This window comes from Syngnathus scovelli, chromosome 2 (genome assembly GCF_024217435.2).
Source record: "Syngnathus scovelli strain Florida chromosome 2, RoL_Ssco_1.2, whole genome shotgun sequence".
NCBI classification, from domain to species: domain Eukaryota; kingdom Metazoa; phylum Chordata; class Actinopteri; order Syngnathiformes; family Syngnathidae; genus Syngnathus; species Syngnathus scovelli.
Genome location: NC_090848.1, coordinates 4,746,094 through 4,812,578, shown reverse-complemented (window position 1 = coordinate 4,812,578; position 66,485 = coordinate 4,746,094). Strand labels below are relative to the sequence as shown.

General features: G+C 43.2%; 2 protein-coding genes and 1 long non-coding RNA gene across 11 annotated transcripts in view; all 3 read left to right on the top strand.

Moving 5' to 3' along the window:
- Positions 1-6,014: 6,014 nt before the first annotated feature.
- Positions 6,015-46,773, top strand: LOC125988538 (neuropilin-2). 3 transcript variants are annotated; one of them, XM_049753846.2, is made up of 18 exons: positions 6,017-7,073; positions 11,656-11,833; positions 17,524-17,705; positions 23,756-23,986; positions 24,970-25,125; positions 25,386-25,555; positions 26,162-26,317; positions 30,607-30,751; positions 31,962-32,137; positions 32,572-32,751; positions 32,825-32,969; positions 36,125-36,199; positions 36,279-36,383; positions 38,334-38,599; positions 38,914-39,010; positions 40,166-40,198; positions 44,294-44,356; positions 44,425-46,773. In XM_049753846.2, the coding sequence occupies exons 1-18, from the start codon at positions 6,998-7,000 to the stop codon at positions 44,727-44,729; spliced, it is 2,739 nt and encodes a 912-aa protein (XP_049609803.1). In that variant the 5' UTR covers positions 6,017-6,997; the 3' UTR covers positions 44,730-46,773. The 3 variants fall into 3 exon arrangements, with proteins under 3 accessions (XP_049609804.1, XP_049609805.1, XP_049609803.1); XM_049753847.2 differs by lacking the exon at positions 40,166-40,198 and having other exon boundaries at positions 6,015-7,073; XM_049753848.2 differs by lacking the exons at positions 44,294-44,356; positions 44,425-46,773 and adding an exon at positions 41,637-43,611 and having other exon boundaries at positions 6,015-7,073.
- A 3,659-nt stretch (positions 46,774-50,432) lies between these two features.
- Positions 50,433-51,584, top strand: LOC137840098 (uncharacterized). The gene is made up of 3 exons (XR_011086538.1): positions 50,433-50,710; positions 51,092-51,190; positions 51,262-51,584. It is a non-coding gene; the product is annotated as an uncharacterized lncRNA (long non-coding RNA).
- A 7,295-nt stretch (positions 51,585-58,879) lies between these two features.
- Positions 58,880-66,485, top strand: part of spega (striated muscle enriched protein kinase a) — a 39,725-nt gene continuing 32,119 nt past the window's right edge. For 3 of the 7 annotated variants that reach the window (XM_049752232.2, XM_049752230.2, XM_049752234.2), the window contains exons 1-2: positions 64,071-64,351; positions 66,001-66,043. In XM_049752232.2, coding sequence (XP_049608189.1) covers positions 64,319-64,351; positions 66,001-66,043 — 76 coding nt within the window. In that variant the 5' untranslated portion in view covers positions 64,071-64,318. Of the gene's footprint in view, positions 59,335-61,182; positions 61,515-64,070; positions 64,352-65,994; positions 66,044-66,462 lie in introns of those variants that run through there. The other 4 variants (XM_068648854.1, XM_049752233.2, XM_049752227.2 and 1 more) reach the window with 4 other exon arrangements.

Sequence of the window (66,485 nt, the reverse complement as noted above, 5' to 3'; positions counted from 1 at the left end):
AACAATTAAAATGTACCAGGTTAATTCAGAAACTAAATTTAGGAGCCAAACCCACAAGTAGTTTTAGTGAGGAATCAAATTTCTCATCACTGTCGGATTATTAGGTCAGCCAACCAATGTCTGGGGAAGAGCAATAATTTGCTAATTAATTGATAATTCATCCCCCCAAAAAATGTATACAATTATTTGTCTAGACTTTTGCCCGAAGGGGAGAATCCCATTGTGTCAAGTTAGCGGCAAGGGGGGTTAATTTTGGTGTAATCAGATTTATCCTTAACCTCATTTAGTGTAACTCTGCTGGTGGCAGAACGATGCTGGAAATGTGTGCAACCAGTGAGGGAGAATATTCTCTATTTAAATCATTCAAAATTGGGGAAAAAAAATCATGAATTGTTTCTGGTGGTGATTTAACGGAATTCAGAGGAAAAATTAGTTTTGGACATATTCAGGTATTGTGCTCATCTGGAAATTTATAGCCTCAATACTTCACAAAAATATTTTTTAATCGTTTAAAGGTCATTTTTGTTGCTTTGATAGTTGTAATTTCACAATGTTCATATTATCTTGAATTGTACAAAATGCATGGATGGAAAATGAAAACACCCCAAGCCACGGAAGCCAAGGAATAAAGTAAATGATAAATAAATAATAAAGACAATAAAGTAGCATGTCTTGAGCCCCATTAGAGAAGTATGTGCACTCACACACACACCTGCGCTCAGACACACACATGTGCAAACACGTGCACACAAACACATTTCCGCTCCGATGGGCAATAGCTCATTAGGTCGGGTAGTGCAGGTGTGTTCGAGGTGATATTAATTAAGCAGTTAATTAGCTTCACTTTAGCTCAGCTACTTTATTTACAAGATTTGAACCTGCATGCAAGCGCTAATGTGAATGAATGCATTTAACAATGTCTTTCCTCGCTGGCGTACTTTTTGCTAATGAATGCAGTTTGAAACGTGGCGAGGAAGATCGGCTGAGGCTGCAGTGTCCAATCGTAGATTGTGTCAATAATGGTAAGACTAAAACAGGTGTGAATACTTGCACAATCTAGTCCCATGAAAGTGTGAGATGACCTCAACTGCTCCTCTCAGATAAACTTGTTTTTTGTGTTTACCCTGTCACCCATTGATCTTCATCCATCTTCACTTTGGTTACACTCGGCTTCACCTGAGGTCACTGCAGGTTCGATAACATATCTCCTCATTCCGTCAACTTCATCTGCATACCTAAGACACCATGTCATTCTTCTCTTATCCGTTGCGTAGACTCGTGACAATTTACCCAGACGATCGCTTATTGACCATTTTCCTGACTATAAGGCGCATCAAAAAACCTAAAATTTTCTCAAAAGCCGACAGTGAGCCTTATAGTCCAGTGCGCCTTATAGTCCAGGAAATACGGTATTTTCTTTTCTGCCACCAATGATTTAACCATGAGGAAACTCGGGAGACGTTATTGGATTACAGTTCGGCAAGATGGAGTGTCATTCTCCATCAGATTCCATGTGTCTTACATCTCTCTCCCTCCCGTCAGAATATATTAGGCGCCTTGACGCCATTTGATATTCTATATCCATGGCTAAATAATGATGGATCTGCGGCCCGTCTCGTTCACCTGTCTCCTTTTAGTCACGCGTCTTACAACCCAGTCTGGTGTCTAAGATGCTCCACCATCTTTGTCTCCCCCATCTTGCCCCAAGGAGACCAAGATGCGCTCCATTTTCCATCCAGTGGTGCATATCAAGGTCAATCAGTGCCAAAGGAGTCACACAAAGAGTGCATGCGGATGCGCGTGCACTGGCGAGTCACTTAGTTGGCCGACACAGATGTTACCTTTGTGGTCAAAAGGCTGCGAGTGGATTTGGTTCCACTAATGGAGCTGAGCGCTTAGCCGTCTCATATTGATAAGATTACCATGGTAATGTGAACACAGCTGGGTTGAAACCTCCTTCCTCCAAGATTCTTCCGTTTTTCTAATTGTCGTACTAAGTGGCGTCCTCTGGTGCTGCTTGCTTCTTTGCCATCTCTTTTAATAGGACTTTTCTTCTTGCATGCCCTTCGCCTTGCCCTCATCTTCCTCCACAGCAAATCTCTGCCTTTTTTTATCTTTACATCATCCTTATCTCCCTTCTTTTAATTGGCTGACTTTAGTGGAATAATTCCATTGTCGCAAATTCTGCACTTTCCATTTGACTTTGTCATTAGTTTCTCTTCATGATGTTTCTTTTCTGATTTAATTTAATGCTCAAGTATTTTGTGATATTTTATTGCATGTTTTATATATTTATATTTTTTTGTCTTGTATGTAAAATACTGAGTTTGTGTCATGTTTTGATTGCATTGACAAGTTCAATGACACAATTTTTTATTTGAGAGTAAGAAAATGGCTTTTGCAGGGGAACAATGATGTTTTGATATTTTGCAAATTGTTTTGCAAATTTCAATTCTGATCTGAGAAATGCACCAATGTGACTTCGAAGCACTTTAAATTGCTGCTTGAGCGGGACTAAAATTTGATCATATTACCCCTTCAGTGACCACCTAGGACGAGCTCCAGCTAAGATGCGATTTTGCTACTTGCTCAAAAGATATGACATAGCTTGCTATCTTGCTAACTAATGTTCCATCATCCCTCACAAAAAAAAGAAATCAGAAGGGAGAAACCATAGCAGCTAGTCATATGGTGAAAGTTTGACACCCCCTAGCTTCAACCCTTCCCTCCCCCTCCCCCTCCCCCTCGATGAAACAATAAAATCTCACTTTCTCATTAGCATACACTTGTTCTTGAGTGCTCCTCTCTGTGCTTAAGCTTGCTCGAAGCACGATAAAAGCCGCTCGCAGTAAACAAGGCGTGGAGAATGGCATCTTTTCTCTTTGTTATGCACAGCTCACTCCAATGACATCAGTTGAGCAGGCCTGAGGGACACTTCAAAATGTTGCTAACACGAGGATATCCTTTTCAACTAGTGCAGGAAACATCTTTTTTTTTTTGGGTGGCGGTTTAATTTGAAAACCACTCCTGTCAGGTATTGGATCGCCATCTGGAATGTGTGTGTTGCATGCTAAAGTAAAGTAAAGGCTGCGGTGAGGAGGGGGGGTGCCTTTTTGGAGGGAAACTGAGTGTTGAAGGTCACTTTGATGTGCCAATAAAGGCACGCAGCGGGCCAGTGGAAGGAGATGAAAAGAGGTCGAACAGACGTAAAATGGGTCCTGGTGGAGAAAGTGAGGAAGATGTGTCCTCTCATCTCTCCTATAGCACACGGTGGATAATGATGCTACATCATAAAGCAGAGGTGCTTAGGGAATAAATCTTGCAATCAAAGCAAGCAAACAACATTCTCTGACAGTAGAGCAAACCCACAGATGACCTGAGCCCATACGAGAGACAAAATAACCTGAATTTCTGCAGATTTAAGCAAAACAAAAAGGGATAATGTCTTACATTCCTGATTATATGATGGAAATTCTTATCTTTTTTATGATACTGAATTAATTAAGTGTATATTCATTCAAACTTACAGAGCAGTAACAGCCTGACCGCATCTTCTGCATCCTCGTGCAGTTGCCTGCCCCCATTAGGCCGACTTGTGCATTGCAAATGGAGATTGACAGACAGACAGACAGAGACAGACAGGCAGATCCAACTATTTGCTTTTTTCCAACTTCAAGCAGCATTTTCAGAAAAATGGAGGATAACATCCAGATGTTTCCATCCAGGCTGTCCAGCAGATGCTGAACCATTGTGCGTTATGTTAGAAAATGTTACAAAGTGCGGTGACAGCGTCACCGTGAAACTGGAGATGTGGATTCACATGCGCATGGGCTGATGAGATCAGGGTGAGCTGAAATTTTTATGATCCTACATGGAATCTGGGCCACCACAGACAAAGGCAAAACGACACTAAATATAACGGCTCTGGGATTTCTTCCCCCTCCTTGAATGCTACATAAAATGGCTGAAAAAATAATCTATAAATATATTTTAGAATATCTAATCAAATTCTGGGGGGGATTATTTGGGGCTAGACAGAATTTGGGGGGCTGAGAAAATAATTTATAAGTATATTTTAGAGTAATCAAATTCTGGGGGGGGGTCTTATTTGGGGCTAGACATATTTCTGACCCCGCTACAGCCACCCCCACCCCTGGTGTAGCGCCATCCCAGGAGACATTTTAGTCTGCATTTAATGGAGCAGTAATAAAAAGGAATGGAAAGTTCTGCACCATTGTCCACTGTAGGAAATCACCACCCTTGCTGTACTTCCAGACACAGTCCCCTTACCCCTATCATCTCTCTCTTAAAATGCTGATAGGGCCAAACCACCACTATTTGATCTAATTTTGAATCTCTCTTGAGTCTGCAATGAACCACTCAAAACCACTTGAACCTTAGCACGCTGACTGGCAAAACCCGGTCTTATGATTGTTGTGGCTTGGTGGGCGTCTTGAAGCTGAGCGAGTGAAATGTAAAGGTGGCGGTGTTATCGGTCATGCTGTCAGTCTTCGGGCCAACTTTGTGATAAGAGGCAGCATAGCGGCTTGGGTTCTCCTCAGGCTCCCATGAGCGAGTGCAGCTGTGATGAGGTGGGCGACGGGGACAGGCGTCTGAATTTGGCAATTTTTCTGCAGTTTCAATTTCTGCCTCTCTTTTGGACTTCAAAAATTTAGATGATTAATAACTTTTTTATTTTCCTCAAGTCCTTCAGTGGACTGTTGCCCTCCATTAGCCTGACCTAATGTTAGAGGAGACCGCATGTGGGGGGGCGAAGATGTTGACAAATGGGCGCGAGGGGTATCACATGACCCCTGAGGAATGAGAGTGGGGGTAGCTGTGGTAGAGCATGGAGGTTTTACACTGTCTTACTCTTTATCTCTTTATCAGTGAGAGGGGGGTCAACGCTGAGGTTAAATAAAGGGCTCCCTACCACTGCCGAGCATATTTCATAATGCTTAAGTGACAAAATCAGGACAAATGATTGGATATTTTATGCCCCGCATAGACCACCGGAAGGCCCCAATCAGAGTGACAGCTCCCTCGAGCCACAGGTGGTCTTAAAAAAATCAGTGACATGCTGCAAGAAGGCTATAAGTTGATGGCATCTAGTCAACTATAGGTTGGAGTGGGGGAGGGGGCGTAAATATGCCCACACGTGCAGACACACTTGTCATGCAGCCTTCAGTCAAGGGCACTGGATTCTTTTTATTCTTGCAGGCAAGTTTGTAAGTTTTGCCAATTGACATGTTGGATATCCTCTCTTCCAATAAAGTAGAGAGGAGTTCGTATTGTAGTTTATTCGTTCAATTCAATAATTGCCATGTAATGAATTTGTTTAGGATTGCCACAAACATCCATCAATCAATTCCCTGAACAGATTATGAACAGATTTATTTCATTTTTTAATTCTATTTTTATTTGATATTCTGGAAATAAATTAGTAAATAAAATGATTGATTTCCCTGAACTGATTATGAACAGATTTATTTCATTTATTTTTATTTGATATTCTGGAAATAAATTAGCAAATAAAATTATTGATTTCAAGCTCCCCTTTAGTAGCCGGCTGGACTTGATGGTTGTGCTTCTCGGTTATGTGTGCAGCAAAAAAAAAAAGAAAAAAAAAAGCCAACAAAAAAGCCAACAAAAAAGCACCGCACACATCAAGTTTATATTTCAATGAGGTCTTTAGAGTAACTGTTGTGTGACATCATGCATGACAGCAGCTCTCGGAATAAAGTTTTGAGGGAAGAGACATATTTTCCAGAACTTTTGGGTCTGTGATGAATCATCAAACCTCAGTGGCGTTGGTATGCAATCTTTCAGTGCCTCCCAAAGCTTCTTCCTCTTCCTTTTAAGAATGCACCTAGCCAACTGAAATAAAGATGCCAACGATGCCTCATTATGTCGAGCCCTTCCATTACATAGTAACTCAAACCATGGGCAGGGCACATTTCCACATTTCTCAGCAGATTATTTTGGGCTCGCTAGTTTGTCATTAGACCGCCGCTGCTCTGAATTTAGCCCCACTGATTGCAGGGCAAAGCCTGGGTTGAGCTGAGGTGGGTTCCGCTGCGCCAATGAGTCAAGGTCTGTGACAATGGCAAAGTTCTTTCATATGCTCTATGGTTAAAAGCAACCATGTGCCATTTGTTGTGCACCCCTCCCTCCCCATTGCCCAGATAGGACCCCACCTTCACACTTTTCCTGGTCTCCTCCTCCGGCTCTTTGCAAACAGCCTTGGGAGGTGTTTGCTTTATTGCATGGCGTGTCTTATCTGTGTGGAGAGCGTCCTATCGATGCTCTGATCGTCTCACGTCTGTTTGTGTGTGGGGAGTGGGGGACGCGTGCAACCTATCGCCCGCCGATTATCCGGAGCCCGCCCCCTCTCTCGCTCCCCTAAATTCAGCCTGCAGGGGGTGGGGCCAAGGCGCAACGTCTGTAATGCTGCTCGGGTAAAGAACTCTCTCTCTTGCTCTCTCTCTCTCTCGCTCTCCCACATTCACACACGCGCAGGACTGTTACGCACACAAGACGCACGCTGGGGACGAAGCAGATCTGAGCTGCTCGTAGAGACGCTCACACATTCTGCTCCGTGCGCCTCACTCTAGTGTGAGACTGCCGCAGACCAGTCCACTTCAGGAAAGGCGACCTCCGCGTGCGTAAATCACGCTTGGACTAAAAGGCGCACCCCGAAGCCAGACTGCACACTCCGCGGATCCTCCCGAGTCCCCCACGCCCGGAGTCAACCCAATTTTGTTTTTGTTTTTGGGGCATTATTTGAACATTTCCTTGAATGTGCTGTCAGAGCATGTTATGAGGCAAATTATAGACGCTTTTATTTGTTTTGTGACATGTAGTTGTCATGTTGATTGAACACGCGCCGTGGGATTATTGAAATCATACCCGTTTAAGCACGAAGGGATGTGGAGCACAATTTAGCGACTACGAGTGGAAAGATTGAAACATTGACACCAGCTTTGCGTCTTCCAAGATGGATTTTCTGTGCTCGCTGTTTGGATGGATATTGGCACTGTGTCATGTGGTGCTGCAGGTCAGGGGAGAAGACGGTGAGTTTTACTTACACTCCTTGTAACACCATGTACCTTGATGTCTTGTCATTTATGGATTCAAAAGTTCATTTATGACAAGTTCTCAGTAACTTGTTTTCTATCACATTTAATACAAATAATCCAACTAAACTACAGATTAGAAAACGCGCATCGGTGTCCAGAAAACGCGCATGGGCTATAGTTGATCATCGACACCACTGAAATCTTCATCGGGAGGTAAATAAAAGTATTTATCCTTCATTATCGGCTGGCTCGGATGTCTGCCGACCCCCGCAAGCAAGAACGCACCGGAGCGCAGGACGAAAAAAAAACAACTAACTGCTATCAAATAACATTAAAGTTACCATTAAAAAAAAAAAAAAAAAATCTAAATGCGCCAAACACATAGTTTTAAACCCTTTAGGGTGTGGAACAACAGCAAATGATACTTTCGGATTTCGTTTGAGTCAGCCCAAAACAGATTAAAATTCGAATGTAATTAATCTTAGTTGAAATGTGTGAAGCTGTTAAGATTGCAGATTGTCCATGACAAATTATTTAATCATTCTAAAAATGTGTACAGCGTGAAAAGTTTCTCTTTGTTAAATGACGATTACGAATCATTATCGGAATATATGCAAATGCAGGCCTAAACTATGTATTAAGATAAAATGAAAAAAGTACTTTTACTATTTCTGTAAAGTGTTTTTCTAGGTGTGTCTGTTGATCTAAATTTTCGTTTTGTTTATTGCTCTTAGTCATGGGAAGGAGTGGGCCGGATATGACTTCACTGATGATTCTGTTGCCTTTATTGCTTCCTCTTTTTGGCTACCTGTTTCATCGGAGCTCCTCCGGCTGTGTGTGCGTACGTGTGCGTGTGCATGTGTGCTGCGTCTGTTTACTGGCTGTCTATGCACCGCTGATGCTAGACAGATGTGGAGCTCTTGGCAGGAACGGCCCAAGAAGCTCCATCCCCTCCTTTTGTGTCTCCCTGCCAAGAGGCTGCCTCAAGAGCCACATTAGAGTCAGCGGCAGAGGCAGGAAGGGAGCAGCCTGAAGGCCGAGCAGGCAGCCTCGGGGAGCCAGTGGAGAGGATGAGGAGTGCAGCACACAGAGACAGAGTTGGGTGTGGAGATGAGCAGTATCCGCCAAAGCATAACGTGAAGGAGGGAGACTTGACCCCGGGGGGTGGACTGTTCGTGCCAGAGGGCAACATCAAAGCATGCTGGGTCATTGAGTTAAAATGGACAGAGGCTGAGCAGATCAGGATTCAAGAAGTGAGAGTGAAGTCACAGACAGTGGTTCCCTTGTGATTTGATGCTCCCATGCGTATTAGGGCCCCTTTAAAGAGTCATTTTAGCAAGTGGTCTCACATAATATGAGGAAAGCAAGCAGGAAGAAACTGAGCGGCAACTGAGTGACTTTCACGACCATGCAGAAATGTGCTTGGATGTGCACATGTCCATTTTCAAGCCTGCTCACCACTTGGGATGCAGAGAAACTTTGATTCCACACTTGTGCTGTAATCACAATAGCTTGACTCGCTGACATGTACATTAATTACCAGAACCACCAGGATTAATATTGCCTCCATTAAGCAGCTCATTTGCATGTTTATTGAGTGGGCGGTTGTGCAGCGCCTCCACCTATGATATCGGTTTCTCCCAGAGTTGGCTCTGCTCATTTAATCATTTGTTTTTTTTTTTTCAAACATTCGCTTCAGGCTGCTTCTCATTTCCCTTCCTTGTGTTTTTTGCTTTGTTTGTTGTTTGTCTCACGTGTTCCCCAGAGCTGCCCTTCAAATCTTTAAATCTCAGAGGTATCAGTTGTGAAAACAAGGTCACGTCTTAGCGTTACTTGGCCAAGCGGCTTGTTCGATATGAGTCAGGTATGCATGCAAGCAAACAGCCTGCCTGCCTCCAAAAATAGACCAGAGCTGACTCTTTCACATGGCTTTATTTTAATGGGTGGGGGTAGGGGGGGCAGGCTTAGTAGTTGAGAGCACCAAGTTTGCCAGAGCATATAGAATTAATTGTTATTCAAAAGTGGGCTTGAAGCATTAGCGTTGTGAGCCTGGGAGAAAATGAAGCATTCAAAACAGGGGTGGCAACAAATCACCTGAGATTCATGCAGGAAAATATTAATTCTTCACGCGAAGAGCGTCCGTGTTGTTGTTTGGACACCCTCACGAGAGGAAAGAGAGCGCCAGGGAGGCGAGGAGACATGATACTGCAGTCAGGTAGTTTAGGATTAGGTCCCCGCAATGACCCCCCCCCCCCCTGCAGGCACTGCAGCAACCATCTGTTTACCCGATTGATCCATTGAACCATCGATCACAATGGGTAGCACTGTGCATTTAGCTGATTAGCATGGGGCACTTATCCTGTTAGGAAGGGAAGTGTAGAAAGGAAGAAGTAAAAAACAGGCGGGGGGTTGACATTATCTCTCTTTAATGAGGCTTTTGTTAGTTCCTTAAGGGCGCGAAATCCCGTTTAAAAGTGACAAACAAAAAATACGATTCTATCGTCATTTCCGTGAGATGATCATCAGCAGCAAGTGTTGAAAATGTGCAAAGTCGTGTAATGCGCTCCATCCATCCATCCATCCATCCTCCGCAACCTTTTACGGAGTCCAGTTTGCTGGAGGATGGTTGAGATTAAAGCTCAGCTGAGCTCTGGACTGAATGGATGAGCGCCGCTCGTTCCCTCACTCGCTGGGTGATAGCACTTTTTAATTAAGGTGGGGTGGGAAGAGACGAGGGCGAGAGGGGGTGCTTACACTGGGAATGATGGAGGGATTTATCAGCCTCCCCTCACATTCGCTGCTCATCCCAGAGCGTTACAGCACCCTTCCCAGATAAGGAAGCTAATAGAAATGAGCTCTATATGCAGACATGTGCACATTTTCACAGATAATGAAGATAAGGCGGTGGCTCCTTTTGTGCAGAGATGTCTGGATCTGACTGGATGTGGGCGCGCGCACACACAGACCAGTTCACAAACGAAACGTTGCAATTAAGTCCGTCCATGCGTGCAGAAAGTTTTGTGAGGATTAATTTATGCAGAGACACAGTTGCCCTTGTGCACTGTAAACAGGGAAGGCCAGTTAATTGTGGACAGACTGCTCAGTTTGCAAATGATGCAACTCTCGGAAATGATTGTGAGTCTTTGTTGTGTCCACAAGTGACATGACTAAACGTGGATGTCATTTTTGGAACTACCCAAGCTGAATCACATAAACACATGGGTCAGTGTCTGCTAATCATCATGAGACTGAGAGTCGCTTGGTGGGCAGCTTTCTTAAAAGGCTTCTGCGCCAGGAAGACGTGCACAATACGACACGTGGGCGTCTCTCCTCAAAGGAAGTCATTCCAGCGCTTTCAAATGTCAAATAATCTTAAGTGTGCCTTTTAAGCACAATAGGAGGTGGAAATGTCAACGCTTGAAGGGTCTATTACACTTCAAGCCTGTGGAGTACCTTTTTTCCACTCCCTTTATTGTTGTTTTTGCTTTTTTTTTGAGACATGCAAGAATCTCAACCCATTTATGTCAAGAATAGAACTCACTATTTGTCACCATATACTTTTAGACTTTTCTTGTTTAGGCAATCATCTTGTGATACCCTCTGCATCTCTTGAACGCAGTTCAGCGGTTGGCTAGACCAATAGTTGGGACACCTGGGGGTTGCATATGGGGCGCAAGCCGCTAATTGAATACCTCGACTTTACAGTCACGGCCATATCATTTGCGTATCAAATTTATAGGAGCCGCTTACAGGTTTAAACCAAACCTTTAGCCACCACTTGATGATGCCTCTTGGTCTGGCTCCAATAAAAACTAATGTCTGTAAATCTAAGGCAAGGAAAACCTAATAAAAGATCCACAAAGCATGTGGAAGGACTTTATGCTTGTTTGTTTTGAATGTTTGTTGACGTGTTTTTCAGCAGATAAGATCTGCATGTGGCTGAGAAAAGAAACCCCACTTTATTGTTACTGTCATTATTACAGAGTTGGGGTGACCACCCAGCTCCACCCCCCTGAGCCCCCCGAGACAGACCGTCTGCGTGTCACTTCCTGTCTAAGCCTACAGAGCCATGCCATTGGCAGGCTATTGTTCCTGGGAGAGCGTGATAGGATCGGAGAATGTGTTCTAATGTTTGCAGATTGGCTTGCTGGCGCAACAATTATAGTCGGAGAATGCTCCCCAAGGGGGAATGGGGCGATAAGAGCCTGGGTGTGGAAGGGGCTGAGTGCGAGCGAACGTGCATGTGTGTGTGTGAGGAGAGCATGAGGGAACAGCAAATGTGTCGGTGATGATGCTGTATTGTTTTATTAGCCACTTGGAGAAAGAATCCACAATGGAGAGGTTTTTACAATTTCCTCCAAACTGACAGGCTAAATTGCTTTCTTTGTTTTACTGTTCATCTGTTTCAGCACATCTTTACAGAGAAAAAACAAGATAATGACTATAGCGTTTATAATCCAATTTATGCAAAGCACACAAAGAAATCGCTCCCATAAAGCGTCATAATATCTCGCTAATCAACAGTTACAATTGTTTGCTGATTTTTAATGTTGCCTTTGTGTTTCTTTTTTGCCAGCGAGCGAGTGTAAGGGCATTTTTGATGCCAGCGAGGCCGGATACATCACCTCCCCCGGATACCCTCTGGAATACCCGCCTCACCAGAACTGCCAGTGGGTCATCACGGCGCCGGAGCCCTCGCAACGCATCGTCCTCAACTTCAACCCTCACTTTGAGATCGAGAGGCTGGATTGCAAGTAAGACAGGGAGTGTGTTGACATGTTTTGCCCGTTAACGGTTCTGGATGCTTTGATCCCAACATTCTGGTCGGTCGTGAAGGAAACTTCAATTGTACTTACTTACAAGCTCTGTGTAAGATGAAGGCCATTAAGTGGACTGTGGTTTTGTTATTGAGAGAACGGAGTACAAACAGCATCGCGCGCATTTAATGGGGTGGATGCGGCCCAAGCTCAACCACAAACATCTTGGCCTCTCCAGCGCTTCTCCGGGGGCAATTATTGGGTAGAGTTCTTTGCTCGGGGGCACGTCAGCTGCTCATAACCAGCTTCGTTTGGCGGTTAAAACAAATGAGGAATGTGGGTCACAATAGTAAAGGCTGAATGGAAGGAATTATTTAAAATGATTAAAGTTTGCTGGGGAGGGAGGCGGTGTCAGAGAGAAGGCAAGAAGGGGAGGGAAGGACAAGAAGAAGAGAATAAGGTCCAGCTGTTTGGATGTGACTGTTGGTTAGTTTTCCCAGATATGTGAGTAATCCAAATCATCTGTTTTTTTTTCCCTCAATGAGAGCAAAAACACTTCTCTGTAATCTGGTTTCAAAACTTGTATGGTAATATTGTGTCAATGTTGGAGAAGGTTCAAATTGAAATCAAAAGAACGCAAGATGGAGAGAGTTGGCAGCGATTGGATTTTTTAAGGGCAGAAGCAAATGCAAAAAGTAATTCTTTGCTGATTTGAAAAATATGTTGCACATTAAATGTAAATTGATAGCTGAGTGAGCTACAACAAAGTCCAACTTAGTGTCAACCCGAGCGAAATCTTCCCTGAAAATTCTTTCAAGATGAAAAGAATTTGATTAGGGAAAAAAACTATATTTTGACCAAATAAAGTAATGGAACATGTTTTAAAAAAACTAAAAAACTCTCCCTTTTAACTTTTGTGTCTTTTCACCACCAACAACAGATTGGTAGCAGTTGCAGTTTTCTCTTATGCAATTAAATACGCAAAAAAAATGTTAAGCCAGTTGTGTATGGACATATCGCTCACCCCGAGCCTCAACATTCTAAACAGACACAAGTATTATCTTTCCCCTTACTTCTGCCTCATTTCTCTGTAAACTATGAACAGATGATGTTACAAACCACCAAAAGCAGCTAAGCCAGATCGTGTTATGCTGTCAGATTTTGTTTTTTTCTAATATGAACCCAGCACGGATTTCCCAATCACAGCACAGCAAAACTTCTGTGTCAAGATGCTTCTCACTGGCTAAAAGTTGGGACAACCAGCACGATGAGAAACTTAAAATATTCGTATTTACTTATCACCGAGAGTTTTATGAGAGATTCTATCCTGTACGCTCGCCTGAAGGGACGCAGGCCTCGACCTCTGACACACGCCCACTAAGTCTCTGAATGTGTTTGCATGTGAGCGTGGGTGGCAAACGATGCGAGCGTGTGAGTAAGTCTGCAAGCATGTGAATTTTAGTCAGAGTTCCTGCTCCCTCCATTCGTCTCCTTAGCATGTATTTTTATGAAAAATAATTGAAACCCGCGCTCTACCTCGAGGTGCATGTACGCCCACGCGAGCGTCGTCACGGCTAGCTTCCTCGCTTTGCCAGGTCGATTAGCCACAGCGCTGCCAGTGAGCAGAGGAGTTGATTCGTGCATGTTTGCACGTTCCTCTGTGAGGTTAAGGCGCCGGCGGGGTGCAGAAGCTCAAGGCTTCCCCGTCTCAGTGGGGCCTGAAAAATCTGCATGACAGCTGGGTAACTGGAAGTTACCTAAAACACGCGCGGCTATGCTAGCTACACTTGAACATGCTGGTGGCGAATGTACACCGCGAGAAGTGCTTGGTCAGCCTTGACAAAAAATCTCTGCGGCTAACATCCCTGCTGGCTAGTTTCCCTCAGCGGGTTCAAACTGTCAGCCTACCGAGAACACCCAAACCACCACGCTGTTGCGGCAATCAAATCTGCAGTCGTATAAAGTAGAGGCATTCCACGTCTGAGGTGGCACTTTAATTCAGGATTTCATTTTACGGGGAGTTTGGCCACATGCCAAAAAGCCGATTGATGTGAACTAAATGTAATAAAGGTTAGATGAAATATCAGGCCCCATATCTTTAATGCAATCGGCAATCGGCTCGCCCCGGGATGCACCAGGAGCTTCTTCCGAGCTCCCTCCTCCTTCTCTTGCTCCTCTACGTCAAAGGAGGGGAGGCTGTGTTATTTTTACCCACCTGAATTAAACATGAAATCTTCCGGAATGACAATACACACACATACACACAGATGTGTGTGTTTTATTTAGTCCCTTTCTTCCACCCTTTGTGGAATTAAATTAGCCAATTTGCTGCTGCATTTAGCCTGAGGTGTAAACAGTTGTCAATGTATGTTAACTGGTAGTGTGTGCGTGTATGCATGATTACACCTTCCCTGTGGAGGGAGATCTCGGATTCAATAAGTGTATTCTGCTTGAAATGGACAGTCAATAGATAATCACTCACAGATGGATGAAGCAACGCCTGTCTAACAAAGAAGGTGAGGAAGAAGAGTCACCAAAGGGACTTGTGGAAATTCAATATCAGACCAGCATTGCAATACCTGTCGTCCTACGATGTTGACGTTTCCTGTCTGAGACGGTTAAAGATGTAATCGATTATTCGGCTCCCAACAACAAAGATTTGCTGACGAACCCACATCACAGTATTATTTTGCCATTATAAAGGCATAGTCGAAACCGCTTCTGCGAACGGCCTGACCCAGGTCATCCTGCCCTGTGATGAGTGATGAGATGGGGAGCCGAGACGTGAGGACATAGGGAGGAAAAGAGCTGTTTGGTTTGGGCTGGATTGAAGATGGCAGGCCCCCGGGTTCTTTTGGGATTTCGCTCCCAGCATCTTGTTAATATTTCAGAGGCACTTATGGTTTATTAGAGGGGCGGGAGAAGTGTGTGTACGTGTGTTTCTACTTTACACACTCCCCCTCCCCTTATTTAATTCCTGCTTGTGAAAGGCAGAAGCGAAAAAATAAATAAAAATAAAAAAAGATGACAGCGCCCTGATTGTTAGCAGACTGTGTTCTCATTTGTTCTGTTGTGGGAGAACAAGGGGAAGTATACAATAGAGCAGAGGCAATTCAAAAATCCACAAAGTTATATTTATTGACACTCATGAGCAGCTCGAGCAAGCTGAACTTGAAGCAACAGTAAGTTATGTCTTCAGGAAGTTCAAAAACAACTTGGTCAGCCATTTTTAATCGCTTCCTTGGAGAGAAAAAAAATGACACTATATTGCTCACGTGTCAAACTCAAGGCCCGGGGGCCAGATACGGCCCGCCACATCATTTTATGGGCATCAAATTCGTGTGTCATTACTAGAATTGCAAATTGTCGTCATTTTTTATATCTTTTTTACATTTTTTTATGTTTGACCAGTTTTTACTCGTCTGATTTGAAACCGAGTTATTTGTCAGTTTGTTTTGTGGCTTTTACTGTATATAATATGAGGTGCTCATATATTTATTTGGGTTGACAGTCATAATGGCCCTCCGAAAGAAGCTATGACTACAATGTGGCCCGCAAAAAAAATGAGTTTGACACCCCTGCTATACTGTGTTAAGTCACCGCTCATGATTCCTAAAGATGGACATGCTCACAATAGTGAGGAGCATTGTCTATACTGGAGAAAAGCTCCCTGGACACCAACAAACAGCTAAAGGCAATTAGTTGTTATGAGCCGAGTGTACATCTGCTGGTCTTTTAGCTGCCCTCCACCCCGTCCAGCCATTAAAAAGACTAGCGGAACTTTTGGAGCTGTTAGAAGAACAAGTCCTGGAATGCGGTCAGGTGTGTGCCGGAGACGTGTCAGACGCTCATGCATGTATTCATCAGAGGCTGAGCGCACCGGTCAATAATCACATCTGAGAAACACTCACTCACTGACGCTAATCCATGACAGAAGAGCGTGAGACAGAAGGAGGGGAAGTGGGAAACTAACATAGAGACCCACTCCAAAATCAATTAAAACCTAATTAGGCTCTCAGATTCTTCACAGGCCTTTTATCCTCACAAAATGGTGCTGCGAACATGAGCGCTCTCCTGTCTTTGTCTGTATGTGCTTACGTGTTCTCCCCAAGAGTGTTTTGGCCTTACATAGCGGAGCCATGGTTATTCATTCTTGGTGCTTTCAGGTTCAGGCTCACTTTTTGTTGAAGTGTGACTTGAATCACAGAATTGAAACCTTAACCTTGTGTGACTTTAGTCAAAAAGTAGGCCAAAGTCTTTTTTTATCAAAAGGGCGAAATTTTCACCAGTGATCATTGAAAGAACAACAGTCCAGTTGTTTTTGGTGGCGTCATGACATGAGCCCATTGAGAGACGAGGTATTATGTCCAAAAGTTATTTCTCACAGTTTGCAACCATTGCAACATTCCCTTTTGTCGGCTTCGTATTTTGATCTGGAAAGGTTTACATGAAGCAACACTCAAAAGAGGTGAAATAGAAAATGATTCCTCTGACTGGCCTGTGAAATATTTGCATAATTTAAACATGAACTCATGACTGCATCTGAGTGTCCAAATAGGGTGATATCGTCCTGCTTGTGTGTGTTTGTGTATGTGTGTGTCTGTGTGTGTCTGTGTGTAATTGTCTTTATGCAATCACTGGCAGAGGCCAAAAAGAGCTAACTAATTCGAGACGGTCCAGGTGGACTCTGTCTTGACCCCACAGAATTTGCTTTTTTTGTTCAGGGTCAACCGGCAGGTCAAAGATCACAGTGAACTGTGAGCCCAAACATGTGAAGAGTCTTTAGCTTTATTCATCCTAATTTTCCCTTTGCTTAATCCCCTTTGCTGATAATGCCCCTACCCATTTTCTTTCCTAAGCATCAACCACCACCCATTTTAACGAATTACCCAACATGCATCAGTTCACTCAAACTCTGTCCACAAGTAAAATGGCTTTTACAAAAATTGTCTGTTTTTCCTCACTCCAGGAAAAATAAATAAATAAATAAATAAATGAAAAATATAAATAAAATAAGAATAAAATATATAATATAAATAATATAAAATAACTATATAAAATAAAAAATAAATAATGTAATCACAAAAACAAGCCAAAGCAACAGGTGACCCTAAGGGCATTTTTGATGAGCACGAGCATTAATAAAGTCATTTAAGTTAAATGTACCAAAAACGAAAGCTTTACTCGTGTTGCCTAATTCCGTAAGTTACTCCCCTCACTTCTAATCAAAGTCAGCAAAAGTGCAATCCTGTGTTATCTAAAACAGTGGAGCAGAGGGGTTAAGAAAATGATGATTCCAGCTACTTGTTTTTCCACCATGGGGTTTTCCAGGGTTGTTTGGTATGACTTGAAGAATAAAATAACTCCAGCGCGTCTGAAGCAGCTGATGCCGACTTGTTGACCAAGAGCCGAGGCCGTGGCTAATATAATTACTTCTATCTTGCCCTGCTTGTCTTGCTCTTGAATGCTTTTTCTCAATTCTGCCTGAAGGCTGAAGCCCAGACTGTAAATTTTTCCACACCTGTCTATGTTTTATCACCACTGTTCATTCCATAACTCAATAATTTCTTTGTATCTCCTTCACAGTGCTCTCTCATCTTCTTCCTGTCATGATAATGCTGTGTCCCAGGTCAAGAAAACAATTAACCTCTCCTCTTTTCACCCCAACCCCTCTTTTTTCAACTCAGGTACGACTTCATCGAAATCCGAGACGGGACTTCGGAAAATGCCGACGTCTTGGGTCGGCACTGCAGCAACATCGCACCGGCGCCAATCATATCCTCGGGTCCCTCCCTCCAAATACGATTTGTGTCGGACTACGCTCACCAAGGAGCTGGCTTCTCTCTGCGCTATGAAATCTTTAAAACAGGTGAGAGGTCCGCTGTCACCAACGTGTCGGGGGATGCCTTTAAAAATCTAAAGACGACTTGATGGTCTGGAAACAAATCAAAAGAAGTGGCCAAGCACATAGAACATAAGAATAAAACTATGTAAGGAATGCTTGCTTAATTGAAGTGAAATCCATTTCCTGAGGCGGACCTCCTCAGGTCAAAGGTTTATGGGCAAAGGCTGAGGCAAGGAAATTGATGGGGACGAGCAGGCGCTCAAATGGAATTTGGTGGAGGCAGCTCAAGTGCACAAGGTGAAGTGCAGTTTGAGTGTGTGCTTTTGTGGTTGGTGTTTGTGTGTGCGAGGAGGTGAAATGGTCAGGTGGCCTTGAGGCAGCTGAAGGATTTATGTTCAAGTGAGTTGATTTGACTTGACGTTTTAGGTGGTGCCATTTGAACCAAATATTTCCTCCCTGAAAGCGCTCATGAATTCTAAAAGCCTGTCAGGATTAAAGTAGCCAGCACAAACTTCAAAATGCAGAATTTAGTTGTCACCCTCGTACATGTTTTAAGCTTTTGAGACGTGTCACTGAGCCAGATGCCTGAAATGGTACTTTGCTCACAAGCAGGCTTGTAATGTAGCTTAGTGCAAAGATTTGACTAATACAACACAGAAGTAAATCAAATGAATAAAAATTTAATTTAAATGAAAAAAATGTATAAAAATATAAGTCATTTTTGGAATATTTTGAAGAAATAAAAAATATATATATTTAGGTACAGCAAATTTCACATAGCTACTTTGAAACTTCTACTCAAGTTATATTCTCCAGGGTGACTTTAAAGTATTTTTTCTGTCACTATACATGTACTTATGCTCAAGTATTACTTTTTGGTACTTTAACAACATGATTCAAATGTCATTGTTTAAATGTTATTGCTTTCAAATGTCACAATTGGCACAATTTTAATCGGATAGGAATTAGATCTTTTCCAATTGTGAAGAAAAATCCATTGTGTATTTGCGTGCAAACCCACAAATCAAATGTACACCATCATTGCTATGAAAGAAATACACAAAGTTAGGAAAAAAAATCTAAATCTAAACAAAATCAAAGACGATTAAAATTACGGTAAATGAGAGCTGTGTTGGAAATGTAGTAAACAAAATAATTGCCTATGGCGGTCTGCGGAATAATGTTCAGGTTAGCCTTAATTAATTATTCCAAAAGTCAGGCCAGGCCAACTAAACAGTATCTTAAGTGTTTGTATTATTAATGGATTATTGTTTTCTTCTGTGTTGTCAGTGCTTGGGGATAAATACGTAATTATCTATTCGTGCAAGGGCGTCTGCACATTCACATTCTTTCATGTGGTTTGTCAGCCATATGAGATAATGTGTGAGTTAAAATATGCATGAAAGTGGAAATACGTCCTTGAACGTGTCAATGCAGTCTTAAACACCGACATAGTATTTCCATCCTTGTAACAAGATTGTAGCATACATCTGTAGCATTCAGCAGATGTGCGAAATACGAGTTGCACGCGTGGGTGTTTCCAGCATGATACGAGCCTCATGTGTAGGTGGAGTGACAGATAAATGCGTAACAATAGAAATTGCGAGGAGTGAAATTGACAGACTGTTGGATGAATAGTCATGAAGGATATTATGATGACTGACTGATGATGATTATAATGATGAGGAGGAGGATTTAGGATGTGTTTAATTGCAGCACTTTCATCATCATAGGTGTTTGTCTTCCAGCAGCAGGATGAGGCAGCAAACATACGCACACACAAACACACACACACACAAATACACACACCCCATTTCCCAACTGACTTGTTTATTCATCAGGGTGAAAGTAATCATATATCAATGTTCCCCTTATGTGATTACAGTTGTCTTGTGCAACATTACCTTTTCAGAACCTGCAATTGCGAGTGAGGCATATTTGGAAAAGAAAATATGGAAAATTTTGAATTACTCTGTAATCGTTTTTTAGGCTCTTTGATGTGCTTGTGTTGTTAAAGGGCGTGTCTTTGTACAGATCAAGATTTGAGTAGACAATTAAATGTGTTTCAGAATGTGCGTCTGTGTGTGTGTGTTGACATCCAGACAGTGCCGCTCAGGGCTCAGGCTGACCTCGCCGCATTGCTTCCAAGGACCAGACACTCACATGTGTGAGTGTTTGAGCACACATGTGTGTGTGCTTGTGTGTTGAGCTAGATGGGACAACTGACTTGTTTTTGTTTGGCTCATTCAACCTTGTTACATAAGCGATGAGTGTAACTACTCCAGGGAGTGTTGGATTGTTTGTGTCAACATGTGCATGCATGTGTGTGGGGATGTTTGTGCTTTCCATGTAGGAGGTGTGGGAGTGCCCACCTCCACCGTGACACCCACAAATCCGACCACTTCCACAAATATGCCACCCAAAAACATCCCCACTGTCTTCACCTAAATGGTATACAGTGAAAGCGTACGTTCCCGCCCCCTCACCCCCAAGCCCCCCGTGCCCATATTGTTGTGGCCTACTTTACTCTCACTGGTGCGTGCTTAACCCTTTATTCATCTGCGACTACCCCCTCCCCCAACACCCCATCATCATTCGTCCATCCTCACTCAGTCACGTGCCGTTGATGCTGTTACCGTGGCTACTGGAGGCAGACTTACTAGTAAAGCCCGATTTTCCCGCTTCCCCGAAGCCCAACTACTAGAGTAGTATGGGGCCGTACATGTCATAGCCAATCCTGAGTTGAAGGCAAACCGGGGGGCACTTGAGGGCACGATGTCCCTTCTGTGACCATTGGCGACCGCTGCCGAGACATGTGTGGGGTCTCGGTGGGAGTGCTGCCAGAGGCTGGAAACCCCCCATTCGCCCTAACACATCATGTGAATGTATTTTTGATATCTTCACATTGATTGGAGGTCATCCCCGCCAATAATGCTGTGCTCCAACAATATATGGCTGACCGACTCTTGACTTTTTCCTCATTCCCCGAAACACAATAAGGCACATTTTTAAAGACAAACAAATAAACAGCTCAGAAGAAGAACTAAAATGTTCATTTTAGTTGGAAAAGCTTTTGAGTATAAATTACTGACATTTCGCAGAACAAAGCAAAGAGACATCAATTCTTTAAGTCAATCTGAAGTCAATCTTCACAACAGCAAAATATAAAACATTTACCGTATTTTCCGGACTATAAGGCGCACCTAAAAACCTAAAATTTTCTCAAAAGCCGACAGTACGCCAGTCCGGTTCGCCTTATATATGGACCAAATTCCTAAATTTAAACTGGCTCGAAGCATTATGTCATGAAATCAATCATAAGTGGCCCGCTGAAGACTATGAATCATGAATCAAAAAGACTATGGATCATTCTTTTGTGATTATAAAGTAATTTGTTGCATCTGAAGTTGAAATAAGAAATATTAAAATGGAGAATGATTTGATTTGGATTAAAAATCTGACATGATGCATTAATGGTGCGCCTTATAGTCCGGTGCACCTTATATACGGACGAAGTTTTAAAATGGGCCATTCATTGAAGATGCGCTTTATAGTCCGGTGTGCCTTATAGTCCGGAAAATACGGTAGTTGAATTGCCCAATTTAAAAGGTGACGGAAGTTCACCTAACACGTTTTTACAGTGAATGAGCTCTTGTAGGTTAGGCAGGGTTACACGAGAAATAGACTTTCTGAGTGATTGACATGTGTCAGACAAGCAGGCAGATGCAGTTGTGATACACACAAGACACCGAGGCGAGCATGGAGGTGAATCCTCGGCAGGATCTGTGCGCTGAGGCGGCGAGACGCCAGACAGAAGCCAAGACGGCGAGTGCAGACAGGGTGAATCAAGGGGCAAAACTTGTATGGATTTTACCCAGCAACTCAGGCTCTCACCCCTATTTCAGGCTCACACAGACATGCAGCGTGACCCCCCTCCTTTTTTAACCAATGACAGCTCAAGCCAAGGAGGAGCTTATATTGGTTAAACATGTGCACACGAGGTGATGGAGGGAGGTTCCAAGACTTGTTTTTGGCGTGCTTACACACCGTGACTAATGAGCACTAACGAAAAGGAGAAGTCACTCGTGCATACGTGACCTCCTCACAAGCATGCAAAAGAAAAAAAAAAGACAACCAAGTGTGGCCAGTTGGTGCACATCGGCTGGAAAACGCAAACGCGGTGGTGCGCCGTGGCTCGGAGACACGGAGTCAAGCTGTGCTCACATTGAAGTTTTCGCGAGTCCAGACTGCTGATTTGTGACCTAGTAAGAAACAAGGCTACTGTGTTACTAGGTCTCACACATGCTGAGAAGCTGTCACGCACTTACCTCACATGCCACACATGCAAGGAGACAAAAAAAAGCCCGTGGCAAAAAAAAGAAAACGCAAGCATGTTAATAAAATGGAAAAACAAGCTCATATAAAATGTGACTCACACATAAAAATCTTGCAATCACGCATTATGACTTCCCACTTGGTGACAATTACCTAAATTGTGTTCGTTTGTCTCTTTGTCAATTGACGTGCCACTGCAGCATGGCATGGACATCAGGGAATGTTCTTACCAAAGGAACATCACGCTCCTAAGTCTCCCTGATGAAATCTATTGAGGTGGTTTCACAGATGAAGAAGCATCCGATTCAAAAGGAACAGTGTGGTTTTTCTCCCGTCTGTGCATTGGTCTGTCGTGGGTATTGGCCAAAAAAAAAAAAAAAAAGATCACAGATAGAAATGGCCAAAACGGGTTTCCTTTTTGTTTGGGCTTTCCCTTTGAGCTCAGACATGCAGTAGGGGCTCAAAAACTAAAGGAAGAGGGAAGTCCAAGCACGTCTACTTAAGCTGCTCCCCCAAGGAACTGACCCCAGATAAGTGGGAGATAGATGGATAGCTTTTAATATGCTCAGTGGTGTGTGTTTATGCGTGGTGTGTGGGCCTTGAATGTCGACGACCTTCAGAATTTCCAGACACCACATCCATGTCGTTTGAAACGACTTGGGAAAAGTATAGGAGTATTAAATATGACTTTATTTAATGACTCTTTACGTCTGTAGATCAGTCATCGTTACATTTTGCATCAAGTCGGTAACAGTGGAAAACAGAAAATATCGTTTTGGTCTTATCCCTGGGCTAAATAAGTTGGGTCCTCTGCCATTATCAAGTGCAGACGGGAGCAGGCAGCCAGCTTGCTTTTATTGGTCTGCCTGATAATAAAGACTCTTGCCTTGTTGGAATGCTGCCGTAGGAATGTGCTTTTAACATGTCTGAGCTCCTGATGCTGGTTTTGTACATTTAGATGTGGCTGTTAACTCACCGGTTTGGTAAGAACCTCTCGTCTGTTTTGTGATCCCCGACTTGATGAAAAATCTTCAATTACACTCATCAACTTTGATTTAGTTACATTTAATGCAACTAAATAATCAGTGTTGGAAAAATATATCAATATAGGCGTACTTCTACAAACACTGGAAGGGCCCGATGGGCTGCAGACGCTCAAGGTGAGCCACACTGCATAAATCTGAATAGCTAATGAGGAGCTGCCGCAAAGGGCTCACTTAGAGCCATTACACGAGGTCTGTGGTATGTTTGACTTCACGAGGAAAGGGAGAGCCCCAGAGAGAGAGAGTACAGGGAGAGCATTTGAGAACATTTATTTGGAACGTATGCAAAAGCTCCAAAGTCAGTGGCACTGCTAAGGTCCTCTAAAGCCAAGTTTAAAACGATGCGTGTCAAATTACCTCCTTTAAAAAACACATTTGCCTGGAAGCTTTCAAGGTTCGGAATGAGGAACAGATCTTTGTTCACATCTTGAAGCAATATGATTGTTTTTTAGGATCCGAAAGCTGCTGAAAACAACACGGTGCCGTGTCAAAGCTCTTATGATTGGCAGGTTTGGAGGTGGGAGGGGGCGGGACGGTTGTTTTCATGTCGTACGTAACGTCGGACACACTCTTAAGATGTCAGTGATGAAGTTCATCTGCAAGTCAGATGTTTCTGCCGTTTGATCCATTGCTCTTGTCTGATCTGGATGTTCTTTTTATGACAGATGGCTTCTTCTCATCTTTGTCTCATCTCAGGGTCAGAATTCTGCTTCCGCAACTTCACCAGCAGCTCCGGTATGATCGAGTCACCGGGCTTCCCTGACAAATACCCCCACAATCTGGAGTGCTCCTACATGATCATCGCTCCGGCCGATATGGAAATCAGCCTCACGTTCCTTACCTTTGACCTGGAGAACGACCCGCTGTTAGCGGGAGAAGGCGACTGCAAATACGACTGGTTGGACGTTTGGGACGGCTTGCCGCAAGGTAACTGTGCGCACAGATGCTTGTAAAGTGAAAATTCAGATTTCCACGCTGCGAGCGCATGGAATTCGTGCATTCCCACGTGGACATTCTGTCAGGAAGAGCTCGCTTTGATGTGTAGTGGAGCCTCGCCTCTCGTTCCTTTGGGTTACATATAGGAAGCATAACTGTAGTTCACCCCAAAGGAGCAGCCCTTTCTCATGCCCCTCAATGTCCTTACTCCTTATCACCTTATATTTCCTTCCTCCCTGAGTGTTGGGATTTGGCTCCAGTGAAGAATGTCAGGAAATAGTAACCCCAAAAGAGTTGTCATAAAGCGCTTCCATAGAGTAATTGCTGCCGTATCAGTGATGAAAACCACATTGGCATGACTAAATGGTGCTTTTGCACCTCACACTCCATTTGTCTTCTCTTCCCATTTTTTTTCAAAAAGATATACGAGGAGCGCTTTGCTCGTTCAATTTTTGCGTTCTAAAAAATGGATATAATTTTTCAATTACGACTTGAATTTGGAAGCTCAAGTCGTCGCAGACATTCAGAGGAGAATTAGGAGTAAATTAAAACCGTAGCCCAGTTGGAGCGAGGCTTGTTCTAAGGCAAGAAAGGGTCTTGGCAGACGAAGAGGGAAGGGTGAAGAATTTGGCGTCCGGCGAGGGAATCACGTTTAGAGACTACTGTAATCCTCACCGCTTTGGTGTGCGCGCGCATGTGGTTGATCTCAGAGCAGCTTGCATTAAGGCGGGGATTCGTGTCCCCCCTGCTGGGCTCTGGCTAAGACACACAGATGGACTGAGGCAAGAAGAGAGAATCCGTCGGTGGTGGGTGTGGGGAAGTCATTAGCTATCGCTTAGCGGAATAAAAGTTGATTTTATCTGTAGTATGTCTCCAAAGCACCAACAAACAAGAAAATACAAGTTGGAGTGTTTTTTTATTTAAATCAATGAAAGGTCTGTACTTGCTGACTAATTGGATTTGTTTATCTGCAGTGTCGCCGCTAATCGGGCGGTACTGTGGCACAAAGATTCCTCCAGAGATTCAGTCATCCTCTGGCCTGCTGTCCCTTTCCTTCCACACTGACATGGCGGTGGCCAAAGATGGCTTCTCTGCTCGTTACAACATGACTCGTAAAGAAGTCCGAGACTGTGAGTGACTTTTTGTGCCTGTGTGTTTGGCATGCTCAGTCAGTTTATTTACCTGCTATTATTAAGTCTTCATCTTCCAAGACTCATTTTTCGTCCTGCAACTCTCCCATTTTTTTTTTCTTCAGATTCAAATTACCACCTCAGTTGACTTCTTCTGACTCTGTTTGCATATTGTCTCTCTTTGGCTTTACAGATTTATAATCTGCTATTCCATTCAATCTTCCATGACAGCTAAATCCCCATTTTGTTTGCTTTGCTAGCGTTTCACTGTAGCTTGCCGCTCGGTATGGAGTCGGGGAAGATCAGTGATGACCAGATCAGCTCCTCCACAAGCTTCTACGACAACCGCTGGTTACCGCGTCAAGCTCGACTCAACAACCACGACAACGCCTGGACTCCCTCAGAGGACAGCAACAAAGAGTACATCCAGGTCTGGCAATGCACCTTTCCATTTGCAGAATTTTATTGGCAAAATGCAGTGCTTTGACGCATAGGCTACTCTCGTTCGTTTTAGTAACAAATCGTACATCTTCATGTGCAATCACCTAGAACTGCTTGTTCAGAGCCCTCCAAAAAGGCAATGAAAACACAAGCTAGAAATACAGTGTGTCTTATTGATAAAAATGCACGAAGCAGGACTGAAGCTCAAGAAACTGCAAAGCAATGATAAAGAAGCGCTCCTATCGCTCGTCTCACGCGATCATATTATATACAGCATATTTATATTCATGCACTCGTGCAGGCAAGAGCGGTGTGATGGATGAAGAGAGTTCAGAGCATCCCCATTTTGATATTACACTATTGATCTTAACTTCTAATGTTCTTCTTCATTCACACACGGCATTGCTCAGATACGAGTGCCACCCCAGTTTCCTGCACAGCAACAATCCGAAGCTGTCCGCATGATAAATAGAAACAGAGGCCGGTTCTCTTGGTTAACTACGTCAATCCCGTGCATTAGATTTTCCTCTCCCGTCTCTTATTCTCTGTTAAAAAAACATAATGTATTTTATGTTCAATGTTCTCTTAATTCAAGGTTGATCTTCACTTCCTGAAAGTGTTGACGGGGATTGCAACCCAGGGAGCCATTTCGAAAGAGACAAAAAAATCTTACTACGTCACCACTTTCAAGCTGGAGGTCAGCACCAACGGGGAGGACTGGATGACCTATCGGCACGGCAAGAACCATAAGGTACATCAACATACACAAATGACCCTTTTGTGGCCATTTTACAATCTGGAAATGGATAAACTTGGATATTTAGGTCTTTTTTTTTTTTTTAAAATCTGTCACTGTTTTTATCAAAAGTATTCGTGGTATCTGTTCATGTAAAGGTATTGGTGGTGGTATCGGTATGAGGATAAAGTGGTATTGATGCAGTCAGTAATCAAAGGACAAAAATGAATGACTGCTCATCTACAGTAAATTGTATGTGTTTAGGTTTTTTTTCTCCTAGTTGTTTATTACAAAGTTTTGTTTCAGTGGAATGTTAGGATTTATTGAATATTATAGAAGATGGATGGATGGATGGATGGATGGATGGATGGATGGATGGATGGATGGATGGATGGATGGATGGATGGATGGATGGATGGATGGATGGATGGATGGATGGATGGATGGATGGATGGATGGATGGATGGATGGATGGATGGATGGATGGATGGATGGATGGATGGATGGATGGGCAATAATTATTTTCTGCTGTCAATTTCGGATTTCTGCTGTATGTTCTGTACGGCCCATGAGCAGCCCATCATTGGTAATAGTACAAATCAAAACGTTTGACAATTGAAAGATTGAAAACAACTATGTACCGTGCCAAACTGAAACATACTTCTTGGTGGAAACAGAGCCTGTCTTCAAGAGTGAAACAATCAATGACACTCCTCGAGCTTGTATGCCCGGATTATGACATTGGTCATGTGGCAAAAAAAAAAAAAAAAAAAGACTTGATGGGAAAGAGGAAAATATAGAGAGACCAAGAGATAAGACAAGTACAATGGAGTCCTTTGTGTGCCCTTCTTCTGGGCGTGTTATCGGTAATCATTTTCACATTTCCACACTCGCGTATGCTCCAAGTTTATGTACTAATGTATTTACAGTGCCGGATGTTGTTGTCATGGCACATTGGTCTCCGTTCCTCGTATCTGGGTTGAGGTCACCGTGGATTTTAAGTAGGAAAATGGTATGGAGGGGGATGGTGGCTCTGTGGAAGGGTTAATCCACCGACACACATTTGACAACGTAGACCCCTTCTGCGCTGGCCACTGATTAGTTTGGGTGGGATTGGTGGGGGGTATCGGATGTGGAGATTACGGAGTGAAACGTAGATTTGACTTTAAAATAAGCAACATCTGTGCAGTTTGTTAGAACTCCCTCAATGTACTCCGCTTTTAAATAAGCTCTGTTTTATCATTGTTTCTAGAGACTCTCTTTCTGAGCCTCTATAAATGATCTGATTATATTTTTCTTAGGTTTAACTTTCAGATGAATAAAATGAAATGGTGGCAAACAATTATTTGACTGAAGCAGCACTTTTGACTGTGCTCACAGGCCAGGTTCTTCACGCCGTCCTTGTGGGCCACAGTCAAATCTACTGTGACTACTAATCCATCATCCACGTAGTGCAAACTCCCGGTTAGCCGTCCTAAGTCCCCCCAAAGAGCCCTTAAGTGGTTGAAGCTCATTTTCTGTCAGGGGGTCCTGTAATGACGAGGATTTTACTTCTCTAATTGTCATTTAACATGGCGCTCAAGAGCAGATTGTGGTTTTGGAGGCTTGCACAAGTGTACAGTGTTTTTGTGTACGTGCAATACATTGTCCAGCTGACACCCCCGTGTGACGTGGTGATTCAAAATGACCTCATTCACACATTCATCTCAATCCTTGAGATGTTAACCTACGTATTGCTCTCGAGCACATACATTGACATACATGCACTCAGTCCATCTCAAGGCCCAGAGCAGCAAGCAGCCAGCTGGAACCAGTTCCTGCTGTCAACATCTTCATAGCAAGATGGAGGAAGGGATAGGAGTTAGAGGTCATGGCCGCACAGGCTTGAGAAAAAGAAAACAAATGGGGGCAGAAGGAAGCTGGGAGTGGACTTGTGAGCACTGTATTGACAAAGAAGGATGGGGTGGGGAACAAATGAATGAAATATCGGTTCGATAATGTGTTGTGCAGAGCTAGCCGCGGGCTCCCTGTGGTGTACTCAGCTTCGAGGAGAGCACTGCTGAGGCCAGGCAGGCTCACAAGTGAGAGGAATGGTAAATTAATTTAGATGCAAACACAGCATTTTCCAGAACGCTAAAACATTTTGTGAAATGATGTCATTTTGAAGTGCTCAAGATTGTTTGGCCCATAATAGTTGCTCTTCAAAGGCTGCGCAAGACACACAAACACACCTCCCGTCGTGACCTTGTTTTCGATAAAGGTCATCAATAGTTAAATACCCGTGGCCCACACCCAGTCTGGCCGCTGAGTATGTGTATATACGCTCAGCTTCGGCGCTTCGTTATATTTTCATGACTCTCCATTCCAGGAGACACAACATGGCCGCTTTAATTATTCAACTCATCTCGCCTGCATGTGACACAAGCAGGAACCGCACCCTAGTCGTCAGGCAGATTAGAGCGAAGCATTTTAAACGTAATTTGTTCGTCTCTGAAGAAGATTCTTTTAAAAATGACAGCACCATCAACAAGTTAGCCGATGAGCAACCATCTGCTTCCCAGAGGCAATCACCTTTAACCTTTGAAGCAATGGGGTCGGGTGCTGCGACAATAGACAGGAGGAAGTGGAGGAAACTGAACCGCCATTGTCTTGCGTCCCCCCCCTGTCTCCTCTTTTCTGAGGTTGTCTTGTCTTGAGAGCTAATTTGTCTCACTGGGTCAATTAGATGGTAATATTTTGATGCCTAGCCCATATGGAAGGGCAAAAAAAAAAAATCCCAGATATGATCAGTTGATATGGTAAGCATTTTTGGATCCCTTTTTGGTCTCACGTCTGCTGCCCCATTTCCATTTCCACATTATGAAACATTCTCATGATTCGTATTTGTGGCTTTAATTCCAGCTAATTTGCCATTTAATACTGTGATAGTTTGTTTCCGGTCCCAGTGATAAAGCTGCTCATTGTGCAGCCCAAGTTTTTATCTCAGCGGTCAGCACTCTCAAAACTGATGACGTGATGATGGCGCAAGCACCCACATGCAGGAAAACGCCCTTGGTTAAATGTTTATTCTCCGAATCTACCCAGTTGTTCTCTATTCATGGCCGACAAAAACATCCTCCTATGTGGCCAACTCCGCTCCTCGAGAGATTCTATCCTGCATGTCCAGCACGCTTGAATCACATGATCAGCTTTCAAGTATTCATCTAAAGACTCATCCCTGTCATCATATTTAGTTTTTCTTGTCTTTCCAAATTTCTGGGAGCGGCAAAGACGTTGCCATTGTGTAAAGGTGTGTGGGTGTTTGCATAACCCCCATAAGAGCTCACATCCACTGTTTGGCCTCTTAAGCAAACACGACGGTTGCTTTGTATAACCGCTGCTCCGCTTGATTAAATCAAGCCATGCCCGAAATCAAATAAAACCCTTGAGTAACATATTAAACTCCTTTCATATGTCCTGTGACTCTGATAAGCATATGCCAGACAACGAATATTGCTTCCCACCAACATGGTGATGTTTTTATAGGCACTTTCAATCTTTTTTGGTTTCTTATCACCCTTGTGATGCTCGGCCACAACGACATAAATGACACTTTTCAGCTAAACTTCCTCGTGTATGGTTTCCTTTAGTCGTGAAAAATGCGTAATTGTAAAAAGAGGACGTCTCATAGGAAAGAGGAAGTGGTTTTCCAAAGGGAAAAATCCGTCAATGAAAGTCAACATGAAATGCCCCCTTGAGCATCCCGGGACTCTTTTTTATCCCCAAAACAGGAAGTAACCCGAGCATGTGGGTTAGTTTTGCCCTCTCGTCCCTGCAGGCGCGCTCTGCCACAAAAGACCCAATAGAGGGAGGGCGGGAGGGAGGGAATGTTCCTCGAGGAGAGGGGAATGTTGATGTTCTGGGATGGCTTGGATACCTCATCACATCCTGCCCACCTGGGCACACTTCCTGTACTTAATAGCCAATCATGTTTGGTCATGTCAGGTCATGTCTCTCGCACAGCTAGAGGTGTGTGGGAGCTTGTGTGAGTGGGTCCCTATAAGATCATCAACCCTCATCTATCCTCTGGCTTTCCCAGCCTCTGAGAGGAACCTTTGACCCCAAAACACAATGACAGCTGGGCCGGTGACATCGGATCCATGTTTGGGTTGTCTCCGCTGTGTTGGCCTGCCTGTGTGTGTGTGTTTGTGTGTGTGTGTGAAGCCAAGCGAAGCCATTCGTTGTGCGATGGAGTGTGAGGAAACGACAGATAAGGCAAACCCGCATAAGGCATTCAACAACCGCAATCTGGTCTTTCTTCACAGGTATTCCACGCCAATACGGACCCTGCCGAAGTGGTGCTCAATCGTGTACCGCAACCCGTCTTGGCCCGATTTGTGCGTATCAGACCGCAAACGTGGCGTAACGGCATCGCCCTGCGCTTTGAGCTTTATGGATGCCAGATTACAGGTGTGTAAAAGACAATATAAAGTTCTATTTGCGTTGCTGGTTCAATGCGATGGCAAATAGTTTCATGGAAAACATGACACCGTCATTTTTTTTCACTTTTATTGATGACATTTGACCTGTGCAAAGCTCTACAGAGTGACACATCAAAATGGTGTCTTGCCTTCAGAAAGAAAGTGCAACTAAATATACAATAAAGTCAAATTAAACGAAAAAAAAGGATTCCCTCAACCGTAGAAAGCCGGAAGACTTGCACAAATTTAGGCTGTCTCACACTCCCCATGCTATATTTTAAACATAGCTCGCCTCAGGCTAATAAAAGGAAAATCTTCTTCTCTTTTCCCTTCCATTCTTCACTTGTGTCATTTAGCTCTGAGTTCACGCTCCCCCTCCGTTTTCCTTCTCATGGTTTTAGACTGTTTTTTGATGCGTCCTCTTTGATCCCTGAGTGTACCCGATCAGGGAATAAGTCGCGATCAATTTTTCATGAATGCCTCAGCGTCCACACTGTGATCCAATTCATCTGCTCACCACTGCAAGCGAAGTAACTATTAGCGTCACAGAAAAAGTGCATCCAAACGCTCATCGTTTCTAAATGTCGCGACACACCTTTTGATATGTACACACACACGCGCGTATTCAATCCCCGAGCCGTTACTAAATAATTTCTTCAGCCTTTGCATGACATAAGAGCATGAAACTTTGATCTGTGCTCTCTTAAACTGTCAGCACAGCCGACGTCTCCCGTCCTTCCTCCGGCGGCCCTTTCTCACTTCCCGTATCTCCTCCTCTTCTTCCTCCCTCTTGGATGGTGGCCTCAGTCTTGCCTTCCCTCTCCTGCCGCTTTTGTCATTCCAGCATACTCAAGCTGTCATCCCCGCCTCCCTTTATCCTCATTTCTTTCTCGCTTGCAGCATCTTTCAGTAGGCAACATCTGAAGTTGTTTCATTCCTCCGGGTGTATTGTATTCACATGCACTCATCCCATTGGTATATACTAATTGTATAGAGTAGGAGCATCTCTATTTCTCGCTAACTCTCTTGGCCTTTGCTCCAGTCTTAACCCCATAGTGCTTAGTGGTCAGTCATGCTATGATGTGGTGGAGCTTAACAACTCCCAGTGGGAAATACGTGCATCAAGTCAAAGATGTGTCTGTTCATTCATGAGATGAATTAAAAAAAATGTATTGGTCTGTTTTGCTCAATGGCCACAGATGCTCCATGCTCCAGGCTGCAGGGCCTGCTATCCGGCCTGCTGCCAGACAACCAGATCTCGGCTTCCTCCAGCAGGGACATGATGTGGAACCCCAGCACAGCCCGGTTGGTGGCCAGTCGCTCTGGCTGGTTCCCCTCACCTTCACAGCCCCTTGCTGGGGAGGAGTGGCTTCAGGTACGAGTACTGAATTCCCCTTTTATCTACTGATGGGAAAATGAAGCTTCATGAACCAGTTGTGGTATTATTTGGCTTCTCTAGATGGCAATGTTGGTTTAAAGTGAGGGTTTTAAGAAATGGCAAGTCGGTGGGCTTTCAGCTCTTCGGTGTACAGACAGTGCCATCTAGAGGTCTAAGAGAGAGAATAAACACAACAACTGGTTCATGAATCATCTTGAAGCTTCATTTGCCCAGCATTACTTTTATCTGACTCAAAAATGTGACGGGTTTCTTTCTCCCAAATGTGTTTTTTGGGTATGGGTTAAGTCATTTTTGCTTTTTCCTGTTCACTACCAAACAAACACTACATAATCTTCTTGGTACGGATAATTCTACAAGCTGCTTTGAACCATAAAATCATGTTTTTCTATTTCATTGTTGATGGGTTCCAGGTGGACCTGGGTGTGCCCAAAACAGTGCGTGGAATCATTACCCAGGGAGCAAGGGGGGGAGATGCAGCAAGTGGAGGAACCACGGAGAACCGGGCTTTTGTGCGGAAGTACAAAGTTGCATATAGCCTGAATGGAAAGGAATGGAATTTCATCATAGACAAAAAGACCAGCCTCCCCAAGGTGAGCTGGGTTGATGTTGTGTGTTTTTTGGAAGTTCCACTTTGTGTAACACGCTTGCATTTATCTCTTGCAGCTTTTCGAGGGTAACACACACTACGACGCCCCAGAGCTGCGTCACTTTGAGGAGACGGTGGCCCAGTACGTCAGACTGTACCCTGAGCGGTGGTCTCCAGCAGGAATTGGGATGAGAGTGGAAATACTAGGCTGTGACCTTCCAGGTAGGACATTCTGCATCTCTGAAACCTAAATGTGAACTATGAGACAAGGTTGTAGTTTATTATTTACGCTAAATAAGGTTTAGTGACCGAGGTTCAGACCATCTAAGTGGACCTTAGGGAAGGTGCTTCTGACAATTGTCTGTCCGAGAAAGAAAGACCTAACCATTGAAGATTTAAAGAGCCAGCACAAAAGTGTTTCAGCCTGATATGTTTTGAAATTATTTCACCTGGAAAATATGACTATTCTGCAAGCTTCCAGAAACATGTGCTGTTACCAGGAGGGAGTGGACGGGGTTTGTGTTACAGGAATGCATCCCCAGAGAGAATTTTGAACATAGTCTGTTTTCCAGATGTGTGGCACACACACACACACACACACATTGATACATACTCGTACATCTTTTTGCACACATATGGACTTTCAGTGTTCGCCACACCCTCTGAGCCCGAACAGGACGACACAGCTAAGCATGTCATATACGTACAACATCCTCATCAAGCAAACCACAGCGAGACAAACACAGATATGACCGATATGACATCATGCCCCATTCAACTTGCATGTGTGACTGTTGTGTTTTTTTTTTTTTGCATATCGTGCTTGATGTGTGCGGCACAGATAGATCATCTCACAAATTTACGAGTAAATGGAATGTACCTCCTGTCTAATATTGAGGGTCACATCTTGTTCCAAACACTGAAGACAGTCTGTAAATCATCCATTTTTTTTACTATTCACTTCTACCCTCGGTTATGCGTGACTAGGTTTTGGTCTCCATTTCATATTTTTAACCTGATACCTGACTCCTGATGCTGTTTGTAGTAAAAGCTGTGATACTAAAAGTCAAATAAGATCCATCTCAGCATCCCAACATATGGTTGCACTCCCTCCCCCGAGGCCATGTGCGTGGGTTCATAATGTTTTTACGTCTTTTCTCTCATCCTCCACATATCTTCACACACCCACGTATATTATATAACACCCATCACTGCTTTTGCAAATGTACTCTGCCCCAAAATCCAAAATGCATGAGGGTGATTTCAGTCTGAGAGAAGGATTGCATTGCTTACAGGTGCAAATTAAATGTCTGGTGCCGCAGCATCACAACATAATTAGAGATGGTGACGGGGAAAAAAGTAAATGTTTATTTTAATCGTCTCATGGCAATTTAGTAGCAAATGCTGGGTTATATTTGAATGGAAATATTTTCCAGTGTCACAAAACAGTCCAAACATGGCACAGTACTGTGCTTAAAAGTTTTATTTTATGCCTGCAAAACTGCATCGTATTGTTCCAAGCTTGGAAAAAACCTTTTGTCCATTCTCTGCTTATTATATTTTTCTGACAAAATCAGATTCCGACTGATTTAGTCTTGCTGGTGTTAACTCATGGGCAGGTGCACCAATTTACAATCCTCTTTAAATCCAGCTCATTTCATGCATGACGATGGTTTGCACCATCAGCTGCACCTGCAGAAGGTGTAAGAAGGTCACTTTCTAAAGCACTTACTGTACTTGTACGGTATGGGAAGTATTCCTTGTTCTCATCAGGAACTCGGCAGGTCAGGCACGTTCTTTGCACATAAGCATCCACAGGCACACAATCGCGCAAGTCGGTCTTATTCCCATTGCCCATGACACTCCTGTCACCCGGGAAAGGTCAACACATTTACACTGTGACCTTTGAAAGCGCTGTGCTCTCGGGAGATGGAAAGAATTTTAATGGGCTACGAGACTGTCTTCGATGTGTTTGGACACGCGTGTGTGTATTTATTCACCAGCAATAATCAGACATTTAGTTCATTCCAAGGTCTCACACCTAAACCTGAGGGAGCAAATAGTTACACTTGATTAAAAACAGCAAACCACAGCAGGAAGAGCAAAAAGAAACTCTTGAAGCATCCTGCCGTAACGTCTCAGCACGCTGACGGATAAGTGTCTCATTAGGTGGTTAATGACTGGCATAAAGGACGGGGACATAAATGCAGAAGCCTTTGCCAGCTGCGACGGCGCTTTCATGTCAGCCATCTCGCCAGTTGGGGATTGGTCACGGTCCCTTTCACGGGAAGTAGACCAATTGTGTGTCATGCTGCGTTTCTTCCCCTCAGTGCCTTTCATGGTTGTTCAAGGATGTCGCAAGTCATTCAGAAAGAGAAGTCGTCGTCAATAAGAGGCTTGTAATTGGTGTTAAGCGAGACAACATGAGCTATAACTGCAGGGAACTTTACTGTTAATTGAATACCTCAGAGATGAATGAGAATTTGTATTTTTTTGGGGCAAATTTGCATTTGTATACAATTGTACTGGCTGTATGCCTAATTTTGTGGCTACAAATTCAAATATTCTTATGAACGTCCTGACTAGTCACCATAAAAAAACGAGACTAGAAACTTAAGCCGCATGATTTGCTCATTGGCATTACCCCAACAACGATATACACTTGTCAACTTGACCCATCTGCTACCATGATTTTTTTTCCCCCCACTTTACATTCTGCCCACAGCCTGCTCAGCACGTGTGCAGCACACATGGTGTGTTCTAATGAGTAAGCATATTTATTTATAGGGTGTTTGCTTTTCTTTATAGTTTGTTTCTTTCAATGGATGTGAAATAATTTCAGGCATACCAATAATGTATTTTAGTCATTGAGCCAGAGTAAGGGTGACACCTGTCGATGTGTGTGTTCTACACAATGACATATAGGATGAGACTTCTCAAACTTCAAATCATGGATTTGCCAAAGGAGCTGATCATCAAGGAATAGCAAATATAAATCTTTTTCCATTTGTGCCACACCATTGCTTTGGCAGAATCAGTTGCCAGGCAACCAAAGCTGAGAAGTGTCAGCCAAGAAATAATCTGCCACAGAGCCAGCCTACTATAATGCTCTCAGTTGTCATTTTCTCACTTTTAAATGTATGTGTTGAAATAAGCACCAAGGGGTGTATTAGTCCACACTTGTAAACTCGAACTGGTTGGTGGCAACAAAGTGTTATCTTTCATGTATTAGTCGTCAAGAATGTAAAACACCTTCATTCTCCAAAATGTGACGTGAAAATTCCATTCATCCATTTGCTGTTCGTCCATTAAGCCCTGATTCATTCTAAAATGCTCGCTAAATAAAGTTGAGTTTCATGACCTTCTCGTTCCTGCAGAAATCACCACGCCAGCAGACACGGCGACGCCCACACTTCCTGCTCAGACCACCACTGTCATTGCATCCACTACAGGTAACACCAAACTGTGCTAAAAAAAAAAAAAGCTCACTGATTGTTAACCCTCATGGTTTTCCTCTTCTCTCCTCCACAGCGGCTAGCCCTTCACCAACTGATGGTGTGTGTGACTTTGAGCACGGTCTGTGCGGGTGGATGCATGACCCCAGCGCCCCCCTCCTCTGGTCCCTACACAGCCATGGTGAGTGTCCTCATCCACCTCTGCCTGCTCAGCTGTCAAGAAAGCTGATGTTGTCTCCATGTAGTGAGCTTTTGATGGACAAAAGGTCGACAGGGGAATCGACAGCAGACATGATGTAGCTTAGTAGAGTAACTGTTAGCGCTCCCAATGTTTCTATTTACCCCAGAGTGTTTTATGTGTCAAAATTCCATTTGGTCACAGAAAATCACACTCGCTCAAATGTATTGAATTTATCACTGAGTCGAGACAAGATAGGCTTTCTTATAATTAAATAGTATTTTTTTTCTCCTCCTCATGCAACTTCACTGAGTTCTTATTTCAGTGTGACCAAGATAATTATTTAAATTGAAAATAAACTTAGACGTGTGTGTGTGCCAGACGTGCTGCTTCGTGTAAGAAACACACACCCAAACACTTACGTATGTGAGGCGGCAGCAGTAAAAAAAAAAAAAACTCAGTTGAGGAGATTCCAGAGATGCTCTCTAGTATTCAATGACAGCCGTCTACTACCTCAGAAAGTGTATTGTGATATTTCCAAGAACTTTTTTCGCTCTTTTCTATATATCAGTGGATTAAAAGTGCAAACTGCCATATTACAGGCTGTAGATTACTGAGATTTTTTTTCTTTAAAGCATTGCCTTTTGTATAAAGTGGAATACATGTTTTTTTATATTTTTTATTTATTTTTTAAATTTATCTTTATTTCGAACATATTTAAAACATGAAAATAGGGAAAAAAATTAATAAAACAAATAACACTTTAAAGTTGAAGGTCAAATGGTCCGGCCAAATTAACCCTATTCAAAAAAGATTTAGTTTTTTCCATCTGGAGGGAATTAAAATGTTTCTTTTTTTTTTTTGGTCAAACACCGGATAGTACCGGGATCCATCTGATCTCAAGGGAGGACATTTTGCTCCAGTGTGACCTATTGAGCGCCACGCTGTCTCTGACGCGGGGCTTCAAAGTGACGTCTTTCAATGCAGCATTCAAGAGTTCTCCTCGGATTAGTCCAAGTTGAAGCTTAGGTGCACAAGAAATCATTTCCAGCCGTCCACAGGCACCACATAACCTTTGAATTTCTCGCTGATGTCAAAGGTCTGAAATCCCAGTCAAGACAGGATCATTATTTCACCACAAATCACTGTTGATACCTTGTTTCTGCCATGACCCACAAGCCATTTTCTCCTCACATCAAAAAGCTCTGAATGAGACACAGTGAACATCTAGCTCAATGAGCGTAGAATGGAACGGAACGGAACGGAACGGAACGGAACGGAACGGAACGGAATACAATACAATACAATACAATACAATACAATACATCCATCCATCCATTTTCTGAACCGCTTAGTCCCCACGGGGGTCGCGGGCGTGCTGGAGCCTATCCCAGCTGTCATCGGGCAGTAGGCGGGGGACACCCTGAACCGGTTGCCAGCCAATTGCAGGGCACACAGAGACAAACAACCATTCGCACTCGCACTCACACCTAGGGACAATTTGGAGTGATCAATCGGCCTACCAAGCATGTTTTTGGGATGTGGGAGGAAACCGGAGTGCCCGGAGAAAACCCACGCGGGCTCGGGGAGAACATGCAAACTCCGCACAGGGAGGGCCGGAGGTGGAATCGAACCCGCACCCTCCTAACTGTGAGGCGGACGTGCTACTCAGTGCGCCACCGAGCCGCCACAATACAATACAATACAATACAATACAATACAATACAATACAATACAATACAATACAATACAATACAATACAATACAGTACCGTTCATTCCTTTTTATGCCATTTTGTTTTGTTTGTTTGTTTGTTTGTTTGTTTGTTTGTTTGTTTGTTTGTTTGTTTGTTTGTTTGTTTGTTTGTTTGTTTGTTTGTTTGTTTGTTTGTACTACATGCTAATGATGGGCAAATGAAGCTTCAAGATGATTCATGAACCTGTTGTTTTTCAGAGCTCAACAGTCACCTGTATATGGAAGCCAGCCCAAAGACAGAGCAGCAGCCAGCTCGCCTCCTCAGCCCCGTGGTTCCGGCCGACACGGGACCTGTCTGCCTCCTCTTTTCGTACCAAATGTGGGGGGAGGCCCAGGGCCACCTGAGAGTCCTCTTACGAGACAGCCACAATGAGGAGACCCTCCTGTGGACCCTAAAAGATGACCAGGGCCCAGTCTGGAAGGAAGGCCGTACTATCCTGCCTCGTTCACCTAAAGACTACCAGGTAGTGATGAATTTCTTGGCTGTATGGAAGCTTCACATGCCGTGCAGGCAGCTAAAAGAAGCCACACTTTGTATAGAGTTGCATTTTTTACATCCATCGCACTGATGTTCTCATAAAATAGTAAGTTGCTTGCAAATAAGGAGGAAGATGATCGCAAGTATAGTTGTTGCTTTGAAATTGCAAGCACTCCATTAAGTTTTCATCAAGTCTCTCCCTACTTCTTGTCCCCTGTGTTCCCTTCTGCCTTCCTCCTCTCCTTCCATCCTTCCTCTGTTCCTCCCACTCCTCTTTCTTCTCCCTGCTGTTGCTTTTAGGTTGTGATAGAGGGCTTCTTTGCGCACGGCACGAGAGGACACGTCTGGATTGACAACATCCACATGAGCTCCAACACGCCGTTGGAAGAGTGTACACGTAAGTGGCACACGCCCGAACGCATCGGTGAGCCGAGCTGTACTTTTCTGTTCTTAATTTGAGCCACCATCACCATCGACGTGATAAACACCCCCGACATTCCTCCACAAGCATCTTTAGAGAGACGTTGTATTCCAAAACACCCACCTAGTACATAGATGAAAGAGAAGAAGGAGGGGCAGCATCTAAACTCCTCCAGAAAGAAGAAGAATAGGAAAAGTAGGCCATAAACGCCCCGTGGGCCCCCGCGATGCTAATCTATGTTTCATTAGATTTCTATTCTTCTCTTTCTCTTCTTCCTCTATCTCTTATGCGCACAAGCCGGTTGTATTTGTAAACAGAGCTTTTCCCGAGCTGTCAAAGGGAATTACTCGACAGGCTGTTTTCCAAAGTAAACGGCGGAGCGGCTGGTGCGAGTTCAGAGCCAACGCAGCCTCCTTAATCTGGCCTGAGTCGGGGCTTTGGAGAAGGTCTTAAGCAGATCAGAGACCAAGCTGGAGGTGCAGAGTTAGAAACCTGCTTGGCATCCACGCTGCTTTTGCACCAGACTACGTAGCCAGTGTGGAGAAGGAAAGCATCTTGTGTTTGTGTTTTCCTCTCAGCATTTGCATCAGTCATGGAGTGGAGTCTAAACTGCTCAGCAGTCGAGGAAGCAAAAAAAAAAAAAAAAAAATGACAGCCAAGCTTGGCTCCTTTGACACTCCCACAGCGTGCTGGGATGCTGCTTATCAGCTAACACGGTACATTTTTTTTCACAGTACGTTGGCGTTTCTGCCACAGGCGCCACTTCTCAATGCCCCCCCCCCCCCCCCCCCTCCCATCCTATGCATACACACGCACCACATCTTTGTGCTAGCAATCAAAGTAACTTCCCAAAGAGCCTCTGCACATGAGCTGGACTCTGATAAACATCTCGAAAATGCACGCTGTTCCCAGCTCACACAAATTGCATTCTCACAATGGAGCTGAGTAAAAGGCCATAATTCATGTGAGCTGTCTCAGGAATTAACTTAAATTTCCTCAGGAGGAGTTTGGTAGTCTTGTGACATTTATTTGACATTTGGCTAGCTTTTCCCTCATATCTAACTCTCTCCCTCTCTCTCTCTCTCTCTCGCTCTCCCCCTCGTCACCCGTATCTTCGGCCTTTCCTCACAGAACCCATCAATGCCTTCTCTCCAGATATGACCGGTGAGTGTATGATGTCACTTACTCTCTTGGCCTTGCTGCTTCTGCTTGTTAGTATTGCACCAGGCTGTGGGTTTTTGCTTGGCGGCACCAACACGTCTCGGCGACAATTTAAGCTGCACAAACTATCACACGGCCGATTACACCGCGAGGGTTTCAGAATGAACGCAAATGCACATCTGAAGCAAAAAATACTACACACCCAACTAATGAATGCCAGATTGTATTATATAGCTGAGAATATGATTATTTTTTCTCATTTATTGTGTCCCAGTGCAAACAATTAAGTACAAATATCGGGTGAAAGCAAGCAGTCAGATATGAGAAAATATCTTTTTCATGATCTCGCTTTTCCGGCTCACAGGCCCAGTCTGACGGCTTTTAAATAACTGTCTGCCTCATGAAAAATATTTAGAGCATCCTGCGGGACGCTATGAGATTGATGTTTGTGCTCTGGCATCTCATAATGTTCTCCAATAAGATAAGAGCTGGGTGGTTGCTGTCACTGCAAATATCACGTGTGCCCACCCAAGCTCTGCTACCCTTTTCTTTCACCGCATCTCCAACATCTCACAAAATAATATGGCCACACAGCAAGCCTGAGCGTCCCTCCGCTGTGCAACTCACCTAATGAATGTGCACATTTTGAAGCAGCAGCAGCAGCAGCCACATGCAGAAATTGTGGCTGCGCTTAAAAACCAGCTCTGCTTCTCTCCTCCAAGCTCTCAGTTGCTCTGCAGGCCTTTTAAGTTCTCAGATTTAGATCGTGCTTCATTTCTTTAGTCCATGGATTGTGGATGTCTGTGGAAACTTGGACAGGAGACTTGTTGGAAAGCGCTTCTTCCCCAATAAATGGAAGAGTTCAATTCAGGGGCAACATTGTGAAAAAGCTTTTGGCTCGTGGAGGAGAGGGCTGACCTGGAGGCTGATGCATGAGAAGAAAGGCACAGTGAGAAAGATGAATAACAGAAGCTTTGTTTTAGGCTTGAAACATATCAGCAAGCCAGTTGAATAACAAATCCAGTATCAGCTCAAAGTGAACTCTGGCAGGACTTGATTCCCAAGCGGTGTCTATATGCATGATAATGTCGTTGAAGGGCCTAACAAGAAGAAAAAAAATCAGTGTATGCGGATGCTGTTCAACTAATTATTTCAACTTGCTTTCACACCAAGTCAGTTGTCAAGAAATGCAACAGTTGAACAATTGGACTGATGATCTTGGTGTGAAAATTTGTCCTCCAACCTAAAGATGCATTTATGCACATGGATGCATTTGAATATTTCCTTGGCCTTTGGGTATTTTTTTTTTCTCTCCACTCAGCATGCTTGTGCATGCTCAGGTGCACGCCTCCCGTTTGGGATCGCATCTTGACAAATTCGTTCAATGCAGCGCCACTCCTCTCATTTCCTGTCGGCCAATTATTGTGTATCTCTCCACCAGGGGGAGGTATTCCCGTGCCTCCCTTCCCCATCCACTGGTATTACATTATGGCTGTCGGGGCCACCCTCCTCATCCTGGCCGTGGCCATCTTGGTCCGAGCTCTTTGTTGCTGCAGACGACACCTGGCCACGCAGAAGAGCCAACAGTCGGTGGCCTATCACAGCTCTTCGCAATGCTTCCAGTACTCAAATTGGTCCTCCAGTATGGCCGCCCCAGGGGTGGAGCCAGTGCTGACAGTACGCTTGGACAGCCGGGACCGACACCGCACTCTCTGCTGAAATGAGCCAATTGGCTCGAGTGTTTGTCCGTGCAGGATGCCTGCCTGCACGTGACGTCGGTGTCACGACGCCAGTCAACTAACTCATCAGTTTACAGCTGCACGGGTGATGGATGGAAGTCTACAAAAACACACGGGTGTACTCGCTACTGGATATCGCTTTGCTTGTTTTACTCGTCGAGGAGTTTCGTATTGACGTCTGTCACGCTCTGGAGTGAAGGACTGGAGGGATTTATTTATATGAACAGTTTGTTCGGGCCGGGGCCATTGTGTGCCGTCTGGTCTCCTCAGCATGGACTTCCCCATAAATGTGTAGGCTGGCTTTAGCCAACCAGAGCTGCCAAACCACCAGCTAAAAACAAGACACCTGAGACACAAGGATGAAGCTGGCTGTAGAATTGAACTCTGCCCTCGCTTGGACTTTGGCCCGCTGTAGTCGTGGTGGTGGAGGGAAGGAGGGAAAGCGTCCATTATAATTTTCAAACACGCATGTGCACATTTAAGAAACAACAAAATGCTGCTGGTAAGGCGTCGGTCAGTGATGGATGTCAGTGCTTAGTTTTGATGCTCTTATTGTCTTTGAAAATAAAGCACGTCTCTCCTATCCCATTTGACGCATCGCAACACCCACTTGCGTTGTTCTCTACACATCTTTAGTGCCGCCTGGTTGAAAGTGAAGTTGTGGGTGTTTTCAGTGGGAATTTGCGCCGGCTTGTAAATCGACACAGCTTTGTGCCATCATCCTTTTGGTGATGGAGGTGCCTACCATTCCAAGAGTGTCATAAAAAAGCTGCGGTGTATTGCAGTATATTTCAAATTCAGCCAAGGCACCATGAAAAGCAAGAACATGAGTCTGAGGGATGACATTAAGTTTTTCTTACGGCCATGTTGTTTTTTCGAAAAAAAATAGCTAATTGATTTTTTTTTCTTCAAAAAAAGTTATTAATTACTGAGCTTGAACTTACAGTGCTATTGATTCGCTAGTAATTAAAAGCAACAAAAGAGTATTTTTTTTCTGTACGAGTGTACTGGCTTGCCTCTTAGCAGTCACATATAATTACTCGGAACTGAGGCTTCAAAATTTCTTTGGGTCTTTTAAAACTGAACCGCACCTCATGCCACTCTAGAATGCACGATGACACTTTTAGTAGCTGCTATTTTTTTTTTCTTTGGAGTGGTTTTGGCTGATGTTGTGCTTTTAAATCAGAAGGAGGAGGGACCGGACACCTGGCTTGACACTGTTCCACTTCAAGCCTCCAATATTTGTAATTAGTTAATGGACAGATAACATTTATTAAGGCTGCGCAGTGCACTTTTCCCTCCTTCTTCAGCACTTCCACCATGTTATAGCCTGCCAAGTTCAGTTGCCCTGGAAACATTTGTAATAAAGCTATTGGCTATCGCAGCCCCTCAGATCGAGACGTGTGCCTTGCCAAGCAGTTACTCCCATTCCTGTACGCCCGCCAAACGCAGCGAGTGCACAACACTCACACACTTTCACAAAAAAAAGTCTTCGTTCACTTAATGCACATTGTTTTTAAAGAAGGCTTCGTTATCTGATGACAAATTTGCATCTTTCTTCACACCCAATGAACAGTCTTATAAAATCACTATGCTACATCTTGACTGTTTTTGACAGCAATGTATCATAATGATCTTTTCTCTAAATAATAAAGTCATATTTTTCTACAATTTCAAGAGCTGTCCGTCATTGCATTTCTGTCAACACTATTATGTAGCAGCACTAAGGTTTGTTGATGGATTGTTTTGTGCTGTGCGACAATATTAACACTCGTGGACAAATGTCGATGGGGTACCCGTGAGGTCCCTGCGGCATTACATGTGAAAATGGAAAAAAAGAAAATGGAGTTGTTAGTTCCTCACAGCTACGATTGTTCCCACTCTGCTGCGAAAACATTCTACGTGATGTTAGAGTCTGTTTATTTATCCCGAAGAACATTTGTGATTTTCTGAATTTGTGAAATTCTGAGCTTAACTGTAAGGCAGGCGTGCTAATTGCTAATGATGGGCAAATGAAGCTTCAAGATGATTCATGAACCCGTTGTGTTTACTTAGACCTCTAGATGGCACTCTGTTCACCAAAGACCTGAAAGCCCACCGACTTGCCATTCTTTAAAACCCTCACTTTAAACCAACATTGCCATCTAGAAGAGCCAAAGAATACCACAACTGGTTCATGAAGCTTCATTTTCCCATCACTACATTACTTTCGCGCTGGCCCACATGAAATCAAATTGCCTTAAAATGGTCAAATGAAATAAAATTTAATTTCAGGGGCAGCTAAGTGGTTAATTACTTTTGCGCGTGTAGAAATGTGTCAGTGTAAAAGCAATGAATGTTGTGTGCTTCTCTCCAACAGTCAAGACGCCTAATCAGTTTGGAGATGTGCGGCTTGACGGAGGCAGGGAACCCCTGGGGGGAGGTAAGCAAATAAGTGGCTTCTTTTGAAATGGATCAATTCCCACGTAACACACACTGGCCCTGTGTTAGGTTTCCATTTTCCAGAATGGAATACAGCATCGCCATCTTTGGAGTCCCCAGTGACTCCAGCTTCAGAGAAGGACAACTCGTGGCTGTATACGTTGGACCCCATTCTGGTCACAATCATTGTCATGAGTTCCCTGGGTGTCCTCCTGGGGGCAGTGTGCGCAGGGCTCCTCCTCTACTGCACCTGTTCCTACAGTGGCCTGTCCTCACGTTCCTCCACCACACTGGAGAACTACAACTTTGAATTGTACGACGGCCTCAAGCACAAAGTCAAACTGAACCAACAACGCTGCTGCACCGAGGCGTGAGGAGATACGAGCACATCGGTTTTTGTGAATACCTCTCACTATTGTCTTCACCTTAGTGTCAGCTCATGGAGACAAATCCCTGGACACCATTTTTTTTTAACACAAGTGAGCTCTCCGTTTCCTATTTTGGGAAAAATGGCACAGTCAATTGTTTTGTGGTGAAAGCAACAATGTGAAAAAGACCGAGGTCAGCACGGTGGATTGCTCAAGACCTCGGACATCTCAACATATCAACTTTAGATCCCTGCCCCACCAAAAGAAAACTGTTTTTAAATGATCGTCATAGATTTGTAAGAGTTCTAGTTTTGAAAGTGCACATACTGAGTCAAAATATCGTGTTGGAAAGGTGGTAGGCTAGTTAGCGAGCGTCTTTTTCGGCTCAAATGTGAACATGTTGGCCAAGAGCTTAGCTCCTGTGTCTGGCCCATTGACTTTTTGTTCCATTGTGGACTCTGCTCTAGGCACGCCTTTGCCGTGGTATTTTTAGTCACTGACGTCCGTCAACTTTGTATTTCTGCACTCACTCTCTTTCTGTTTAATGTTTCTGTTCTGGCCCATGGCCAATTAGCGACGGCTGATAAGGAGAGGACCAGGCTCTGAAAAGTGGGGTGGGTGAAGGTTAGTGCGGCGGTAATTTTTTTTTTTTTTCCATTGAATGGGAGAGTTATAGTTGTTGCAGACTGTTCTCAGAAGAGAAGGTCATGTTTTCTTTGTACTTAATGGAGAAAGGTCAAGGAGGTTTGGTGAGTGCAACCTATGGATTGCTGCTGAAGGCAGGAAAGAGGAGAAACAGAGATAGGCTGCGTGACACAACACCGACCAAGCATTCCGCTCTAAAGAGTCGGAAGTCCTCATCTTAATGGTATGACCACATGCCAATGGACACACATCAAGCCTTAAACTTTAAATGTTGAGCAGACGTACTGAGAAGACACCAAGGTGAGAGCCAATCCTACTTTGGAACAGAGAAGCCATGATTTGAAGGACCTATCCCACCTTATCAGAAATATTCACTGCACAACTTTTACTATTTTATTTGATGTATTTTCATAAAGCAAGGTGGGCATTTGTTTGAAAACACCTAGCACATGAGGAGGCTAAGTCTCTAGATGAAAAATGGGAGAGAACATCATGATTTTGCTGTGACTTTATATTATAAATCTCATAACCAAACACTGATACGATTACCACGGATTGTTTCGGAAATTTATCCTTCTATTCAGAGCTGAAAAGTTTCCGCTTTGCTGGAGTTCCATTATTTTGACAGCGACATCACCCAAATGTTATGTACAGTAAATCAGAACACAACTATGAAGTAAGCGAATGGATAAACCAGAAGTATGCACGTAACTGAGCATACTGTCTCCTGTTTGTGGCACAACAAATATTTCTTAGTAATATATCGGTGTTGCCTCCCATTGTCGTAGCCAACCTGTACAATACAAATGATTATTGTCGTCTTCATTTTCATCGTACCGCACCCCTGATATATCATCACCGGTGCGAGTACATGGACGTTAGAATGAGTTACAGTACTTTATTTATGAAAAAAAATTGTCTTGTATTACTCTTTTTTTCTGCAGTTTTTGGATTATAACCCCGACAAAAAAAAAAAAAAATGGATTACTGTCCTGGGATCCCCCGAGCTGTACTATATTTGAGCCTGGTATGAAGTCCATATTTGACACAATTTTTTTTATCCCGATCAAAAATACACGCACACAAACAAGCCCTCTCCTCTGAGGCCCACATCTCTGGACCCCACTGACTCTCTTCAAAGTGCCTTGGAGCCTCGGGGATCCAGCTTGCCTTTGGATCCGGTTCCAGACAGTCGCATGACACTGAGAGTGACCATAATAGCGCTCCCTTTGACCTAGGAGGACCAAACACAGAGAATGAGACCTCCTCTTGCACTGCTTGGACTGCTGCTGCTGCTGCTGTAGTTGTTGTTTTAAAGGGGTCTTTGTACAGAAATGCTCTTTTTATGATTGTTTTGATTATTGTTCTGATTATTTAATAAAGGATTTATACCGTAATGGAAAAACACGCAAGCATTTCTTTTCCCTTCACCATCTAACTTTCAAAAATAACTGTCGTTTTTAATTGGGGGGAAATAACATAATAATTGCGTCTAAACTTATGCTCTCACATACAAATATATTATTTTGTGTCGACTGCCTGCCATACTGGGTCTCTAATCTCCCCATGAACTCCCATTAGTCTGGACCTCTGGTGGCCCTCATTTAGATCGCCTACATCAAAGCTTTGAAGTGTGTGGCATCTCAGCTTCAACCGACCCAGCAGCCCCTAACTGCACGCACAAAATTATATGGTACCTTGCAATTACTCTTGTTTCTCTTTTTTCCACTGTGCAGTCTCCCACACATGGATGCATTCATCAGCACAGTCGTTTCTCACCTAAAAGCGAAGCTTGTTAGCAAACACAGACTGTCAAAGCTTCTGCCACTGAATGCCTGTAACGGAGCACTGATTATTTGCACGAGGCTCTTGGGAAGAGATGACGAACAATTAATGAATAGGCTTAAATTAGCTCAGCTTTTTTTTTTTTTTTTTTGCTATTTTGCGCTCTGGAAATGTGTTTTTCTTTTCTTCTGTCAAACATTCAGATGTCATGGCTTATTTTCTGTCTCATAAAATTAGAATATTGTGATAGTTTTTTATTTTCTGTAATGCAATTAAAAAAAATCAAAAATGTCATACATCCTGGATTCATTACAAATCAGCTGAAATATTTTAGCCTTTTATTAATTAAATTTTTGTTTTTTTTAATTGCATTACAGAAAATAAAGAACTTTATCACAATATTCTAATTTTCTGAGACAGTCCTGTACATGTAACCAGCTACTCAATGTTAGTATGAAATAGTAGCACAGGTTTGCCTGTCAGAGGTGTGCTAAAGCACAAAATGCGTGGGTTGACGCCTTACAGCAGTGGTGGCAGTTAGCGGGCTGCAGTCCATGACGCGTCAGAGCAGGCCAATTACTGCCTCGGAATAAAACGCTGACACTCACCAGTTCACTAGAGGAGTGTAACGCCATCTGCTCATGAGTTTGATTGATCCCGGCAGAACAGTAATCACCACATCACACAAATAAATGCCAACGGGAAATTACCCGAGTGGCCAGATTGTCATTGTTCCGTGCCACCTTCTGTTTTCTCATGCAAGTCTAACTTAACTTTAGGTTCTTGTGTGAGTGTTTGTGTGTAAGCTTCTCGGGTTTTTTTTTTTTCATCAGAATGTAAACTGCAGGGGCCTTTTTCTTTCCATGGTCACATCAGAGAGTTCTTTGCTTCTGAAGCCTTCAAAGAAAAAAATCTTGGCGCCATGTAAAGTGAGAGGCCAAATTGCAGAGGGATCCCATTTCGGGGGTTGCGCTAGAGGAAGAAACTGGAACGCATAACAAATTATTTTGGAAGGAATCTGACATTATCGAGATAAAGGAGCAGGCTCATGGGTCATTTCGTAGTCGTCACAGTGCAAGTCGGTGGATACAAATGAAGGCGGTACAGTTGACTCACAGTAAGCATGTTTGAATCTCAGCTCAGGTCCTCTATGTGGAATTTGATTATTCTCTTCATGCTTGTGTCGGTTTTCACTACAACCTCCACCACTTACCACCACCATTTTGGAAAAATATGCATGTTAGACTGACTGTGTATGCAAACTTGCCTATAGATTTGAGTGTGAATGGCAATGCTTGTTTTTCTATCAGTGCCCTCCCACTGGGAGGAAAATAGTCCGTCGAGGCTTTGGCCAGCCTCTCACCCAAAGTGAGGTAGCATAAAATCCAGTTTAACTGCACTAGCAGGCAAAGCTCAATAGATGCACAGGGCGAACGGCTGTTTTCAAGATCAGAGTTAGGGGCGGACGTGCAGCTTTATCTTTGCATCGACAGGGGAGTAATAATAATAAATAATATCCATTATCTAAACAATATTTTGTATGGATATGGGCCCTGCAGGTGGTGGCCCAACCCTCTTCATGCACCTGCTCACTTGCAACCCTAAGCACAATACAACCAAAACACAAAATGGACGAGTGGTTACCGTATTTTCCGCACTATAAGGCGCACTGGATTATAAGGCGCACCTTGAACGAATGGCCCATTTTAAAACTTTGTCCATATATAAGGCGCACCGGATTATAAGGCGCATAGAATAAATAACTCAACGTTGCTCAAACGTTAATGCAATCACAATATAGTAACACTCGAAATAGTGAAAACAATAACAATATATCAATAACTCAACGTTGCTCAAACGTTAATATCACACAACACATGAAATAAACACGTAAAGCTTACTTTAATAAGGTAGTCCTCATCCACGAATACATATTGGTCCATATATAAGGCGCACCGGATTATAAGGCGCACTGTCGGCTTTTGAGAAAATTGGAGTTTTTTAAGTGCGCCTTATAGTGCGGAAAATACGGTACAAATGAAGTATCTCAAACTATCTCCATTCACAGTAGTACAACTCTATTTAACCCCTGCAAGTAGAAAAAAATAATCATGCAGAATATTAATGACAAAGAATGCCGCCTCTCTAGAGAAATTTCAGAGAGCATAATTTTTCCATCTTGCATCCTCAAACAGAGTCTGAAGTCGGTAGAACAGAACCACCTGGAGACGTAACCTCGCCGTGTGTTTCTGCAACATCCAATGCGCTGTCACAAACTGCAGCAGCAATGCATAAACACATGCAGAGACTGACACTTCAGTTACCAAATAGGTCTCGCACACACATCAGAGCACGCCCACGTCCCAGTGGTCTTGCTGGGAAGGGGGCCCAGATAATCTTGTTGGGTCTGCCAGTGGTTCAAAGCACCTATGTGGGTCAGTATGTGTGTGAATATATTTTTATTTTATTTTTTTATTTTTAATATATATATATATATCAGTGGTGGGCCGTCAGGGCATGCAAGGCCTTCTCTGCTGGCCTAAAAAAATCTGAATTACATACTGATGTTAATTGTATTTTGTCCATGAATACATATTCATTTGATACGTATTCATGAGCAAAATGTATTTAAAATTTATTTAATACGTATTAAATAATTTCAAATGGTCTGTCCGCTTCCTTTCATTTCGACCCCTCTTGTTGCGCTGCTTCCAGGCGTGCATTTTCATATTTAAGCATTTAACCAATCACATTTCAGCCAGGGTCGAAGAAATTTGCCTGGAGGCCTTCACAATCAGTTTTGCGGGCCCTGTAGCATAAATAAAATGTTGATCATACTGTTTCTTCACCCAATCAGATTTTGAGTTGGCGACACCAACACCTTCTCGCAGGTGTAGGGGATCGTCAGCGTATTCACACGATTTGATTGGATAGTCGAGCTGTTGATTTAATCGCTTTTTTTGTCAACCCACCATGGCTGAAAAACGGAAATCTTAAAAAGATTGATAGATATTACAGATTACAGTACACCTTTGTGTGTTTGGCCGAGACCATCCCCGTCCACTGCTTCTGTTGAACAGACATTCTCAGCCCTAAAGTGAATTTAAACTTATGCCAGGAAAGAAAGGAGGATGGTGTCACGACTCATCCCTGGTCAGCCCATTGTGTTTACATTTTGTCATAGTTTCTGTCGGCCTGTCTAAGTCCTCTCCTCCTATGCGGCCATGATCGGTGAAATCACCCTCACCTGCCTCTCGTTGCATGTCTTGTATTTAAGCCCTGTCTGCGTGTCACTTCCTGTCGGATTGTTGATGTCTTCTTGTCTCTTGTGCCACATCTTTGTCTGTCCATTATGTTTCAGTTAACCAGTCTGTCAGTCTGTCCTGTTGTGGTTTTGTTAGGTCGTTATGTTAATTTGTCCGTTGTCTGTTCCCCTTCATCCTCCATTTCCAACTCCCTTTTTCCTTCAATAAACCCTGGTCCAAGCTGCCCAAATCGCCCTGCTCCATTCCGATCCCTGACAGATGGATTTTGTGTACAAATAATCCGGATTTTTGGTGAGTAAAATGTTGCTATATTCCTAAATAATATTGTAATTTTATCAGGTTATTTTTTATGCTTTTTTCACGTGTGTCGCAGCTGTACCTGCAGTAGCTGTTTTATAGCTATAAAATAATTATTGAGGGTTGGATTGATTCAGATGGAGCACTACTGAAGACCTAGGTGTAAAATAATAATATATATATATATATATATATATATATATATATATATATATATATGTATATATATATATATATATATGTATATATATATATATATATATATGTATATATATATATATATGTATACCAGCAATTGCAAAGTTTTGTAGAGTCTTGCTCAAGGCAGATCATCAATTTCCTTCGTCTGTTCTATTATCACACGCGCGTCACCAGAGGATCGTGCCTCCGAAAACAAATACATGGAGGAAATGATGAAGTTTTGCTCACAGATCCAAACTAGGACAAACCAACACAAAGGAAATGAACTAAGGGGCGAGTTTTCTCCAACATATCTGAGACCTGAGTTTACAAGCCTTTTGTTTATTTTCTATTATCCACTGCAGAGATGTAGCGTGACTACTGATCCTTCCCGATTTGTCCCAGGAAAGCTGCTGTCAGGATTGGCGGGACACTGCTCACTTTGCATCCAAACCTTCTCAAGTGTTGATCCATTTGTGGTGAGGCATTTCAAATGCATGGAGCCACTTTACTCCCGTTGTGGCTTTGTTGCATCCATATTTTTGTTAATTTGCTTTCCTCACTTCCTTTTGACATCATAACACAACGCACATGAATATCGTCTATTTATCTTCATATGTGTGTCCATCATATCATTGAGAAAAAAGAACATCTACGAGAATCGTCTAAACATTTTGGACATTTGGCAAATTCTACTCTGTGCCCTGCCATTCACCCAATTTTAATGCATCCATATTAGGGGAGAACATTCAGGTGTCTCAAACTCCTTCCTTAGAAAAAAAAACAATGACTGAAAGATTCTACAATGCAATTCTAAAAACAGCTCAAATGATCCAAATAAACTCTTGCGCTTGAGAGACAAAATGGCTACTCTTGTATTTGTCACTCAAATGTTGAAAGGGTTGCTGTCGACACGCTGATCTTGTTTGAAATGCTGTCAGCAAATGAGCAAACAAGTGTCATACTCTCAATTTGAAAGAGTTGCATGTACCGTAACAAACAGAAATTCATACATAACTGCGTGCAGTATGATTAAATAGGGGTTTGTACAGTTGAGTTTGTATGTTCTCCCCTTACATTATTATTATTATTATTATTATATAATTTTATATTATTATATATTATTATATACACATTTTCTTTTCTTTCAAATATCAGGCCGTAACTAATATAATAATACATTCACATGGTACAGCAAACACATCCAATATTTTGTGTAATATTTGACACATCATGTAGGTATTTGGTTTGCGAAAAGACAACCTGTTCCTGCTTTCTGCCTGACCGTACTAGTCGAGAGATGCAGGGGGCGACGTTACCCCAAGGCCGCCCAGAGCAAAGAGAATAGTTTTAATAAATATATACGTTTTGGATACTCAATTGCTGTCAGCTCGTTTTAGCTAAACTGCACTCTGAGAATGCTATTTCTGAAATTAAACATGTGTTGACACGTGAAAGTATGCGCTGTATTATTTTGGAAATGATGTCAGTCTTGTTTTGCTGGATTCCCATTGAGCTTATTCATGGTGTGATTATAAACGGGTCATAAGACTTGAGTGTGAATGTTATGGAGAAGGGGGGGGGGGGGTTGGCTTGTGTCGGATAAGATCCCTGATGCGCTTGCTGTGGGTGGGTGGCTGTTAATGGCACAGCTAATATTTTATGCCTGCTGCTGTAATGTGGTGACACACTTCCATGCTTCTGTGATGGTACCCAAGTGGAGAAGTTTCAGCTCGGGGAAAAATGCTGGTAAAAATCATCCAATGAAAACGTAGTCATCTCTCCCAATGCACGCATGCACACGATCCTGCTTTTTCGAAATGCTGTCAAACTGGAATATTCACACTTCCTGTTTTGAAAGATTTATCCGTCATCTCTCTGCATGTTACCTTTTGAGTGGCGCTCAAAACCGTTGCGTTCCCACAAGGCTGAGCACAGAATACACAAAGAGTAAAGGATACATGGACGTGAGAAAACAAATTGTGTGGTAGTGAAACACTCTCTCTGCTTATTATCAAGAAGGAAAGGCGCTTTGCTCGTTTTGCTTATCAGTTCTTCTGGAGCGGCAGTTTGCATCCCCCAAGACATAACAGTACCAGGCCACTGGGACGCACGAAGGAAGTCAAGTAAACACATCATAGTCGAGTAAGCAAGCCACACAAAAGACCTTCCTCCCATGACCAAGGCCACCGAGAAAGACATAAAACAGGCAGAATGGCAAAGTGATCAAATCTCTGACAAATATCACATCCTCTCTTTATTTTGTTGCAACTGGCGTCATCGGGGGATTTTTTTTTTGTAAAAGTAAAAATCCCTCCGAGGATGGACACAAGGGAGTATGCGCCACCTGCCTTCCCTCCAAACGCACCTGGGGAGGAAAAATAACAAGTGGTTAGGTAGATGCTGTCTGTTTTTAAATTATAGAGGATGTGTGTGTGTGTGTGTGTGTGTCTGGTGTGCACGTGTGAATCTGCTCGTGTACTTGTTTTGCAGTAACTGCCAGCCCCCCGCCTCTGCAACATTGCTCACCTTGAGTTGTTATGGAAACAACCAGAGATAGGCACTTTACCTTATTTTGCCGATCCTTTGTCCTCGACCTGAGCACCCTTCCGTTACCATTTTTCCATCCTTAATCATAAAATAATTGTCCTCCATTTCCGTCCATCCTCGATATTGAAAAGAGCTACCGTTCCGTCCATTGTCAGTCCAGAAAAAAAATGTCGTAGTCAAGAAAGGAGGAACCCCATTTGAATTGCAGTGTTCAATTCCGGCTCCAACCTTCATATGTGGTGTTTGCATGTTCTCCCCGTGTCTACGTGGGTTTCCTTCAGGTACTCGGGTTTCCTCCCCATCCCAAAAACATGCATGGTAGGATGATTGAGCACTCCAAATTGCGATGGATGGATGGATGGATGGATGGATGGATGGATGGATGGATGGATGGATGGATGGATGGATGGATGGATGGATGGATGGATGGATGGATGGATGGATGGATGGATGGATGGATGGATGGATGGATGGATGGATGGATGGAGTTGTATTATATTTCATTGTATATTGTGACAATATTGTGTTGTGACATTTGGATATCATTGTCCCCCTCATAATCTTTGCCTTCATTTTTTTTTTTTTACTGTTTGATAAGTTTTCTTTTTTGAACTACTGAAATATTTTTGTTCCATGTTTCTTTGAGATGAGGGCCTTAGCACTATTCCAATTCTGCACATATAATTCGACACCATGTTCACTTGTGTCTGAGCTTACTTCTCAGCATGCTTATCTTGGAGTACTCCGGCTTCAGCTTTTTTAACCATGACCAACTTATGCAAGTTATTAATTAAAACCCCTGTATTTGCTGTTAATGCGAGTGTGAAGACTGGCAAGCAGTCCAGGGTGCACCCTACAGCTCACTTGTCCTAATGACCATGAGAACAAGTGCTAGAGAAAATGGGAGATGGATGCCATTGTGAAACACAAAATAAAAAATACCTACCCCACAGTTGCATCACATCCTCACTACCAAGAAGATTCTTCTTGTATTCCCATGACACCGAACCAAAAAAAAGAATCTTCCTGCGTTCAACATTGAGAGTCCTCGTCTCTAAATGACCCTGAAGCCCCCCCTCCCCATCTACCTCCACAGCCACACTACAACCTGGAGGGAATCGACACGACCAGCATGCAATCAGTGCATGTAGCCTCACACACACACATATACGCACAGAGCAGCACGTATACAAGGGTTTGATGGATGGTCCACTATGGAATGCAAAAAAGCATTATCCATCACTCACCTGCCCTGAGCAAAGAGATGGTGTTCTTTGAAGTGACACGCCCCCAGCTTGGCACCATCTCTGCTTAGAGCCACCACCTCCTCATTCCACTTGGGTGGTGAGTACAGCAACACATTTTACTCGTGTCGCATCGGAACAAACAGATCCCATCCTCCCACTGGGCATCTGTGGCAGATTACCTACACGTGTCTTTTCTGTATACACTTGTGGCCATTTGTCAAGCACTGCATCCTTTATGGATATGTCAGTCCACACGGAGGCCTGTGGTGAGGTCACAGCAGAGGTTAGAATTTTGTATTTTTCAAGAGAAGATCTTATCCAATGCGGTGGCTGCTACACTAAGGACTGGAAAAACACAGTTGAGCTATTCCAGGTTCTGCCAGGGCGGCAACGTTTAGTAAAAAACTAAGAAACACATTGTCAAGCTTAGGATCTAAAGGGGTAACATTTTTCTGAGTGGACTGCATCAACATCTGTTACAGTGTGGTTGCCCCCACATGCTGCCAAGGTCTCAAGTTTCTGAAAATAAAAGCAAACCATTCATTACAATACCCTTGTAAAGGAGTGTGTGCTGATTTGTAGGGTGGGGTCACTTTTTGAAACAAGCATATACCTTGATGTCTTGAGTCCTTTATAAGTTTGATTCAGAGTGTCTGAGACACTGCTAGTGATGAGAAAATGAAGCTTCATGAACCAGTATTCTTTGGCTCCTCGAGATGGCAATGGTGGTTTAAAGTGGGGATTTTAAGAAATGGCAAGTCGGTGGACTTTCAGCTCTTTGGTGAACAGAGAGTGCCATCAAGAGGTCTAAGTAAACACAACAATGGGTTCATGAATCATCTTGAAGCTTCATTTACCCATGATTACTAGCCTTTCCCATATACTGAATGCTTAGTCAATGGCAAATTATTTTTTTGTTACCATGAAGAATGAAGGCAAAGCCCTGGTGTCACAACTTGAGCGGCTTCTACTTGCAAGAGCAGGTCCTTAGTGTTTGTGGGGGGTGCACCCATAAATCCAGTTCAGGCCAGATCACGTAATATTGGCCTTGTCCGTGGCAGAAAAAAGAATGCCGACCAAGGGTGTAATGCACTGCAGGCATATATGTAGTAAGGCAGGCGAGGTGGAGGCAAGGAAAGAATTCAGAGGAATCTTAAAACAAAACAAAACTGAGTGCCAGGAGCCAATATCACAATTACAACAATGTCCCCTCCCCAAAAGTGACACAACAGACTTACGAGACGACAAAGCACCCCGTGACAAGACGCGAGTGACAACTAGAATGAGATGACTGATTGGGAGCAGAACTGATGTGAGCAAGTGGAGACAAAGACATCAAGCATACAGGGGAGGTATGAACAAGAGGCGGAGGAAGACAAAAACTCTAAACAATCAAATCCACTAAGACCAAAAAACAAATGCTGTTGTGCTGCTCTTGTGTACCAAAGCTCCAAAACTACATTTTGCATTTCCTCCATAACCTCCCAGAGAAAATAAACATGAATGAATGCCTTGCTGCAGCTTGAGCCACACAATAGATTGATCACGGCTGAGTGAGTATTAGAGTTTGCAAAGGTCCCTTTCCACTGATCTTATGACAAGGACTGACTTCACAAAGCTTCTATCAAGAGTACTACAATCTAACACAACTGAAAGCTTTATTGATCTCTCTTGTGGATAATGAGATTGGAAGCAGCATTCCCAACACCACTAATATTCTTTTCTGGCTAAATCACAGGATTAGATTGATGTGCACATTCTCCTCATCCCAACCTGCCATATGTGCCGCTCGGCCACAGGGGAAGGAAGATGAGCGCACCTCGATCCGTTTATGTTGGAGTCAGAAAGGCCCACAAAGGAAGCAGAAGATGAGGGCTGTGATGGGCAGGCCATCACATCTTCAGCGGGACAAAAGACGGAGGTGACAACCAGCCTGTGGACAGAAGGGCCATTTCCACTCGCACAAAAGAACCGTGGCGATGAAGCAGATTAACAGCTCTGTGGGCCCATTGTGAAAGCTTTAGTCTAAATGATAAGATTTTACACTCTGCTCGGTGTGAGAGTTTGTGTGTGTGTGTGTCTCTCTCTGCCTGCCTGTGTGTGTCTTAAATCCTTTGCACTTTCCCAACAGGAAAAGATGATCCTCTTTATTTCCTTCCTTTCATATGCAGGTATATACTCACTTTCATCTGAGCCTTTCATTAATCCCTATTCAAAGGACAGATGAGACAGCTGGCTTTTCAAGCATGTTTTTTTCTGCAGAAAACTTGACTTTTAAATTACAGGGAAACTGCAAATCCGCCTTTCCCTCGACACTATGGGACACTTCTAAATGATCTGTGTAAAACTGCATTTATATTATGTCATCTATCTCACACAGTACTGTATTTATGTAGCTAGCATTTTTTATCAGCACCTGACGGGTTGTGTGGCCCACACAGCGTGGGTGGTCGGTGTTTGAGTTATTCTCGACACCCTTCATATATTTGTGTTTAGCTCCATCTAGTGACCGAATTGGAATATTGCAATAATCGTGTTATCCTCGGATACCATTCATATATTTGTGTTTAGCCCCATCTAGTGGCCAAATTGGAATGTTGCAATTTTTACTTGTGTTTTCACATTGTTTTCAGACAATACATTATTTTAATTTCGTAACATGTTGAAATAATGTTTAATGCAACATCACACATCACTCATGATCTGCCCATAATTTTTATTATCATTCAACATCTATTTTCTAGTTAGCACAGAGCCGGTGAACGGAGGCTGCTCAACTCTGACCTCTGGTGGCTGCCTTTACCACCTAGCAAAGAAAAATGGCAAATTAGAAAGATCAAGCAGCTCACACAGGTTCATGTGAATTTATAAAACCACTTACAATCTAAAGCAGTAATAATCCACAGTCAGGTACTTTCTCTTGTAAACCGTAGTCTACAGCCGTGACATTGATTCTGGATCCGGTGGCTGAAAGTTGCAAAGCACACGAATGCTACAAGTGTTATCGGATGGCCGAACACACCTGAATGTCGTGTAAATTCGCGATAACGCATATCTGAACTGGTCTTGCGAAGGCAACAACAGAAGTCACAATGATTTGCTGGTATGTCATTTCCAATTTTTCTACATCTCATGGCTCAACCACATGAAATGTTGCACTCCAAATGGCCATCAGCATTCTTGGACTGTCTATTTATAGCAATTGATAACACACATTTGACTTGATAGTATTATCTAAAGAACTCTGTGTGTGTGTGTGCGTGCGTGTGTGTGTGTGTGTCTTGTAGGCGCTTGTTGGTACGTGTGCAGGTCAAATGTGGCGGGCCGAGAAATGTGACCTATCAGTGGCCATGCAGCTGTCACTCTGAAGTTAAGGCATTTGGACGGCGCAACGAGAGAAGCGGGACAACGTAATTGCTCCAAAGTTCTGAACCGTTTTTAAAGGCTCCACATTCACAAAAACCAGAAAGTTGTGGCTCTTGAACATTCCATGCCGAATCTCTGTCTCTCCCTCTCTGTCACCAGACAGAGGGGGGAGTCAAAGTTCTGAAAACGGACCATGCATGGTGACGGCTGCTAATGCTCCATGATCCAGGCTGGACTTACACCTGGAGAAGGACACGCAAAGATGTACTATTTCTCTCCATGGATCTTGTTACTTTAACCCAGGCTTTGCGGGGATGTCCAAAGGAATTCTTATTGGCTGTCGAGGCAAAGTCAGGTGTGTATATTTGTGTTGTGGCTATTTTAGACGCAAGTTAAATAGTATTTTTTTAAATCAAACAACTTATGTGAAATTACTTTTAATTTAATTTTTATTGTTAATATTAATTGCAGTATTTGATGTACTTTGAAAAGGGATTGAAATTATTAGTAGCTGAATAATTGTTAGCTGGAGGAATAAAACAATGCATCATTGTAATTCCTTTACAGTAATTCAGGACAGAATATACAAATATGGATAAACACACATTGCCCAATACAGTTTTTAATTTCCAAATTAATTTTGAAAGTGTTTGTACTTGACCTTGAAAGGTCAGAATAATGTTGATTTAAACATGAGGCTTACATACACCGATGTAACCAAGATGGCCGCCGAGTATCTCACGTAAAAAACAACCTTCTCATATTGTACTGTATGTGTTTTTAGTTTCCTGCCGGGTCATCATCGGCGTGCCCCGCATGTCTGAAGGTGTGAGAGTTGAAAGAGTATGAGGTCAGCAACAAGTGCCATCCAGATATAAAGTTCAGCCTGATACGGAGTTTATATGGAAGCCAAGATGGCTGAAGTCGCAGCATCCAGTCCGAGTGGAAACATGACCAAAGCTACCAGTTTGAAAAATCAGGTCATCCCCGACCAGGAGCCCAAGCCACCAGTTTTTGTTCGTAAACTCCGCAAGGCCGCGGTGGGAACGGGCTGTGATATCCGTCTGAAGGTATCAGTGACAGGTTTTCCAAGACCATCACTCACCTGGTACCACAACGACACACCCCTACCTCCTATGAAAGACCAGGACTCGGGAGGGTTGTGGATACGGGACTGCCGTATGCAAGACGCTGGCTTATACACCTGCGTGGCTACCAATGAGCTGGGGGAGACCAAATGCAGTGCCATCCTCGCCATAATCGATCTTGGAGAAGGTAACATCGTTTTCTACACTAATCTCTATCTATCGACCCATCAATCAATCTCTGTCAACTCTATTCTAATCTATCTATGATAGTTGGCTAGCTAGCTAAACGTAGCTAAACTCGCTACCTAGCCAGATTATTTCAAAATGCTTATGTGACGTAGACAATGAAAGCATCAAGGGTAGTTTTTTGTGTGTGTGTTTGTCCCAAGGCAGCGATGGCCTAGTTGCATCACCAAAATTAGTTCGTGAGAACTCACAAGCATGTGAGAGATAAATGATCCTGCGCATGTGCACCGGTTTGTGTCCCGATGAGATGAAGATCAACCACCCTCCCCCATGTTGAGATCATTAATGATGGAATTTGAATTTTGTTTTTAAAAGTCATATCGTAAAAAAACTCGATTTTGTTGCATCCAGGTACTTTGTTTATGGGTCATAGAGTATCTGTAACTTTTCTTTCGCGCCCCTCCATTCTACATAGTTATTTCCGGCACGGTATGTGCCTTTCTCAGTCAGAGCTCTGATGTGTGCATTCGTCTCCGATTGCACCAGCAGACATCATAGATAATTATAGCACCGGCGCGGTCAAGAAGTGATGCTGTCACTCTCAATCATGTTCAGCGCCATGACAGCAAGGCCAAGGGCCTATCAATGTGGTTTTCTGTGAGCCTGCTGCGTGAGGCAAATTTTAAGCAGCCTTTGTTTTTTTCGTTTTTTTTTTTCAAAATAAAGAAAGAAACTCATGATGTAAAAATAATTGTGAGTACTACTCCAAGGGCAGGACGTTGGATGGACTTAATCGGAACATGCTGACGTCACGAGCGATGTCATGCGGGCCTTCGGTCTGAAGTACTAGCTCCACCCTCTGGCCCATCATGCATGTTCACATAGTGAGTTATCATATTTAATTCCGTTTTGTTTACAAAGTGCCAATTCACGCAAAGAAGTCTTACTTGTTATCATGACTTTAAGGATCATGCTCATTGAAGCTTATCCGTTGATCGCGCGAAGAAAATCTCAAATAAGCAAACACTTTGGCTCCAGAAAATCTACCTTTTAACAAGGCCATATTATTGTCAAAATACTTTTTAAGTACCAGTAAAGTCGTTCTTGCAAGTGTGATCTTAAAAAACAAAATAAATGTCTCTTGAAATCTTTCCCCACCTTTGATTTGGCGGTTCAATTTCCAAGCTTGTCTGTAGGCTTAGTTAGCTAGCTAACACTCATGAGCTGAAACACACACTCACATATTTATCTATATATTCTATATTTTTACTTTATGTATTTTAGTACCCATATTTTTTTTTTTTTTTTAGTTATTTACTTACTGACTCACCTACCTACCTACCTACCTACCTACCTACCTACCTACCTACCTACCTACCTACCTACCTACCTACCTACCTACCTACCTACCTACCTACCTACCTACCTACCTACCTACCTACCTACCTACCTACCTACCTACCTACCTACCTACCTACCTACCTACCTACCTACCTACCTACCTACCTACCTACCTACCTACCTATCTATCTATCTATCTATCTATCTATCTATCTATCTATCTATCTATCTATCTATCTATCTATCTATCTATCTATCTATCTATCTATCTATCTATCTATCTATCTATTTTAACCTTGACCCCAGGTTGGATCAAGAGTTTCATAATGGAAATATTTCCCTCTGTCACTTTTGATACCGATAAAAATCGGACTAAAATTCCCACGGGTGTGTAACGTTATCCTCGTTTTCAGCACCACAGAGTTTACTATTGTCATCGGAGACGTGTGAGCAGCAGAGTCAGCATCATATTCAGCGTGCTCGAGTTTCCCAGCCCGCGCCGCCCTAGCTCAAACAGAACAAGCCATCAGAGGACGGCAGAGGACGTAGTGTGTCTTAAGAGGGGGTTGGTCCCGTGCTATCGGGGAAAGTCCAGTTCAACTGCAGACAGCTGGAATCAAAGTTTGGTTGGACAAGCAGAGCACAGGAGGAGACCGGCCATGGGCTGAGGAGTGTTTTGGACTGTTGTGGTCAGGAGGGAGTCACAGGGGACGTTCTAGTGGGCTTCAGTGTATGGATCTTGGTAGGGTGGAATGCTGAGGAGGGAACTGCTTGACGCTCGCAAGGCATTGAAGAGTGCGAGGGACTCAACCAGTGGACCAAGGAGCAAAAGCAGCCAACGTAAGTTGTTGTTAGGTCCTCTTCTCTTTATGTCATGTTCTCAAAGTTGTCTTGAGGAACTCCTCCTCCTCCAGTAGGTGATGTGTTTGATTGTTATGTACCTTGGTTTGGTTTCTTTCATTTTTTTTCCTTCAACATAGTCAACCATAACATTTGCTAGCTGGAGGGTAAGCAGCGTTGTGTTTGTTTACCGACTAAGCTTGTGGTTAGAGTGAGAGGAGTGAAAATGAGTTACCCCTCTTGTCTCATTGCATAACAGAGAAGGCTTAGAATTATAAAGCAAAATTCAGGCTACATTTTTTAGACTAGATGTCAAGGAAAATGTGCACGAAGCTTTTTGTGACTCACATAAGGACATGGCATGTCAGATTATTTGATACCCCCCCTCATCTTGCATGCCGCTTGACATTCTCTAAATGTTACGTTCAAGTGAATTACTGTGCAATTAATTTGATTCCCCCTTGTGACGAGGCAGCTGAAGCGAGATCCGTGGGTGACGCTCCCTGCGGCGTGTCCCTCGTTTTGTGGCCCGTCCCCTCGCACTTCGCTGAGACCCCACTGGGATTTTGTCAGGATTAGATGGTAGGATCGGATGGCTCGCCACGTGACATAAATTGAACATGCCACGGCTGAAACGGGTCTGCTCAAAGTCTGCTTTGTGCAAACAGAATCAGGTGACACGAGTCTTACACAAGGTTAGCTCTTGGCGTGGTCTTGTCATTTAATTCACTCTTCACTTGACACTTACAACTTTCTTCTGAATTGATGCCGTAGCATCAGTACAACTTGATTGTCACACAAAGGGTGTCAAACTTCGGCCCCCGGGCCAAGTTTGGCCAACAGTGTAAATATATTTGGCCCACGGCGACAAATAATGCATCAACTTTATGTGTCAAAACTAAAATTGTAAATTGTTTTTACTTTTACTAAATAGAGGGTTTTCTAGCAATTTCTATGACAATTCTTTTTTTTTTTTTTAATAGGAGAGTTTTTACTATTCTCCGATTCCAAGTCAAGTCAAGTTTATTTGTATAGCCCTAAATCACAAACAGTCTCAAAGGGCTTCACATAGCCAAAAATTGACAATTATTCTCAAAGCATCCCCTGATCTTAAGCTCCCAAAAGGGCAAGGAAAAACTCAAAACCCCTGCCAGGGGAAAATGAGAAACCTTGAGAAGGGACCACAGATGGAAGGATCCCCCTTTCAGGATCACCAAAACTAGTTATGTATCAGTTTGTTGTGTAGACTATTCGTATGAGTTCATACATTTATTTGGGTTGACAGTTATTATGCCCCTCTGAAGGAAACTATGACTACAATGTGACCCGCGACAAAAAATGAATTTGACAGAAGGTGATTCATATATACTGCTGACAAAGCGGATTGCCTACACGTTGTCCGTCAGTGAAAACTGTATTGATTGGCCTTCTGATGACGTTTCTTGCTATTAGGCCTCACCAGGAGAAACAATGTAACAAAATATGACTGTACCAAGCCTCCCGTTGGAGGAGGGCCCGAATAGCTGGTGCGATGATGGATGTATTGATCCGAGAGCATTTGAGCTCTTTCTTGGGGGTGTATTCTCTATCACGTGTAAAGCACATGCATCGATTTCTTTGCTCTCCGCCACCTCCCAGCGCTGATGGATAGAGAAGGAGATCTTGGAGGGGTGGGGGGGGGGTCCAATCCACAGCCATGCTCATGGAATTCATTCAATCCAGACACTTTGTCAGAGACACACGATGTATTGTGAGGTCATAAGACCGCATCGGTCGAGTGGCTCCGATTCATGAGGAGAGTAAAAGTCATGTTTAAATAAGAAGGTAAACAGCGACATTCCTCACTTGGCAACGTCGGGGGAACCCATCTGCCTATAATAGAGGAGCCACCATGGTTACAGATTATTTTTAGACTCATTTGATGAAGGCGGCGGAGGTGTGGAAAGCGCAGATGTGTTTGAAAGCACAATTAAGTTTTGGGGGTGCATGGGGAGAGGTAAGAATCACGAGAAGGGGTGATGCTAATGTTCTCCAAAGTGCGTCACTAGGCGGCATTTTAAACCAAAATGGTGACTAACAGTTCCTTGTTTGAGTTTTACATAGGTCTCAGTTTTCTGCTTTTAGAAATTGGTCTTCAAATCCCTGAATTCACTTTAAAGGGTCTTTAATACAAGGCAGGTGTCTGATACGGATAAATAATGGAGGAAGATGGGAATATTTGGTTTAGAAATAGAATATTTTGTTTTTTGATTGCATTTGCTGTTGCTACTTTGAGACAAGGAGTCTTTATTAAGTCAATTAGAATCCTGATATTTTATTTGTGACCCATGTTCGTCTCAACACTTTTTTTCTTTTGACATCTCCATCCCATCCTCAATTTAGTCTCCTCCATCAGTCACTCGCATCCCCTCCCTGTTTCTCTCCTCTTTTGTTTTTTCCGCCTGCTCTGAAGCCAGCGGTTTTGCTTCTCATCTTGCCTCCTCCAGCGTGGGCCCATCTGCTCCCCCCCGCCTCCCCCTTACGTAGAGACGGGGAGGGTGCCGAGTCAGAGCAGGCTGCTGCTCTCATCGGCGGTCAGATACGCTCAAAACACAAAGAAGCCTCAGTCCGGTTCCCTCTGGTTCTTTTCCTCCTCCCTCCTTCCCCCTCCAGCTCCGCTTGTCACCGTTACCTCGACGCCACACGGAAGCCTAAACACGTCTGAATCCCATTTTGCAATCCCCGCCACACCCTTTGTTGCTCAGGCTTAGTGCAAACGTGTGGATGCTACAGGTAATCTTGCTGTCCATCAGACAGGAAGCAGGATGAAGAAAATCTGGTCAAAGAAGAGGTTTCAGGTAAGTCCAAATGAACACAATCTTGTACTTGTTGCACTGATGTCGGGGAGATTTATCTTTTTAACCTTTTGAGATGTCTTGCCACCCACCCCCACAATTGAGACACTGGGACACAATTGAGTTTATTAGTGGCAGATATTTGTAGGGTGATTTCAGAAAACAAGCACTCGTATGTTTTGGTGGTTCACTTGTTGTTACAATGACAATAAATTATTTTCAGTGCTGCCTATCAGGAATTTTGCTACGGCACACCAAAAAACAAGGCAGCCTCATATGTAGCTCAAAGTGTGTCAGTAGGCTACGCTCAAATGCGCTCCAGCCACTCAAGCCCGGATGCTGTGTTGATATCAAAATTCTTTGTTTGTCCATTCACCCGTTTGGCGATCACGACAAGCCGCCACACAATAAAGAATAAAAATACTCAGCCAATGGGAGCTCCAAGGAAATGTGGAGAGGGAAGGGGGGGGGTATTTTGTTTCTTTCCATCCATTCCAGTGAGTCCTGTTGAGTTGCTCTTCATGGTTCTGATTCACAGATTGTGGCCTGCTCACGATTACACACGCTAAAAATGAAAACAATGATTTATGGTTGTGGTTTGCTGTAGGGTGGGACTTCGTTGCATTTGAATGAAAGCTTGAATCAGTATTTTGAAGCATCGAGCTACACCGCTGCAAACTACAACCACACTAAATGATATTGTTGAATTTGTAGTGTCAATTAATATTGAGTTTCTTAACCTCAACAATTCAGACCTTGTGACGCAGCTCTTGAACTGAATTCCTTAGATTGCCAAGGTATGTTGAGGACAGATGAGCATGAAACATAAATGTGTGGCAAGACATGTCACCAAGATGTCAGCCAGGTGGTAAAAGCCTCAGCAATCTCTGATGCCATTCCAAAGCCGTCTCTGTCACTTGATCAAGGCAGATGGATCGAGAGAACAGGGTCACCAGCTTGAATGACAATTTTAGACTTCGCCTCCACCACTGTAATCTGAGTGTGTGAAGCGTCGGTTAAAATGAAACGCTTAGGTGAAGTCAATTGCAAGGGAGAAATCTCAATCCGTTTAAATTGATTTAAAAAAAAAAAAAAAAAGGGCCAGGCTTGCCATTGTGTTTTGCTAAGTTTCTCAAAAAGAATCCAACCAAACATAGCTGTTTTTTTTTGTTTTTTTTTTACAACTGTTTATGATCGATTTATCCTCCTCATCTAACCGGTTTTACTGGAATAATTTAATGAAAAAAAACATTTAAAACAAGTTTTTGTTATCATTTTCACTTCGAGTCAGTGCTAGTTGTTTACTTTACAAATTTATACAAAACTCTACAGCTTTACTTGTATCACACATTTCACAACTGCAGCTGGAACTAACAAAACATAACAACGATATTGTCAGTCTAGTTATTTACTTTCCAAATTTATACAAAACTGCACAACTTCACTTATATCGCGAATCTGTAACTAATAAAACAAAAATAATGTTGCTATTTCAGTGCTAGTTGTTTACATTTCAATACAAAACTTTATTTGAATCACGCATTTCACAACTGCAGCTGTACCTAACAAAACGAAACAATGATGATGTTGAGATTGAAAACATTACAAAAGCGTCACTTTTGACTAACATTTGTTCTCTGTCTCGTTTCCAGAGAAGCGGCCATTCCACGCGGACATTTGGCAGATTTACACATGGTGTGTTGTCATTATGAGCTTTTCTCTCATCCTCTTCGAGATTGGTCGAGCATCCTCGGCATCCTCCCAGTAATGACTTTTGCTGCTGAACAATGTCCGCATTGTCTGCTTTTAAGTGTCCATCAGCGAGAGTGCCTCGTCTGAGTGTACATCCACCCCCGCCGTGCGATATCTTTGCAATTTAGCTTCTGCATATCACCCGGCCCCCTTGGAGATATCGTGTGCGGATTTTTCTTTCGTTTCTCTTGCTTGACCGTCGAGTCAGTAGTGCGGTTCTGACTGCCCTGCCTGGGATTGAAGCTCTTAAAGCTAATTTGATGCAGATGAGCGGATTTACATATTGCCACTATAAAAGACGTTGATGTAGTGGTGACTTGAATGCTGATTGTTGGTCTTGCAACGGCTCTCCTTACCATTAGGCCGACCTGCTGGAATTATCTAA

Coding starts and splice junctions, on each gene's coding strand:
- LOC125988538 (XM_049753846.2), top strand. CDS start 6,998: ATGGATTTTCTGTGCTCGCTGTTTGGATGGATATTGGCACTGTGTCAT. Junction 36,200..36,278: donor TGTCATTGCATCCACTACAG/GTAACACCAAAC, acceptor TCTCCTCCACAG/CGGCTAGCCCTTCACCAACT. Junction 40,199..44,293: donor CTTCTCTCCAGATATGACCG/GTGAGTGTATGA, acceptor TCTCTCCAACAG/TCAAGACGCCTAATCAGTTT.